This window comes from Cupressus sempervirens, chromosome 6 (genome assembly GCF_028749045.1).
Source record: "Cupressus sempervirens isolate cs-2001-9-10 chromosome 6, ASM2874904v1, whole genome shotgun sequence".
Lineage (NCBI taxonomy): Eukaryota > Viridiplantae > Streptophyta > Pinopsida > Cupressales > Cupressaceae > Cupressus > Cupressus sempervirens.
Window position 1 is genome coordinate 310,437,562 of NC_143123.1, and position 72,089 is coordinate 310,509,650.

Consider the following 72,089-nt stretch of genomic DNA (forward strand, 5'->3'; position numbering starts at 1 on the left):
CAATATCAATAGGTAGATTTTCATCACTTATATTGGAGGCATTTGATGATGTACCTTCATGTAATCTCTTCATACACTCCCTTGTTTGTGCCTTTATTGCCTCTCTCATTTTTAGTTCCTATCTTGTTCTTTCCCATGATTATAGATGAAAATTTCCCTACAAACAAAAACATGAACAAAATACACAATAAAATATAAAATTAAATAAATTTGCATCATTATTTTATTCTCAATCACAAGATACAAACATAAACTAACATGTGGACACAAGAAAATAGAATAAATTCATCATTTTCAAGAAAATTAGCCTATAAACAATAACATGAACAAAATACATGACAAAATACAAAATTAAACAAATTTGCACAATTATTTTATGCTCAATCACAAGATACTAACATAAAATAAGATGTTGGTACAAGAAAATAGATCAAATTTAGCATTCCCAAGAAGAAGAAAAACTAAATACTTGCATACCTTATACAAAAATAAATGTGAAACAATAGTAGAATCTCATGGACCACACTGAAATAACATAATAATTGTTGACATGTTATTTTATTTACTATTTTCAGTGGGTTATCAATAACCTGGTTGACTTATTGAGTCCTGACTAAATCATCCATATGGACTAATAAACCAATCAGGTTTTACAAAGCCCAATTGGGTTATGTATAAGTATTAAAAAAATGTAGACTAAGAGAGAGGGGGGATATGGGTTAGGGGATTATGAGAGGATGGAAATTAGGGGTTAGGGTTAGTGAGAGAGTGATAGGGGTTAGAGGTTTGAGAGCGAGAGAAGGGTTAGGAGTTAGGTTATGGGTTTGAGAGGAAGGGGGAAGGAGGGAGAGCGAATAGGGATCAATGGGAGAGACGAGGGTTTAGGTATTATTGAGAGGGGGGTTAGGACTTAGAGATAAAAATAGAGATTAGGGGATTGAGAGGGAGGGATGGAGAAAGAGGCAAGGAGAGAGAGAGAGAGAGAGAGAGAGAGAGAGAGAGAGAGAGAGAGAGAGAGATTTGGACACAGAGAGATAGTGAGAGAGAGAGGATCTAATTTCTAATGATCTTAGATAGGAACTACAATTAATTTCAACTTCCTTATTTGATTAATTTTGTATTTTAAATGTAGTAGACAGATAGAAAGAGGTTAGGGGTTTGAAAGAGAGAGAGAGAGAGAGAGAGAGAGAGAGAGAGAGAGAGAGAGAGAGAGAGAGAAGAGGTTAGGGGTTTGAGAGAGAGAGAGAGAGAGAGAGAGAGAGAGAGAGTAGATTAAGGGCTTGAAAGGGGGGGAGAAAGTGGTTAGGGGTCAAATAGAGAAGAAAGTTTAGGGTTAGAGATGTAGGGTTAGGAGTTAAATAGAAACAGATGTAGGTTAGGGGTTTGAGGAGAAAGAGTGAGGGAGAGGTTATGAATATATGTGATTGTATATATAATAATAGATTAGAAATATTTAATTATATATGAATTTAGTTATATACTTATAAATATATATACTCTTTAATTATATATTTATAAATATATAATTGTAAAGATAATTTATTTATATATAATAAATTATTATTTTTTGATCAGTAAATGGTCAAGGCCATGGTAATATATTATTAATGAAATAATTATAGTAGCGTTCCTCTGTTCAAATGGGCACTGGTAGGAAAGAACGGGGAAAGAAAACCTCCAGTCTAGCCCAAGACTATAGTCCTTTATTATTACAACTTAAAAGGGGCATACCCTAGTCCAAATATCCAAAAACAATATAGACCAAATCAATTAATGATAAACATTTTGAAAATTACAGTCCTTAAAATTCTCTTTCACCTCTTGATGAGGTATTAGAGTTTCTCTTCAATCCAAAATCTTGAACATAATGTCCCTATCTAATCACTCCATTGAACCGTTAGTGAACCAACAACATATTAAAAACATTTAAGAACTAATTAAGGAAGATAGAATCCTTTATGATATGTAAAGAAGAATCCAAAAAAAGAATCATCCTATCCTTTAAACATAAGAACAATCCTGACCATAGAAGAAAAATAAAATATTAACTAATAATTCTTTTATAAAATGAAAGCTATGACAAAAATTCGATAAAACACCTTCCTACTACATTAAGGAGCTCAAAACATGTTTTCAATAAAGGCCTGGTCTTATGAATTAAAATGATCCTCATCAATAACATATTAACTAATCAAAGTGACTATTACCTCTGATGCTAACCTTCGACTGAAAAATGATTTTGCACTATTATCCCAACTGACACTGATCAAATTGGTAATAAAAACTAAATGGGGTGGACCAATTACTGCAAACTGGCATCAATATACTATGGGAAGAGCCCAAAATACAGAGCCAATGCCATTATATACTTCTTAACTCCATACCATTAAAGAAAATCATATCCTGATAGAGAGAGGGATACCCCTTCTAATAATAAACTATCTACTCCTATCATCCAACTCTAAAATATGTAAAAAATTCCAAGGAGCCACAAAATACTCCAATCTAGTTCTACCTTCAGCTCAATTCAGACCAAAACAAAGCAAAGTTAAAAATATCTAATCTGTATTTGCATAATCCAAGTAGTATGAAGCTAGTCGAGTTCCACTGAACTAGTTTAACAATTTATCATTGAAACCATATACCATATCAAGGAAGTGATCCATAAGCCAAAATTTATGCAAATTCACTAACCTTAATGAAGCGAGATATAAAACCAGTAAACATAGGAACAAATTTACACCAACAAAATATCATTATATTATTAAAAAGTTTTCTGTAGGCTGATACAAAATGAAGGAGTTGTAAAATCTCCTTAAACAGCAGAGACATAAACATATACCAAAAATGATGTATAACTTTACATCACAAATTATACTACTCCCAGTCCCGAGTACACTAAATACATAGCTTTAATTTCTAACCATGGCCTATTACTATTGAAAACATCCTACCCTTTTCTATCCACAATATGTATAAACCAACATGATTCCACTTATCTTCGATACATCATAATGACTTTAGTGACTTCATTGGGGTTTTCTGCCTAAAAATTTGGGGGGAATTCAAAGTCAAACTTTGCCCTGCTTGACTTCTTCATATTAGGCGTAATGAAGTTGAGGGCATCCAAATCCTCGAAGGTAACCCCTAGTCAAATATAAGCATTATAGGCATTGAGATAGTTTGTGAGCCATAATTTATTCTCATCTACCACAATTCCCATCCATCCAAGTAGGAAGTGGATGTTGGCCTCCATCCTAAGCCATTCTTCATAAAAGGCATAATTTTCCCTAACAGCTAGCGAGGGGCGATGAAACACAACCTCTAGCTCTAGAGAGCCAGGGGGAAGTTCCATGTATCTTTCAGGCAGTGGAATTCGTAATTTTCCATCAATGCTTATGACGGCCTACTCAAGCCCCTTCCTCCATGTAGGATTGAAAATGCTACTACAAAGTTGGATAATAATTTTGGGTTCAATTCTTGCTCTAGCCATGCATCCTATAAAGGAGCTGATGATGTCACTATTTGTCCTTCACATGTACCTATAGTCAAAGACACCTTCCCTAATGACCCTGCTCACTACTATCCTAGCCATGTCATCCAACAGGTTCAAAATTATATTCCACCACTTTGGCTTGAAATTCCTACAAAAAGCCATGGTACAAAACTTTTACATACGGAAGACATAAATATTTGAATCCATTTCTACAGAGGTAGGGCTACCCTAGGGAATTGACAATGACAATATAAAAAGCCTAGATCACAAGATATAATGATCCACTGCCTAAATTTTTTCTTAGTAGATTCCCATCCATTTCAATGATTATCAAAGGTGTCAGACAAAAACTAAGGGTCATCTAGGATTACTAAAGACTAACTAAGGGCTACTTCCGAGTTAGGAGGATCTCCATATTATAAACTTAGGGAAATAAGTCTATAATATAAGAAGAACCCATAGGGATGGAAAACTAATCCAAAGTTTGAAGGAACTCTAAAGAAAATATTCTATGAACCTTTTATAATTTGAAGATTTATACCATCTGCTCCTTTATTTGCTAAATCGTCTACCTTCTTATTCCCTTCTCAAAATATATGACATATCTTAGAATTAGCTAACTGATCAATAAGTAAAAGGACATCACTAAGTCTAGAATATAAAACTCAATTCGATGTTGCCTATTTCCTTATTGCATTGAAGATAAATTGAGAATCTCCCTCAATAATGACTTTTGACAGACCTAATTCGAGACAAAGTAGGAGGCCTTTTTCCAAGGCTTCTAACTTTGCTAGGTTGTTGGTTGTAGGCCAAATCAATAATGTCCTTTTAGCAATCCAATTGCCTATGTCATCATTTATAATGCAACTAATACCTTCCCTTCTAGGATTTTCTTTTGCAGCTTTGTCGAAATTGAGTTTATGCTAGCCATGCAGAGGGGAGACCATTTACAATCCTCCCTAGCCTTCATACTACTCTTGGAATATACTAGAGGTGGATTGATCAACTTACTCCAGTTATTCTTCATGAGCCCATCCCACACAGAAAAGGAACCCTCCTCTTTCTGGACCTTCCTAAGGTAAGAGTTAGTGACTTCCACTATGCTAGATTCTATCTTAAGCAATAAACCTTTGAGCTCCATTTTTGTATCTCAAAATATACGTATGTTTCTCTCCTTCTAGATATCCCATGACATAATCACCGAAAAAATATTCCATAGTTTTCTATAGATCCCCTTAATCATGTTAATGGGCCATCCTTTCAGGATCTTGGAGAAGGTTCTTGGTAAGGGGGATGACCAACCCAATTTTAGCCTAAGCCATTCCCATCATGATTGAGAAAATGGGTAGCTATATAATAAATGGTCTGCATCCTCTGAATTATGTTTATAGAGCACACACTTGGATGGGCCTAGAAAGCCAAATTTATGCAACCTATCTTCTATGAGGATCCTATTTTGGGAGGCCAACCATAGAAAGAAACCAAACTTGGGCAAACACGCTACATCCCAACATAGATTGAATGGGATTTCTATTTGATCCCATCTTTGTGAGTGAATCAAGGAATTATATCCACTCCTAACACTATATTTACCATCCTTTGATGTTTCCCAAATGAGTTCATATTTCCTCTTAGACTAATTAACTCTTTTTTCACTAAGAATCTTTTCATAAGACTATCTTTCTTTCAGATCAAATCCTACACCATCCAGAGATTTCCACACCCATTTGATCGAACCTTCAGAAGAGATTTTTAACTTGTAATCTTTAACTTTAACACCCCAAGAAGATACTAGTTTCTCTTTGAGGGTCAAGGGGAAGGGATTGGATACAATCAAGGGGAAACCATCCCAAGAATCCTCCCAAAATAAGGCCTCATCACCCAATCCCACATCCCAAGAAAGAAAATTTCTAATAATGTGTCTGCACTTTTTCATAAAATTCCAACTTTTAGATCCTTTAGGTAGATTTCTCATTCTAAAAATTGATAGGGGATCATCCGCATTAAGATATTTATTATATAATATCTTGGCTCATTTTTAATTTCTTTCTTTATATAAATGCCAAATCAGTTTAGCACCTAAGGCTTCATTTTGCCATTGTAAATTCTTTATCCCAAGACCACCCATCTCCTTAGGTTTGAAATGTTTTCCCACTTAACAAGTGCTAGTCTCTTATCTTTTTTGCAATCCTTCCATAAGAAGTTTCTAAGCTTTGACTCCAATTTACCCAAGGAACTCTTAGAGAGGGGCAGAAATGAAAGAGGAAAAGTAGGAATGGTTGATAGAATCAATCTAATTTTAGTACTATTCTTGGTGTTAGAGAGCCATTTATTTTTGTAGCTTCCAATCTTGGCATCAACTTTTTTAATGGTATTTTGCCAAATCTTGCTAGATTTGGCTCCTTTTTCCAACATTATGCCCAAATATTTACAAGGAAACTATCCTTTTCTAAAACCCATCACTTTGCAAATCTAATCTTCAACTTCTTTATTAGTGTTTAAGAAAAATATCTCTAATTTTTCCTTATTAACTTTTTGTCTAGAAGCTGTCATGCATGAATTAATTATTGAATGTAAATTCAAGGCTTCTTTGACAGAACTTTTACTCAGCACAATAGTATCATCAACATATTGTTGATGTGTGATATTAGGCATATTACTTGCCACCATAATACCAAAGATTACCTGATTATTATACGCATTTGTTACCGCTCTTCCAAATGCTTTTTCCATAATAATAAAGAGGGAGGGGGATAGTAGATCACCTTATCTGATACCCCTATTTTGAAAAATCCTTTAGGCATTCCATTAATGAGGACAAAAATTTTGGGGGTGGAGATAAATTTAAAAATGATGTTGATCCATTGATGTGAGAAGCCAAACATTTCAAGCAACTTACACATAAATCTCCAATCTACCATGTCATAAGCCTTTTGAATATTGAGTTTCATGAACATACTTGGCTCTCTACTATTGGAAGCAGAATGAATGGTTTCTTGAATAGTGAGAATACCATCCAAAATAGACCTACCAGGAACAAAACTTGTTTTTTCTTCTAAGATAATTTTCGAAAGCAATACCTTAAGTCTATTAGCTAAAATTTTGGAGAATATCTTATAAACAGTATTGCAGAGAGCAATGGGCCTATAGTCCCCAACTAATTTAGGATCATATTTTTTGGGATCAAGGTTAGGAAGGAGTAATTAATTTCTGATAATAATTTTCCACCATTCCTTGAGGCTTCTATGGCTCTCCATAAGTGTTCTTTTGTAATGTCCCAACATTTTTGATAGAAAAAGGCCTGAAAACCTTCTGAAGCTGGGGATTTGTCAAGTTTCATTTTAAAAATCACCTCTCTAACTTCTTCCAAAGTAATTGGTTTGTTGAGGAGTTTGTTATCCTCTACAGTAATTACTTTTGGAATGAATTTGAGTAATTATGCTTGTGCTTCCCTGTTGGATCCTTCAAAGTTATTTAGTATCTCCTAAAAAATGGTCAAAAAAGGTGCTTGCTATTTCACCTAGATTTTCAATAATAGATCATATCTTATTTCTAATTCTCATTATTTTGTTATTTGATTTGTTATATAGGGTAGAATTGTGGAAAAAAAACATATTCTAATCCTCTTCATCTAGCTAATCATCCCTAGTTTAATGTCTCCAGAATATTTCTTCTTTGGTTAATATATCCTCCTGCTTGGCAAGTAATTCTTTTTCTTAACATATACCGTTCATTATTCATGCCTTCCTTAATTACTACCATTTTAAGATCTTTTAATTTTCCTTCTATATCTATTTTTCTTTGAAAATATTATTGAAATGTTCTTTATTCCATTTAAGGATTCTATTCTTTAACATCTTCATTTTTGAAACAAAAATAGACATCTTAGATCCTTAACAATTATCTTGGGCCCACCATTCTTTAATATTATTAATGAATTTTGGGTCTAGAAACCACATTTTTTCTCACTTAAATGGGTTCCTTAGTGGTTTTGACAATTTTGCAAATTCCAGTCTAACTGGGTAGTGGTTTGATCTAGCAATTGGCATAATGGTAGAAGAAATATCGAGATTATTTCCATCCAAATAACCTTTCAAGAAGAACCTATCTAGCTTTTCTACTATATATGTAAAATATTTTCTCCTATTGTTCCAAGTATATTTCCATTGTTGGTTGGGATTTCAATTAGATTGTGTCCATCACACCATTCTTTGAAGAATAGAGAGGATTGTGAAAGCTGACGGATGCCACCTTCTTTCTCGGATAAGTCTAGAAAAGTATTGAAGTTGCCACCATGATTATCTAAAACCATACTAATTTCATCCCAGACTCTTTTCTTTCCTAGCATACTTATAGGACCATCCACGTTAATTAGCATAAAATGAAGGTTAGATTTTAGGCTCTATACCTTTACACTCATCCAATTATTACTACAATTTAGGAGATCTATAGACACTTTTCTAGGGTTCCACAATTTTCCTTGACCCCCAGAGGCTCCTATTTATTTACAAAATAAACCAAGCTTCTTTTTAAAATTCAATCCCTCTACCTCACTCAATTTTGTTTCTTGTAATAAAATAATATCTGAATCAAATAATTTAAGGTTTTTCTTTGGCAACCTTTTCTTACTAGGGGCATTTAATCCCCTAGCATTCCATGTGGTGATCTTCATGGTTCTCTAGGAAGGATCTTCCCCTTCCCATTATTAATTAATTGATCTATCTTTTTTAGTTCCTTGCTAAGTCCTTCTACTTTCCCAAGTTCTTTCAAGGACTTTCTGCCTCTCTTTCCTTTCACTCTCCCATATTTTGGTGAACTAAGTCCTTCCTAATTCATCTGTATCCCTAGATGTTCCAAGTGCATCTACATGCTAGAATTTTCCTCACAGGCCTTTCTTTCTGATACCTCATCTTCCAGTTCTTTGATTATTTGGTTTATAATACTCATTTGATCTTCTTCTCATGAGAATAATTCTTTTTGTTTAATCTTAGGATTACTTTTGCCTTTATGTTCTACATCCCTTATATCTTCTTTTGACTGGATCATTTCTTGCTTGTAATCCTCATCCTTAATCTTTTTTAGATCCCACTTTAGATCTTCATAGGTATAGTTGTTGCCTCCAATTTTAAGAACTCTCTGTAACAATTCCTCCTTCTGAGCCTCTGTATTGTAGTTTGTATTCTCAAGGAAAAAGAGTTGAACTAGTTCCTCAGTTAGCTACTCAAGAAACTCATCGTCAGCTCTTTGAATTGCCAACTCTAGGTCCAAGGCACTATCCTTGTTTAGGAAGCTCTGGAGCTCATTTTCCAAGGATCTAACTTCTGTCTTAGAGTTGTAATCCTTCTCATTTTTTTAGACCACAAGGGTAAAAGGAGAACCTCCAACTTCTGTTGGGGTCTACCAAAACTTAGATCTTTTGCATATTTCTTTGACTGGGGTAATGTTTCTTTCTTTTAGATCCATATACTGATATTGCTCCCCTTTGAGATCTATCTCCAAATCTTTGATAATCTCTCCATTATTTGGGTTTAGTTAAAATAATAAAGAGTTCTCAACCTCTTCTATATTCTTTTTAACACTCATTTCTTCTACTATAATATGTTGACTTGATGTTTCCATAGATGTTGAGATTCCCTTGCATGTATCCTTAGGTACATTGTCCAACGTTGACAAACTTAGATCTCTTGCATATTTCTTTGACTAGGGTAATGTTTCTTTCTTTTAGATCCATATACTGATATTTCTCCCCTTTGAGATCTATCTCCAAATCCTTGATAATCTCTCCATTATTTGGGTTTAGTTCAAATAATAAAGAGTTCTCAACCTCTTCTATATTCTTTTTAACACTCATTTCTTCTACTATAATATGTTGACTTGATGTTTCCATAGATGTTGAGATTCCCTTGCATGTATCCTTAGGTACATTGTCCAACGTTCACATGTTACTAGGCCTTTCTGCATCTTGATGCTTCAGTTTAGCCACATTTTCTTCCCTCTCACCCACTTAAGATAAATTTGAAGTTTTTAGCATATCATATCCTCCTAAACACTTATTCTCTTTTGGAGAACTATTCTGCCCTATATTGTTCTTTTTGTCCTTTCTGCTACTTTTTGACCTATGTTTCATTTTTGACTTATGCTTTTGGTTTCTATCCAAATTCTTATCTGATTCTCCCACTATAATTTACTTGAGTCATGATTTAGCCTCTGGAATCATCTCACAATTTTCCATGTAATTCCTTTCATTCTGTAGATGCTTATTTAAATTTTCCTCTTCTTGAAGGTGTTGTAGTGAAGTCTCTTGATCTGCCAAACTTAACCTCAGTTTCTTTTTCTTAATTCTGATCCATGGGAATATGCTGAGGAAATATGATGTAAGTGGCATTTTTCTATATCTAATTTTCCTAATATCATCAAATCTAAAGATTTTTGATATTTCTCCTTCATAAATTTGTAGATCTATATCATAGGATGATTTGTTTGTTATGATCTTCTTATGGGATTGAACTGGTTGGTTAAGCTTGGTTCTGATGAGCATCCTCACATTGTTATAGTATTGATATGATGAATCAATGCCTATCAGATCTCCTATAGCAGACCCTATAGACCTAAGGACCTTAATTTGGACCAGCTCTAGTGGTAAGGATTGAAAACTATACCAGCTGGGAGTCACAATATCTAACCCTTCTAAACTAAAATTAGGACTCCATTTAACAAAACTGACCACAAACCCATTGAAAAAACATTCAGAAATAGATATGAATTCAACTCTAATGGATTCATCCAAGCATTTCAAGTACAAGATTCTTTCAGAAAAGCTAGAGATACTTACCTATTCTTCACAGTGGTCTTCCAACCAATAAGCAAGTAGGGAAATGTCTTCCTTCGGGCTATTCCAAATTGCAAAAATTCCCATTTTTTTACAGTCATCCCATAATTCTTCAATTTTCCTGTTGGAAATGTGGATGGAAGATTCAACAATTATAGGGGTCTCTTGTGGACCTAGAGCATCATAAGGTTTTAATTTGGTGATTTTGTCCACAAACTACTGGTGGCGAGGAACATAAGATTTCCTACTTGATTTCGCATGAGATTGAAATGATTTGTCCCTACTGGAATGTCAAGGCACAAGATTTTTTGCCAGTTCTGGACCTGTCATCGGAGGAGGCATAAGCCTTTTAGATGGTTGAGCATATTTTTTAAGATAGAAGACCTTAAATTGGTTGTCCAATTTTTCCACCATGAAAATATTTTGTGCTTGCACACTGCCTAGATTTCTGGGCTGTGAATTGGCTTGGTCAATGCCTAAAGATTTTTGCCGAAAGCATTCTTTGAGCTCCTCTAACTTTCCTAAAATTGCAAATCTATTCTTAGTTTGGATCTCGTAGTCGGGGTTCTTCCATTGTTTGCCCACGTACCTTGCTCTTCTATGATTATTTGTTTCTTCCAAGGATTTCATTCTGTACCCTGCCATGATCTAGAGTTATAATTTTGTTTCCCAACAACCTGCTCTACTTTTTTTGCTTGGATGATCTAATTTGCCATTTTTTTAGTCCTTGATTCTTATTTAGTTTTATATATTTATAAATATTGAATTATAAATATTTATTTTATTTATGATAGACATAATTTGATCAGGTTATTGCTATCACACTAACCTAGAAGGTTGGTGTGAATGGAATGTATTTTGCATTCACTCATTAACAACCCGATCAGGTATTGTATCATAAAAACTTGATTGGTTTATTTCTAAAAAAAATTTGACCAGGTTCCCAATTATTACAGTGCATTTTGGCTCTAATAACTCGATTAAATTATTTGAAAGCATAAAACTTGATCGGGTTATGGCTTGGAATTAGCCTTGGGAGTTGACCAAAGGCTAGGAGCTCATTCTCCCTCAACTTTTAGTCTTTTATATATTTTAATATCTTTTAAGATGAATTCTCATTTTTTCCTTCATCAAGTTTCCAAACGATAAACTAGGTATCTCTAAAATCACCATCATAATCTCACCTGTCTTCTCACCTTTCTAAATATGTAATTATTTTATTTTATTGACAACTTTAAGATTGTAAATGTTAACTAGTTTTACCACTATCTTCACAGTCCTCACAAACATATGACTATCTTTTTTTTAATAACTTTTAATATTCTTTAAAAAATGAAAAATAAATTACATATTATTGCTCTACACTCTAATTTATACACTTTAAAAAAAAACTCATTTTTAATTATTTTGATGTAGGTTATTCTTTGCACACAAACAAGTACTATAATTTCAATATGCAATTACTTTATTAATTCTTTAAAAAAAAATACTCATTAGGCAATTACACAAAAATACAAAACTTTGAGATATTACTCTTAACTATCATCTTACCAAAGGGATTTGCAAAATACTAAATCTAAATAGGTGTTTTGTATTGCAAATGAAAACAACTATGTTATGTTTTCTATATAAATTAGGGACTATTTTTCATGTGCATAGGGTTTGACCTACCTAATACTATCCATTTTGTACAAACTTTAGTAGTTTATAAAGTAGATTCAAAGTACTGTTATTTATACTTTTAACACATATTGTCATTTTGAGTGGATGACCCTCAAACATTTTGTTCAAGACTACATTTACTTGATTTTAGGAAAAAGGTGTCCACTTATACCCCTTTTTGTACACAATCTTGGTGCACTTACCCAAAGCACAGTTGTAGCTTCATTAGTAACTCAGTTATTTGGAACTAAGGACTCAACAACAATAAGTGTGTTTATCAACACAACATTATCCCCAAGAATAGAAACTTCAATACTATTGAAGGGAAACTTGATACATTGATGATAGGTAGATGGGACAACTTGTATGTAATGTATCTAAGGTCTTCCTAACAAGATGTTATATGCAAGTGGGATGTCAGGAACTTGGAAAACCACATCTTTCTCTATAGAACCCACTCGAATGGGTAGCACAATTAGACCTTTGGAAGAACTCTAAACTTCATCTTAAGCATTGATAGTGATCTTTCTTCTAGGCTAAATAGAAAACTCAGAGAGACCCAATTATCGTACAACATTGAAGGAAATGATATTTAACCCCACACCATTGTCTATCAACATAGGCTTGAATTGGGTACGATAGATTTGAACTATTGGCATTAAGTTAGTATTGCCATTAGTGACAACACTTATCCATATTAGTATAGCTACCAAGCTCAGCACTTAATTCTCTACTCTCACCGAGCATTCCAGTATTAACCAAGCTTTGAAGAGTTCATCAATTTACATCGAGCAGACAATGGCTACTTAATGAATATAGGAAATATGAAGATTAGCAATGTCCACCAAGCTTCACAATGTCTACCGAGTAGTAAGCTTGTGTCATGTAGATTCTGTGTAAACCGAGCATTAGGAGAATTAGTGTTTACCGAGTGAAGCAAGGTAAACTCAGTATCTGCCGAGTGACACTACATCTACCGAGTCACCAGTGGTCACTGAGTTTAGAACTACATCGAGTGATTAGTATGGACCGAGCCTTCACTTCTATTGAGTGCATGATGATGTTGAGTAATGCAATGAACATCGTGTATCAGAAGGTCACCGAGTCAGTTTAGTGAACCTGAGTTATTTACTATTGGGTGTATTGTAAGATATCATATGTATGAAGAGATAGCTAAGTAATGAGAAATATATGCAAAAGATTATCAGCAGTAGTTCAAGGAACATAACAAGGTCAATATAGAGGCAGAAAAGTTATATCTATCACATGAAGTGATTAGTGCAAAAAGGATCTTATCAACAATTAGTTGTAGGCAGATCCACTACTTCATCTTAATAGGTGAATTAGTTTTCTAAATCCTCTAACAAGGTAGACTTAACAGTCTTTGTACAAATATCAAGTGGTCAATGTAAGCCTTAACAAGCCAACTTATGCTATAGTATTGAAGTTTTGTGGGTATCATCCCCACCCCAGTTTTACTTTCTATTTGGAAGGTTTTTGGGTCACCAAAATATTGTGTTCTTTTCTGTGATGAATGTTTTAACTTTTAGTATTAATGCATACAGTAACATAGATTGGTTTGTGACTAATTCAAAAGAAGAATTGAAGGTTATTGATTCACCCCTCCCCTCTCAGTAACTTATCATATATTGAATATTTCCAACAATTGGTATCAGAGTTTTGTGGTTCTCAGGATAAAATCTTGACAACTTGAGCAAAGATCTAAGGACAAATGGAGATATTTAGACTTGATAAGGAAATTGAAAATAAAAAAACTAAATCTAGAGATGGCCATAGCTCAACTCAAAGAAGCAAAGGAGTACCTTTCCCAATCCTTGAAAAGAAGGAAGGAACTTGCAAGACAAATGGATGACCATCAGTATGTTGAAGAGAAGATTGAAGATGTGTTCCCATCAAGCAGCTCAAATGAAGATAATGAGGCAATCAAAGAACTCCTAGCAAAGAATGGCTCTCTACAAGAAGAAGTAAGAAAACTTAAAAGAGAACAAGAAATCCAATCAATCAGGCTATGTGATATTTTGGAACAAAGAGATAAGGCAAATGAAGACTTGGAGGCAAGAAAGAATGAAGAACAGAATCAATCCAATCAGCATGAAGACCTCATTGATCAAATCATTGGAGCAAATGAAGAAATCAGGATTCTCAAAACATAGAATGAAAGAATAAGAAGTGACCTAAATTATGAAAGGGAAATTAATAAAAGAATAATGAAAGAACTGAGATGTGAAAAGAAAATTATTGAAAAATTGAAGAATGAACTAAATACTAAAAAACAAATCAATGAGAGAATGTTGAAATCACAAGAAGACATGAATCAATTGAATCATCAAAGTGAGCAGAATTTTCATAGGCAAAAGGGTAAAGCATGACTAGGATATAATGAAGAACAAGGTGAATCTTCCAAGCAAGGTGTAAAAAGGAATCTGAAACCCTCATGCAATCATTTTGGGAAAATTGTTCATACATCAAACAAATATTGGAGCAATGGAAAAGGAAAATTTAATGGAAAGTGCTATAACTGCAATTAGCATGGTCACAAAGCCAATGAATGCGAGGAGAAACCAAAATTTGAAGATAAATGTCACAAATGCAAAAAGCATGGTCACAAGGCATCTCAATGCATATCCAAATCATTCAATCTAGCCGAAAAATTAGTAAAGGCAATATTTGGATGGGACTACAATACTTGGTGCAGATGTCATTATTGTGGAGAATATGGACACACTAGCATAAATTGTGCAAGGCACCACCTAAGAAAGAAAGATACTACTATAAGGTGTTACACATGCACTGAACTCGATCATATAGCTAAAAATTGCATGAATATAGGCAAATTTGAAGATGAAAAGAAAGCAAGGGTGGACAATATAAGGAAACAAATGAGGTAGCAATGGATTTCTAAATCTATTGAGGATACAAGCTTGAATCATGGTAGTGAAGTCACTCAAGAAGTGGGTGACCCCATCCCCTCAAACTAAATTCCTAAGAATGAGTTGGAGCTGTACTCAGCAAGAAAATCATAAGCAGTTCGAAAAAATATGAGGAATACAAATGATCTAGTCAGTATTCCAGATACACTAGGAATCATAGAAAGGTTATCCTTTATCGAGCTTCATCAGACTTCACCAAGGTAAGTTGGTTGTAGACCTTATCGAGTGAGTTTAGGAAGGAAGGAAATTTGGTTTGTTCACCAAGTTGATACTCTTGTGGATGACAGTCTGTCACGCACTATGTCATAATGGCACCGAGCATTTATGAAAATTTCTCAACAAAAGGGGCAATTTTGACTTAATTTTTCATCGCATCCACGACATTCGAAGAGCAGAGCAATTTGAAAGATCATTATAGTATTTTTGAGTTATTCAATAGCAAGATCTTCATGAATTTCATCATCTACCAAACAATGATGGTGTCTACCAGTGGAAGCAACACCAAACCAAAGAAGGGTTCTGAAATGTTGGTTAAAGGTGTCGAATGGAAAGCACCAAACTTCAAAATCATTTCAGTCGTTGCTGAGTCACTTGATCCATATGGAGCTCAGTCACAAATCCCTCCCAACGTACACCTAATTAATGACATGCAAACTCACTTTAAATGTTTTGTTCAAGAATTAGGGACACTAGAAATGGATACTGCCCTAGCTGAAATGTGTGTTGACAGAGTTTTGAAACGTGAGCATAAACATTTGGAAGTCAAAGGATTAACTCATATCCCTCACACGCCTCAAAATTTCCAAGTGAAGTGGATAAGATACATATTAAGTCGATTTCACAATGGTCAATTATGGTTGGAACAACCCATTCTGATTACAAAGAAGATTATACACAAGGTTATGGGTCTGCCAATACTAAGCAAGGCCAAATCAACCAAAACCCTAGGTCGAGAGGAACTGCAGAAGAAAAAACTAGCTGAATGGGATGGTTGAGGTTTGAAACTAAACAATGTCACTAACATAGAGCTTAGTTTGGCATCCATATCATTGCACATAAAATCTACAGCTCAAGTTAGTCAAACAATGTTCCTTGTGAGGCAGTTGACCTAGCATACAAGGTCATAAAGAAGAACCTTGAATTTGATTTGTCGGATGTACTTCTAAAGCAATTAACCAAAAACATTGTAAGTGTGAAGACTTCCAAGAACAATTCCTTCAAGTTCAATTCATTTCTTACCTATTTATTCTTTTATGTTCAAAAATTCTTTCCATCTAAGGGCACAGTTGTATGGAGAAAAGACACCCCTATTCTTTATCAGATAAATGAATTTATTGAAGAAATGGGTAAAAAATTTGAAAGGGTGTTGGATAATTACTTTGAGACATTCAAAGAGAAAATGAATAACAAATTCCAAATCCCACCCAAGCTTGTGGAAGACTACAATGATGACACATGCTTCATGGTGGACTATGATAGAGTGTACATTCAAGTAGTCATACCAAGAGTGGCATGGGTAAAACCATTGCCTTATGAAATTAACATTGATGAAGCTAGAGACATCATTGAGGCTTTAATAAATGAGCTAGCCAATCCAAATCTTCCCGCATTTGACACTTATGAGGAAGCCAAGAAGAGGATAGAACTCAGTATCAAGATTCCTCAAGCTATCAATAGAGGCAAGAAAAGGGTTGCAAAATTGAAGAAAGTTGAAGGTCCTCTAATGCTTACCAAGGGCAAGGGTGAGGATGAAGAAGAGGAATATGGTGAAGGTGAAGAAGGAGAATTAGAGAAAGAAGAACCAGCAAGGAAGAAAGATAGAGTGATTATCACTAAACCTCAAAAGAAACCTACTGCAATATTCTCTAGGAGAGGTAGGAAAGGTAAAAGTGAACTAGTATTCATTTTCTCTCCACCTACATTTGAGGAAAGGATGAAACAGCTAAGAGTTGGAGCAGGAATATGTAACTTCAAAGTTCTCAAGTATGAGACTTGGTCTCCTGCTGAGCAAAAAGAGATTGAGGACTTAGTCATGGAGAAGATGGGTATTTGGAAATACTCCCCTGCTCAGATGCAACCTCAAATCCATGCAGATCTTTTTGCCAAAATTCAAGTCAGATGGGAGAACACAGTGCAAACTATTAAAGACATCTTTGAACAATAGCTGAAATAGTTAGTACCTGATCTGACTAATGCTGAAGTAAAGAAGGCAATAAAACAACATGAAGACAGAGTGATTCTAAAGCTTAACTCATGCTTTATATTAATGAATAACATAGAATCAGTAGTTAAGCATGCCTCAAATGTCTGGAGAGATGTATATCATCTCAACAAGCCATCAGAAGAAACTATTATAATTAGAGATGATGATAGTAATGATGATGATAATGATGATGATGACAACACTCCTTCCATCATAGTTATTGAAGGTGAATTGCATGCTCTAATGGAGGAAAAGGAAGAAGAAAAGGAAGAGGAGGAGGAGGAAATAGAAGAAATGGATGAAGACAAGGAGGAAAAGGATGAAGATGATCTAGTCAAAATTGTAGCAGAAGCTATTGCATCTCTTCCTCACACTCCACCACACACTGTCACATCTATGGAGATGGCTTCTACTAGTGAAATTGTGAGCACAATAGCAACATCAATTGCTCAATCTTCACCAGTCACCTCCCAGCTCCAAGTGTTTGTAATAGAAGTATCAAGCACTTCATCTACATAGCCAACTGATTACCTCTTCAGCTACCGAGTTAGCTCCCTCTATATCTCCATCTTCAATTTGTGCATCAATAAGTTCTATAATTTTGTCTTCATCAATTCCAGTAAGCTCTACAGTTTTTTTTTCATCTACATTGTCCACATCTACTTTGATTCCAATTAGTTTAGACACTTATATGAGTATTCTACTGAGTGTGGCACCATTTTTGGGAAGTGTTTTAGTTTTTGGTCCAATTAGTACTTCTATTGGCATTCAATCCTTAAGCCCTATTCCATTTTTCACTGCTAGCCCTTCTATCTCTACTATTGTGTCTATTCCAAAGGTTAAACTAGTCATCACTAAAGTAAAACCAAGGCAACCATTGAAACTTTTGATCATTGGAAAGGAAATTAAAGAAGACATTGACTTAGACATAGAGATAATAATACCTAAGATTGACTATGAGACTACTACTATTGAAAAAATGAGATTAGCCAGTCAACTCATAGATAAGAAAGCTATGCAGAAGCAGTTAAGGTTTGAAAGGGATAAGGAGTACAAAATAATTGAAAATGCCAAGAATATAATTACAAATGCTTAGGTATTGAAGTGGATTCCACTCAACACATTTTGATTTAGTTAGAAGAGGCTGTATAGAAATATAATACTCCTCTGGAAAAGAGAAGCTAATTGAAAAGGCTAAAAGGAAGTTTGATACCAAAGTGCTAGAGCATATTGCTCAGCAGATTGCAATCAAACAAGTGGAGTTGTCCACATTTTTGGGAAATTTTGAAAATTCCTTTAATAATGCTACATCACTTTTTGCAAAACTTTGTGATATGTCCTATTTTACCAATAAAATAAAGGAGAAGCTAAATAAGATTGATGCTAACATGAAATCTAGTGTATCAAAGTTGCAAGCTGACCCCTTTTCCAGCTCCTCTCATTACACTAAGGTGAAATATTTAGCAGAAGTGCAAGCAAAACTTCTAAGAGAAGAAGCAAGAATAAGAGAAACCTTGATTGATATTCAAAACATGATCTTGCTAATAATGGATACAATGTAGAAACATATTGCTCATTGCAAGACATTGGTTTAGGATCAGAACTTCTCAGTGGTTGATCACATGATCAAATTATCAGCAGAAGTGCAGATTGCTCTCTCTACCTACAAAATTTTGAAAAAGAATTGGGATACTTCATTCACCCTCATTCTTAAGGTACATCAAAAATTTCTCTCTCATTTTGGTTTAACTATATAGATAGTACATGTAGCCCTTTGGCATTACTGTAAAAAAGGGGGAGAGATTATCAACTTTAGCAAAAAGGGAAATTCTGTATATAAGGAGAGATATCAGTATAAGTGAAAGGGGGAGACAACACTCAATAGATTCGGCATGTATATGTGTATAGCTATGTACATAAGTATCTTTGTATATACATTATATGTCATCAAGAAGATATATGTAGAAATGTATATGTAGCAGCTTTACAAAGATCAATTTTGAAAAACCAAAACTTAGTGAGTCAGTTTATGTACATATGTTTTGGCTTATAAGCGTTTTGTCACTAATGCCAAAGGGGGAGATTGTTGGCATTAAGTTGGTATTGCCATTAGATCCATATCAGTATAGCTACCGAGCTTAGCACTTAATTCTCTACTCTCACTGAGCATTCCAGTATTAACCAAGCTTTGAAGAGTTCAACAATTTACACTGAGCATATAGTGGCTACCGAGTGAATACAGGAAATATGAAGATCAGCAGTGTCTACCAAGCTTCACAATGTCTACCAAGTAGTAAGCTTGTGTCATGCAGATTCTACGTAAATCGAGCATTGGGAGAATTAGTGTTTACTGAGTGAAGCAAGGTAAACTCAATATCTACCGAGTGACACTACATCTACTGAGTCACCAGTGGTCACCGAGTTCAAAACTACATCGAGTAATTAGTATGGATTGAGCCTTCACTTCTACCAAGTGCATGATGATGCCGAGTAATGCAGTGAACATTGTGTATCAGAAGGTCACTGAGTTAGTTCAGTGAACCCGAGTTATTTACTATTGGGCTGACTTTGTAATGTATTTGTTCACTTATGTTTTGGCCAACCTTGCAGATTTTTAAATTTGAAAGGTATATATGTAAGGTGTATTGTAAGATATCATATGTATGAAGAGATAGCGAAGTAATGAGAAGTATATGTGAAAGATTATCAGCAGCAGTTCAAGGAACACAACAAGGTCAATACAAAGGTAGAAAAATTATATCTATCACATGAGGTGATCAATGCAAAAAGGATCTTATCAAAAATTAGTTGTAAGTAGATACATTGCTTCATCTTAATAGGTGAATTAGTTTTTTAAATCCTCTAACAAAGTAGACTTAACAATCTTTGTACAAATCTCTTAACTGAGTGCATACTTCATTGTATGTTTGCAAATCCTCTAACAAGGTGGACCTAGCAGTCCTTTGTGCTCCTAACAGGGCATATCACCAGAAGTGGTCAATGTAAGCCTTAATAGGCCAACTTTATGCTGCAGTATTGAATTTTTGTGGGTATCATCCCCACCCTGGTTTTACTTTCTGTTTGGAAGGTTTCTGGGTCACCAAAATATTGTGTTCTTTTCTATGATGAATGTTTTAACTTTCAGTATTAATGCATACAGTAGCATAGATTGGTTTGTGACTAATTCAAGAGATGAATTTAAGGTTACTGATTCACCCCTCCCCTCTCGGTAACCTATCATATATTGAATATTTCCAACATGAACTTCAATATGAACTGCAAGGTTGTATAGATGACTAAGTGCTTTGTCATCTTCTTCAAAAAATGTTAGATAACGCAGAGTGGATATGTGATTGACCATAGATTGGAACCTATTTGTATCAATTTCAATAGGGACACTAGTTGTTTTTGACATTTTTTCTGATATCTCCTTGTGCAAATGGGATAACTCTAGTAGTTCAAAGATATAAATCTATATGGGGGTGCATTGCAATCGGTTCACAAACTCATCAGTTGACTTAGCAATGGTAGCCATTTTCTTAGAGGAGGAAGAACCCACTTGTTTAGCATGAGTTTGTTTGGAAGTGTCTGCAACTTTAAGGACAACCTTTGGCTAGCTCCTAGTAACCATATTTAGTCTTTCACTACAAGAAGAAGAGGTCAGACCAAGGGCTCCTAAGATAACCCTAGTCTTTTATCATTTGTGTCATAATTAGGCTCCTTATCATACTTGGGGTCCATCATGTAAATGTTATCATCAGTTGGTTCAAGCATGCGTATAACATTTCCAGCATTGGTTTATGTATAATTGATCTTAGTGTCATGATTTTTCTTGTCTGTATTTGATGTCTCCCCTTGATCATACTTAGGGAGAGATTCCCTAAAATCCTTATCATCAAAGTTATTAATTAGCCGATCAATACCAACCTTTCCCTCAATAATAAGATATTGTATAACATCCTTAAGCTCAAAACAATGATCAGTGTTGTGACCTTGGTATAGATACTCAAAAATGGTCCGTGTCTGCAGTTTCATCACTTTTTTCACACTAACTCGTCTCAATTTTTTGTATAGAAAATTCTAATTTTTTGGCCAACTTGATTATCATTCAAACATATTTCAACAATATTCTTTATCATTTATATCCCCTTTCAAATCAATTGCAGATCACTTCGAAACCAATTTCCATTTCATCCAAGCTTTCTGGAATCAACTCAGAATCATCCAAATCAACCCAGAATCACCCCAAATCAACTCAAAATCATCCTTAATCAACCCAAAATCATTCCAGATCAACCATAATCGATCTAAATAATGTCAAATATCCCAAATCAATCATCATTTGTCCAACCCTAGGCATTGTTGTGTCTCTCAATGCCTTGGAAACCTATCTAATCTTATCAAAACCCATCAAATCTAACCTTAGTATTGGCATGGCTATTAGTCCTAGGTCAAATTGTCATTATTATCATCCAATCATCAAAATTTTTGAGTCCCTTAGTGTTAGATCATGGCATTATCAAACCATTTTTAAAACATTGACAACATCTGTCGATGTTATTATCATCAATCTTATCAATCAATTTCCATCCTGTAGCATTTACAATGTTTGTTAAATATTACATATTCTTAATCCATGTGATGTTTCCTTGGCATGTTATCAATCTAAATTAGTCATTTAATATCACAATGGCTTTGGTCTACCAGTCATCATCCTAGTTCATCTGCATAATCGTCACATTTCATCAAAGGATATTGTCACACTTATCTAATCAATTTGGCCAATCATTTACTAATTTATCCTATAGGGTTAGAAAACCCATAATCTAATCCTATGTCATTTCAATAATTTTTTATCTCACATGACTAATCATTCTTCCTAATTAACAATCTCAATTAATTGATATTCATTAACTAATTGATTTGTCTTCACAAACTATGGGAATTCACAATTTCCTAAGTTCTATTTTCTACCCCTAATTTCCATTTTACTAATTTCCATTTGTATGGATATATGAATTTTTAATTCAAATATTCCACATAATCATGACACATGGACATCTTACTATGATCACCCAAAATGGTCATCTAGACTATCAGCCCCTTTCTAGCATTTTTGCATAATCTATCTAATGATTATTTTTTATCAAATCTCCAAAATCTATTTATTTGATTATAACCTATGGTGTGACCATTTTATCTAAAGTCTCTTATTTAATTAAAAGAACATGCTCCATTTTAATTAAATAAAAATCCCCACTTCCCACTTATCCTAAGTGTGCACACATAAAGCATCATTCCTATTTTAGAAATAAAAGAAAAAGCATTTGTGTCTACACATGAGTGCACAATTTTCTATGTGAGATGAATCTTCTATTTTTTAAATAAATTTAATTCTCCTCCTCACATTTCAAACTCTCTCAAAAGTCAACCATTAATTGTGATTGGTTGAGATGCTTGTGCACATCAATCACTCAAGATGCATTCTCTTCCCTTGATTATGTCTCTTTTGCCTCTTAATCTCCATTGTCTATTTTTCTTTAAAAGGGAGGGCTTCCTCCTGATTGAAAAATCTTAGTCTCTCATGCTATTGTTATGCTATAGGTTTTCTTGGTTATTTTAGAGACTTGGAGCATTGTTACATTTTTGTATTTTAGCTTAGCTCTCATTCTATTTATATTATAGCATATATTTTAGCTTAGTTTCCTTTATACTTTAGCTTAGTTCTCTTTGTTAGCTAGTATTTCATTTAGAATAGCTTGCGTTTGCATTGCGTTTAATTCTAGATTCTTGGATGCTAGCTGTGATCTTTGAATCTCTCATTATATGGTGCACCTTACAAGGGTTGCATAACTTGGTTCATTTGAAAGCCACCATACTATTATGTTGCACCTTTGTATGTCATAGATAAAGAGCTATAAGCTACCTCTTGAGATTGCCTCTTTCATGGGTATTCTCAAGAATAATGATTTATAGAAGTGTGACACCTTTTGAGTGTACATTTTTTGTGCCCACCGTGAGGCAACAACCAAGTTTCTAGCTCCATTTTCTTGCTTTAATTTTGGTTACATTATCATTTTTTATTTTTTACACCAACTTCTTGGATCTAATCAAGTGGTTTTGTAGGTTTCTCACTTTGGTTTAAGGCCAAAACCATAGTTTTTGAATAATTTGAGAATATCTTCCAAACCCCTTTGAGTTCAGATTTGAAATTGTTTTTGCAAGTTTTGGATGCATCTGAAATGTCTCGGCCCAATTTGCATATTGTTTTGAGTTGATTTGCATCTATTATGAATTTTTCTTTGTTTTTCATAAAAAATCATTTATGGTTGCAAATCAGATTTTTTTTTAGAAAACTCTACATTTTTAGAAAGGTATTTAAATTCTATAGTGGGTTATTATTTATATTTTGAATTTAGAGGTCATATTAGGGCTCAAAAACTTGATTTGATAAATTTGGTCAATTTTGACAAAATGGGTCGCTAGGGCACAAATGAAGAGATATTCCTTTATTTGTTGCATTTTTGGAAATCTCTCGGATTTTTAGTAGGGGTCTCTTCTTTTCATTTCTATTTTTGGATCCAAAATAATAGCAAATAAGTCAAATCTTATTGACTAGCTCAAAAGCAAAGAGTAAAAATTAGAGCATTTGTGATTAGCTTGCACTTTCTTTGCATACACTTGGTTGGAAGATAAATTGGATTTTTGAGGAAAATAATCACTTTGTGTTGCAGGTATTACTTGATTATTATGCCCTAATCTTGGTTTTCTTGTAGGAAGTTTCTCATTTCATTGCTAAAAAGAATGCATGTCAAAGCTTCAAATGCACAAAGGCTACTAACACTTGTTCATTGGGCTGCCTAAAGCATAAAAACCAAATATTTTCTTGTATTTCGTTCATTTTAATGGAATATTACTATTTATTTCCATTTTCTAGGTGCATAAAACTTGTAATTGGGATCCCTTCGTGATAGGAAAGTATGCTCTTCACCCTTGTGGTGAATCAAAAGTCTTGACTCACCTTTAGATTTTGAGAACAAGAGGATTAATTGAGACTTCTTGGCATGTTTGGAGGAAACAATTAAGATAGGAGAGTATGTTCTTCACCCATATGGTGAATCATAAATCTTAACAATTGAAAGTGGATCCAATCTGTTTAGTTAGCATCCTTTAGAGGGCCTGCTCTTGGGCAACCAAAGGGAATGACCCAAGTGGGGACAAGCAAACCTGGTTATTCCAACCCACTATAATCTCAAGGCTATCAAGGACACAAAACCTTAGTAGATGTATTATTTATCTTTTCTTAGTGTGAGTACTTGTGGGATTGGGACCATGAGGAAAATGCTAAGCAAGAATGCTTAAGGTGCTCTTGTGGCCACAAGGTCTATTATCCACTACAAGGTGCGATGTCCTATAATTGGGTGCAAGAGTAACATTATGAACATAATCCCTTTCTAAACACTCTAAGTTAGTAGCTTCCCTTTTTTCTACTGAGCTTCTTGGTGCAAGGATTGATCCTAGTGGACTACCCGAATCACCCCAAGATTTTACACTCACCATCTGTGTTCCCTTAGTTGTGCTTATGGCACTTCCATGAAAAAGTTAATATCTCTTGTGAGAAATCACTTGGTGTGAGGCGAAGGAGCACTTAGTGTGGGCCAAGTTGTTGAGTAATAAACCATATCCTTTAGGTAGATATTGCTTGATTTTGTTGGAATGTTCAAATGGGAAGAGTACTTCTGGGCGCAGGGGGGTGAATCAAAAGTATCCAATTTTTATCCTTTCAAACCCTTATTAACACATATCTAAAAAATAATTTGTATGCATCTAAACATATAAACAAACATGAAATGAAAGCATGCATCAACACATAACACAAATATTTGGTAACCCAAAAACCCTCCAGGAATAAGAAGGTAAAACTAGGGTGGGGATAACACCCACAAAAATCACTGCAGTAATCAATGTTCAACCACTTTTGATGGTCTACCATGTGAAAGGCATGCCCTATTAAAAGCTTTACACTGTGTCAATAGTGACATGGTTAGAGGATTTACAAACACTTACATGAAGTGTCACCCTGTTAAAGGATTTATAATAGGTTGTTAAACCCACCTAATACATAGGATTTTCAATCACCTTCTCCAAAGGTTCTCCTACCTAGCTATTGAGTTGACCTATCAACATAGGATTTCAACCTCTAATACAATTGTGAGAGAGTATTAGAACATTTGACCTGATTGAATGCAATCTCAAATTGTTGGATTCAAGTACTAGATCTACTCTTCTCATTCTAATCCTTGCTTGATTTGATCTCTGTATGTGCTCCTTGTCCCTTGTGCTATTCTGATCAACTTGATATGAAAATACTACTCTGTTCCTCTAAGTCTTTTCTCTTCACATTGAATTTTTTCTATAATCTCCCCTTATTCTATTTTCTTCCCCACATGTAACAGTGCATTTGTTCTCCTTATAAAGAATGTGAAGAGTTAGGGTTAGGTATGGATCTACGATCCATATTGAATCTCAAATTCCCACACATACTTTGCATTTTTCTTATTGGTTGCATGCCTTCACCATTTTTATGATTGGTTATAGGGAATGTAAATGATTTGTCCTTATCCTTTTTCTCCTTCAAAATTTCTCTAAGTCAGCTCCAAAAATGGTTCACATCTTAGTTTGTGCAAATACAAACTCTTATGTTGATCCTAAGTTACTCGACACTCATTAGATTACTGATGCTCAAAATGAACTGATTCCTGGATTACTCTACATCTATTACTTTCCCAGTTTTCTCGGCACCTATTAAACACTGTATTGCTCGGCACCTGTATATTTTGTATTTCTTAGCATCTAAACATTTCTAGATTACTCGGCACACGAACATTTCCTGGATCACTCGACACATACTACATTCTGACTTGCTCAGCACCAACTGTGACTCGACACCTATTGGAATTCTGGCTCGACATCTATTGTGTACTCAGCATGTATGATGGAAATGGTTAAGTGTGTTGACACTCAATTGTCAAGACTATTCTTTTTACCAACAATCTCCCCCTTTGACATGAGTGTCAAAAAAACTTAACTAAGCATTTATGAACTTAACCTTATTGAGTGCATCCTTTATTCACTTGATATTCATGCAAAATTCCAAAAATATTATAAGTAACAATATACCTTATGACTCCCTCTGGGTTAATTATGCCTTGAGACTAAAATTCTGTGCTAATGTGCCTGATCCTCTCTTGTCCTTTGCCCTGTTTCAGCATTCTGAGCTTGTGTGCTATATCTGATTTGTATGAAGTTCAAAAATTTTGCATCTCCCCCTTTCTTCTTTATTACATAACTTCCCCTATTTTCCCATCTGCAAACTTTCCACTATTATTCTAAAAAATGAATGAAAGAATGTAAATAAAAAATGGCTCAAAATTTGGTATCTCCCATAGTATCTGCATATATCTCCCCCTTAATTTATTATCTCCCCCTTTTTGACACTGATGTCAAAGGGTTCCATGGAGTAATACCATGCTTAGCCAAAAAAGTGTTGTTTACCTCCAAAAGTATCTTCAGAGCTCCATCCCAATTTGCTAGTGCAATGTCCAATGACTTATGATGGATGAAAACTTCTACTACTATATTTACAAGTCCATCAGAGGTAGAAAGAGTTGAATCTTTCTTGAGGACTATCTCTGCATACATCTACTCCTTATGGAGTACCTCTAGGTGAGGGGTTATAGAGGACTGGATTTGCATCAACTTTGCTTTTGTATTTGCCTCCTCTGCTATTAATATAGCTAATTCTCTTTGTATGTGAAGTGTTTGAGTAAAATGCTTCTCACTCTAAGCTGGATTGGTTGGGAGTTGCATACTAGAAATCTTTAGATTTCTCTCCAAGTTCATTATTCTCTAACTAGTCTCTTGTGTGAAGTTGGAAAAATCACACAACTTGTTGTACAGGGAGAATATATTTCCAAGTATAATTTTGACTTTATCTATTTTCTTAGCCAGTTCAACTTATGATAGTGCTATGTCACCAGATATTTTCTCATTTACCTTTCCTTGGAATTTCCTTTCTAACCACTCCATTAATTTTGCATTTGCATCATGGTCCTCATTTGTCACCTGATCAGCTATGTCAGATAGTTGTTCTACTATTGGCCTTGACTCATCAGGTGTTTGCAAGCTGAAGGAATCCATAAAGATGTCCTTGATCTCATTCAATGCTTGCCTATATTTGTGTTCTTTTCTCAATACCTCTTGTCTTCTTCTTCTATCTAGTGCATTCTAAATTTCACTCATCTTCTCCTCAGTAAGAGTGTTGGATTCATAGTAAGGTATTGTGATCTCCTCATCAAGGTCAGGAATTCCATAATGAAGTTTCCTAGGTACTTTTGTTGAGCTCGAGTCTGGTGTCCTAATTTGTAATGCTAACATTTCAATGCTCAGCTTCTGAAGAGTTTGAGTGGGAGTACCTATTTTGGGTAGTTAAACCAATGTTTGTATTGTAGATTGCTTCTCGTCTCTTTTCTCTTCCTTTTCTTTAGCTTGTTTCTCCTTTTCATTATCATTGGTTGGGGGTGCACTTGCTAGCTATTTAGTTCTCTCTTTGTCTTCCCTTGTTGTTGCACTTAGCACTTGAAGTGCATATGCAACTTCTTTTGGTGGAGATGGTGGAGGAAGGAATAGGATTCCATTAGTTTGTATGATCGAAGGTGGTTCTTGTGATTGCACCTTGACTTCCTTTGATTTCACTACTACCTTTTGCAACTCATCAACACTGACTAGTATTGGACTTAAACATAGTCTAGCTGCTTGTGTTGATTGGTCAAGGATCTTTGCTAGATCCTCTGCACTTAATGGATTAATGTTTTGACTAGAAGTGTCAATAACATATTTGATCTTGATAAGCTCTGTAGGTGTGATTGTGGCATGAGGAGGGCTAGGAGGTGATAGTTGTGTGTCTTGCACACTTTGTTCTTGCTGCTCTTCTGCACCCTTTTCTTCCTCTGTCTCCTCTTTATTCTCCTCTTCATCTTTCTTCTCTTCCTCATTCTTCTTCTCTTCTACCTTCTTTTCCTCCTCCTTCTTCCTTGTTTCTTTCATTTCCTTTTTCTTGGAACTTGCTTTTACCTTATATTCTTCATCAAACACATGATCAATTTTCTTGTATATTATTTTCCACAATCTTGTAAATTTGCTGGCTACATTTTCAATTTTATTTTGCAAAATACTGAATGCCCTATATTTTGGAGTAAATCTATTACTGTGCCTCTTTACTGCATTAGTTATTTGACCCTTAGTCAAATCAAGCAACAATCTTGCTAAAGTAGATTCTCTTATTTCCTTCTCTATTTATAGGCAAAAATACCATTTGTCTTCTACTATTTTGTACAATTCCTTGGGCATTAAGCCATCTAGCTCTAGAGGTGTGTGCTTGTATTCAACCATCATAGCATACACAAATTCCTCTAATTTATTTTTCTCTTCTGTTATGAGCTTATTAAAATCTAAATTCTTTAAATCTTTCAAGTCATCATTTCTAATCTTTGTACATAATTTATCAATTGAAGACTTTGGTGGATGACTTACCAATTTAAATTGACTGTTATCATCTATTTCAGTCTTTTCTTCATTAGATTCAGGTTGAGCCACATATTTTCTTCTCTTTCTTGACTCTTGATCAGTCTTCTTGGTGGCTTTCTTCTTCTTATTTGTCTCTTCTCTTGCCTTTTGTGTTGTGGCCCAGGTGGTAGCTCTGGTAGTGGGCTTCATTGGTGTAGGTTTTGCCACTTTCTTAGCTTTGGGTTGAGGAGAAGGTGGAGCTTTTGCCTTCCTCTTGGTGATTTTAGTTTTGATAGGTGCTTCCTTGGCTTCTTCTTCCTCGGCACCTTCCTCTTTATCCTCACCTAAGCCTTGTGTCAATTGTAGAGGCTCTTGTTCAGGCTCATCTCCTTCATTTTCATTGTCTTCCTCTTCTTCATCTACTTCCTCTTCCTCTGTTGTGCCTGCTTCTTCAACACCAAATTTATTTTTGATCTTCTTGACCAATTTATCCTTCTTCTTCACTATTGTGGCTATTTTGAGATCTGTTACCACCCTTGATTTAACAATGTCATAGGTTCCAAAATGTTTTGCAATTTTATCAATTTCCTTTGCAAGTAGAGTTATTATTGCAACTAAGGCTTGATCAATATCAAGTTCATAACCTAGTGGCATAAGCCATCTTACTCTAGGTAAAACTGCCTGTATGTAAGTGTAATCAATGTCCACAAGAAAAAAAAATGTCCTTTTCATGCTTCTCAACTAGTAAGACTGGTATCCTCATTCTTTTTTTGATGGACTTGTTGAAGTCCTCAAAATAGCTAGTCATTGGAGCATCAAAATTCTCACCCATTTGATCAATGAATCCATTTATTTGGTCAACAACGGTCTTATTTGGATCCCATCTCACCTTGCCTACTAAAGGGAATTCTTTCATAATGTAGAAAAATATGCAAACCAAAACTGAGCCAAATTTGTATTGAGCTCCCTTAAACTTCCTTATAGCTCCCAAATTTCCATTGATCTACTGTAACATGAGCTCTACAAGATCATATGTATGATCTTTCTTCACCAATTTATAAGCAACATCCACTGCTATGCATGGTACATTGTTTAGTCTGCTTGACAGGTAGAATTTGTGTGATATGACTCTCATAGCAAAATCTAGTAGGGTTTTTGTGATGGTGTCTATTGTCATTCCCTTGTATTCTTCTCTATGGCTTCCTTTTTGTCACTTCTTAGGGTCTTTGGCTGATCTAGGTTTGGAATACCAGTAATCCTATGTATAGTTTTCTTTGTAAACTTTACTGGGCCTATTTCTAACCAAAAAGCTCCATCATGGATTCTACTCAACACAATGTGTATCCATTCTATTTTGAACATAATAGGGAAAACTAGGGCTTTGGTCAAACCCTTCTTCTCAACTATGGAGAATTCATCTTTAAGTTTCCCATTTTCGCAGAGTTTATCAAATGCATTAAAAATATCCTATGGCTCCAACTTTACAATTATAACATTTTCGAACATCTTAGATCATAACAACTTTATCAGGAATTAAGGATAGGGCACCAACGGGATCATTTTTATAAGCAACTTCGGGGATGGGTCTAAACTCTCGTTGTCTGACTTCATTACTGACTAGTTGTATTTCATGAATTTCCTCCCCTTTGGTAGGTTTTGACACAGGTGCCATCTTTTCCAAACTAGGGTTTAAAATTAAATAGACTTTTAAATTCTACATAGCTCGGCACTTGGATGAAATACTTGGGAATCAATGGACTGGAGTTGAATCATGGTTGGAATCACTGCAAATCATTGTTTGATCACTGTAGAATCACCTCTTCATTCTACTTGACTTCACTTCGTGTTCGAATGATTCAAAAATGAACAATTTTTACCTTTATTAGGCTCAAAAACCTAGCATTTATTACACTTGTGATTATAGTTGTACACTCAACTTCCAAAGATTTTATCAACTCAGCTTCCACTAAAGTTCATTTACTTGGCATCTACTATCTTGTTTCACTAGTCATCAACTGAACCCTTTTTTAATCACTCGATAGCCACTAACATCTCTTTACTTGGCATCCACTACGCTGTCCAACTCATTATATACTAGACTTTTACTCGGTAACCAAAGGTAGCTCGACATCATCTTCTAACTTTTAACTAGGCATCCTTTCTCATGCATATTTCTTCTTTTTAGTACTTCTATGTTTTCTTGGGCTGATGTATGATACATCTCTGTATGTATTAGCCCCATGTATCTATCTTGTGCTTAATTAGATGAGGCATGATCACTTGAGCTTTTGGGTGAAGTGATCTCTCCATTTGATGTGTTGCATTCACCTTTCTTCTTCCAAGTCTTGTTCATTTCTCCTCTTATTTGTTCAACATCAATCTTCTCTTTTCCTTTGTTGACTTCATTCTTTGATACTTTTGACTTTGTAGGACAGTTTCTGCTGATATGGCCAGTCTTCAAACAACTAAAACATGTAGTTTGGCTTAGCCATCTGCTATAACTTCCCTCAAAATGTGTCCTTATGCAATTTTTAGGAATGTAACCATACTCTTGACAATAGTGACAGCTATACCTGGTATTGTAGTGATGTGCATGATTGATTCCTCTTGCAGGATGATTAGGTGTTCACATAGGCTTTGATTTGCATTCAAATGCTTTATGTCCATATTTTTTATAGTTGTAGCAATGACCCTCAAATCTTGGTGTCCTCATGGTCTTAGTTCTGTAGTCCTGTGTTAAATGTCCTTGCTTTTTGCACTTGTGATAGAAATTTGCATTTGTAGGCTTATCATGCTGATGACTGTTCTTGCTTCTGCACACATTAAAGGTATGTCCCTTTTTACCATATAAATGACAAGTAGGTTTAGTGTTCTTACCTTTTTTGCTTCTTTCTTCTGCAGCCTTGAATGATTCTCCTTGTTTAGTGCTGATGTAGCCAAGTCCTGTAGTGTAATTACTAGCCCTTAGTGATTTCAACAATTGCTCAAAGTACTTGATGGCCTCATTAGGTTTGTTGTAACTTTCTGCTATTTCCTTTTCTCTCTTTAATTCATTCTACAATTGTTCATTATGTATCTTCAAAGTTGAGATCTCAATATCCTTCATGTTTAGCTCATGATGAGCATTCATCATTTGGCTTAAGGTGTCTAACTGCATGTTTGAAATCTTTTCAAATTCAATTGTCTTTTGTTCTAGCCTATTGATGAGATTTCTCTTGTCATCTTCTACCATGGCCTTGTCTTCAATATCTCTTTTCTTTTGTTCAGTCACTTCACAAAGCATTATGGCTTGTGATTCTTGTTTAGGCTTGAGTAATCTAATTTCTTCAGCTTGTGCTCTATTTTTCTCCATTAATTATTCTATTGCTGCATCAAATTCCTTGGAATCTCCATTAGAAAAAATTTGTGAGGTGTCAATCTCCATGTATTGTATGTCATTCTTAGCTATGGCTATCTCCTTTCTTCTTTTCAAAGATTTTCTCAGTTCCTCCCTGGCTTCCTCTACTTTGTATAGAGCTAGTTGCACATCAATCACCTGATTGTCAATGATCTTCCCAAGTTTGAAGACTTCCATCTTCTGACCTTTTTCTCCAAGCTGCTAGGCTTCCCCTTGTGAGAACTAGGCTCTGATACCAATTGTTGGAATGTTCAAATGGGAAGAGTACTTTTGAGAGGGGGGGTGAATCAAAAGTAACCAATTTTTATCCTTTCAAAACCTTATTAACACATATCTGAAAAATAATTTGTATGCATGTAAACATATAAAAAAACATGACACAAAGATTTGGTAACCCAAAAACCCTCCAGGAATAAGAAGGTAAAACTAGGGTGGGGATGACACCCACTAAAATCACTGCAGCAATCAATGTTCAACCACTTCTGATGGTCTGCCCTGTGAAAGGCCTACCATGTTAAAGGCTTTACACTGTGTCAATAGAGACCTGGTTAGAGGATTTAAAAACACTTACATGAAGTGCCACCTTGTTAAAGGATTTACAATAGGTTGTCAAGCCCACCTAATACATAGGATTTTCAATCACCTTCTCAAAAGGTTCTCCTACCTAGTTGTTAAGCTAACCTATCAACATAGGATTTCAACCTTTAATACAATTGTGAGAGAGTATTAGAACATTTGACCTAATTGAATGCAATCTCAAATTGTTAGATTTGGGTACTAGATCTACTCTTCTCATTCTGATCCTTGCTTGATCTAATCTCTGTATGTGCTCCTTGTCCTTTGTGTTGTTCTGATCAACTTGATATGAAATTGTTGCTCTGTTCCTCTAAGTCTTTTCTCTTCACACTAAAATTTCTCTATAATCTCCCCTTATTTTGTTTTCTTCCCCACATGAAATGGTGCATTCATTCTCCTTATAAAGAATGTGAATACTTAGGGTTAGGTATGGATCTACGATTCATATTAAATCTCAAATTCTCGCTCATTCTTTGCATTTTTCTTATTGGTTGCATACATTCACCATTTTTCTAATTGGTTGCATGAAGATTACATAGGGAATGTAAATGATTCGTCGTTATCCTTTTTCTCCTTCAAAATTTCTCTAAGTCAGCTCCAAAAATGGTTCACATCTTAGTTTGTGCAAATACAAACTCTTATGTTGATCCTGAATTACTCGACACTCATTACATTACTGATGCTCGGCATGAACTAATTCTTGGATTTCTTGGCATCTATTACTTTCCTGGTTTGCTCGGCACTTGTTAAGCATTGTATTGCTCGACACCTATATATTTTGTATTGCTTGGCATCTAAACATTTTTGAATTATTCGACACATGAACATTTCCTAGATCACTTGACACATACTACATTTTGACTTGATCGACACCAATTGTGACTCGACACCTATTGGAATTCTGGCTCAACATCTATTGTGTACTCAACATGTATGATGAAAATGGTTAAGTGTGTTGACACTCAATTGTCAAGACTTTTTTTTCGACCAACAAATATGTCTTTGAATGTGTTGGACTTGTGAAAATCTTTTGAACATATACATGACAATAGTTCAAGGGATTTCTTTTGAGACCTTACATATACTTGTATCATGCAAGGTTGCTTTGTCCCTTGCTTGATTTTTTGAAGTCTACTCCATGTGTCACTATCTTTCTTGGAAAAAAGTTGTTTTTGAACATGAACTTTCTATGCTATCAACTATTGTCAAAATTTGTCAACCAAGTCAAAACATCAAGTGCAAACATTTTCTTTTGTTTCTTGCTAAGGGGAGTCTCATCATTTGACTTTTCTTTTCTATGTCTCTAGTGCTTGAACATTCTTAAAGTGACTCTTTGTTCTTAGTGCCTTGGTCTTTCTATCTTCATGGTCTATGTCTACTTGCTAGTTATCTTTTTTCTAAAATGGTTGCCTTTATTTCTTTACTACACTCTTGGGTTGGGAAATTTGTTCACTTGTTACCTCACTTTCTCTATCTACTTGGCTATTTGGCTTCTTGTCTAGCTTTTGAATTGAATCACTAGTGTGTTAATTTTCTTGGACACTTTCTTGACAAGTCACTTTACTCTATCTTTACTATTTTGGCAAGTGAACACTCTACCTCTCTAGCTTGGACATCAAGTTATCTTGTGTCACCTTCCTAGCTTCTTCTAGTCTCCTTCATGCTTGATTATCTATCTAACACTATGGCATTCAAACCTTGTGCTACCAAAACTCAACCAAGTCTAGATGATCATGATATCCTCCATGTCACTAAAGAATTTCAAGATCTTTACACTCAATATACAAAAATAGAAGAGACAAATGATCTTTCTTACCTTCATCTCTCTAAGCACATGATAGAAATGAAGTCTAAACTTGAGAAAAGGTTAGAGGAGAAGATTGAATTCTTAAATAAATCTCCCTTAAGACATTTACATACACATGGATCATTTTTCAAGGTCTACATATTCTACTCCAAGACATAAAATGCCTTCATCTTCTAGATCTAATGACCTTTGAGAACAATCAAGTGATACCTCCTTTGAGTCTATGCAAAAATTTCATGATAAACCTATCTTTGATCAAGGTAATGATGAACATATGGATGCATGCTATGCACTTGAGAAACAACTAAAAGATCCTAAGTATAATTTTGAGAGGAATTGTACTCCCTTGGAATATTCTTATGATGACATTTTGCAAACACTTCTTAGCACTAAGCTTATCACATTGCCTAAGTCTAGCTCATATGGAAACCCATTCTCGGATATCTATTATTTTTATCATTGACATGATGAGCATAGTACTTCAGATTGAATTGATCTAAAACATAAAATCCAAGATCTTATTGATGATGGAATTTTTGATACCTCTAATGATTCATGTGATGAGGATACTTCTCTTGGGCAAGATCATGTTTATAAATATATGTCTAGTAGTGGTCTCCTTGACACCTACACTTCTTCTAACAATCATGCATCTCATAACACTTCAAAGATTTCCAACATCACTCCATAAAAAAAGCAACCTAGTGGTTTCTATATGGACTATGTGTACCCTTAAGGGCTACCTCTAAAAGATACTTAATCTAACCTTCACTTGGTTGTAAAACTCTCCTTTGAGTCTATGCAAAAATTTCATGATAAACCTATCTTTGATCAAGGCAATGATGAACACATGGATACATGCTATGCACTTGAGAAACAACTAAAAGATCCTAGGTATACTTTTGAGAGGAATTTTACTCCCTTGGAATATTCTTATGATGACATTTTGCAAACACTTCTTAGCACTAAGATTATCACATTGCCTAAGTCTAGCTCATATAGAAACCCATTCTTGGATATCTATTGTTCTTATCATTGACATGATGAGCATAGTACTTCAAATTGAATTGATCTAAAACATAAAATCCAAGATCTTATTAATGATGGGATTTTCGATACCTCTAATGACTCATGTGATGAGGATACTTCTCTTGAGCAAGATCATGTTTATAAATATATGTCTAGTAGTGGTCTCCTTGACACCTACACTTCTTCTAACAATCATGCATCTCATAACACTTCAAAGATTTCCAACATCACTCCATAAAAAAAGGAACCTAGTGGTTTCTATATGGACTATGTGTACCCTCAAGGGCTACCTCTAAAAGAAACTTAATCTAACCTTCACTTGGTTGTAAAACTTTTCAATGCTACTAATCCTAAAGATCCTCAACTTTCATGCGATGGTATACTTACTATGACCACTTTAGCTAATCCCACATTACGTCTTCAAGAGCCTATCATACAAACCTCATATTTTCCCATGTCCTTAGAAGTGACTCCATGTCAAGAGAGGACTCTCAAAAAGATAACACTATAAATGTCAAAAAAAGATCAAGATCAAGAACCATTTCATCTCCTTAAAGAGGCCATTTTTCCATATCCTATGTCTTATCCACCTCCTAAGTATGATAAAGACATCACTTCCATTATTTCCATTGAGCTTACTAAAATTTATGAGAAAATTTCTCTTCCTATGCTATCCAAATCTACTTTTCAAGATCAATGCATCCTCAAAACTATCAAAACTATGCTCAAGGTTCAAATGCTCCTATCAAAGGTGTTTCTCCTATCAAAGCTACTCATGAGTCTATTGATGCCCATGGTCATATTGCTCACTCTAAAGATGTTGATAGCCCTACTCACTATCCATTTACATCTCCAAAATCTATCCTTGGTCCTTATCCATCAAAGCTAGAACCTTCAAACCTTACTTCCATATTGGGACCTTATGTTCCTTCATCTCCTACACTTTCCAATTCTAGATATTCTATTGTACCTCAAGATCAATAAAGACATTCATCCTCAAAAAATATCCATCCAGTCAACCACCTAAACCATTCATATCAGCCTTATTCATCCACAAATCCTAAGTCTTTTGGAAGCTAGAATAAATAAAAGAATCCATTGAAAAATGAAGATCACTATGTCAAATCTAATTGACATGTGAATGCTAATAAAGATAAAACATTCAAGAGGCCACAAAGATCTACTACCCAAAGAGATAACTCAAAGAAAATATGGGTTCCTAAACCCATAGTTGAAGAAATGCGCTCTCAAGCATCCAAAGAAAAAGAAAAATCTAAAGCTATATGGATTCCCAAGTCTCTCTTGAATGACTTAAATATTGAAAATAAATCAAATTTTACATTCATCCTTCCAATGTCTTCCACTCCATCTTCTTCTAAACATATTCCTCAAAAGCTTTCGAAGGCTTCCACTCCATCTTCTAAAATTACTCTACCACTTCATACATCTAAACCTCAAGATATTTCCTCTATGATTCCTCCATCGTTCCAACACCCTTCAATGTGTGTGTCAATGTTGATTGTGCCCAATATTTCAGCTACCTTCATGAAATCCTCTAAATATTACACTTACTTGCTATACATGAACTCTTATCCTCCATATACTCTTCCTACTATTATCTCCCTTTCATCATCCTATCAACATCTTTGAGCATACTTTTCTATGGTCTTGGTTTATCATGATGTATCTTTCCTATAGGAGCACTATCCAAATTTAAAAAGCTTTAACTCTTTCTAAATTCAAAAATTCAAAAATTAAAGAAAAATTAGAAAAATAGAAAAAAAGGAAAAACAAAGTGCCTTGGTGAAAACCACTTCTTGTGGCACCCTGGTAGTGAAAGTAAAGAGAAATAAATTTGTCCTATGGTGAAAACCATTTCTTGTGGCACCTTGGATAAGTACCATGATGAAAGCCTAGCAAGCATGCATTACGCATAATTCTTCCATAATCCATCCATCTATCATCTTTTCTCCCTCTTTGATCTTCATAAAGTTGAGCTATCCTTGCATATTGACTATCTTGTTCATTAGCTTCCCTGTTGTGCTTTATCATTCATTCATAGCCTTCATATCCACCTCACTCTTATTGCTCTATCCCATTGCTATCCTATCTAGTTGACCCCTTGGTCTTGGTCACTACACTCTCTTGGCATGTTCATTCTTTGGATTGCTTGCTTTCATGACATCTTGTCATTATGCTCTTGCTATTGGCTTCTATGCCTCTACATTATCTCACTTATCAGCTTATTCTTCCACTATTGCTCACTCCTTGCTTTAAATACTTATCTAAATTTTTATTCATATGGCTATCTTTCTCTTACTTGGGTACTCTTAAGGAGTTTTTCCTTGAGGATTGCTTTCACTTGCTTCATATTCCTCACCTATCCATCTTTTCTCATCCACCAACTTTTTGCTCCATCATATCCTACACCTCACTAGACACTGGGATGAATTTATGTAATCTTGCTTGAGAACTAGTAATCTCTAAATCATTCTAGCAAATCCTAAAAAAATCATTTATGATGCTAAAAAAAATCCTAAAAATTAGAAAACATCCTAAAAAAATGATCATCTCAATGAAAACCTAGCAAAAGGTGCTTTGATGTATCACCAAAAAAATAGAAAATGCAAAAAAAAAGAAAAAAGTCCTAAAAAAATTGCCAAGTTGTGAAAACCTAGAAACAGGTGCTACTTGAGACCCTTGCACCTATGTCTATCAATCTCAATCAACCGCTCTGCAACTCATTTCCTAGTTTGGAATTGTTACTTGTCCTCATCTCGGGGGAACAACTACTTAGCCTTTCAGGGTCTCCTTATGCATTAGGGTTTCTTTGGTAAATCACAAAGTAGTGTTTCTCAACACTCCCTCCCTTGACATCAAGTGTTTCTCAACACTTTTTGAATAGTCTACCTTCAGTCTTGGATATCACGATATTTGTAGTGCCCACCCATAGTTTAATTTTCCATTATTTTTACCAAATTATGTTTATGCCTATTTCATGCATGTGTTAGTTTCAAGGGTATTGAATTTTTAATTATGAAAATATTTCATGACTTGGATTACATGTCTATCAGTAAATAATTACTTGGTTGATTATATTTTACATGTTGATTGGTGATTATGATTACCGGTGCATTAATGATGCTTTAATGTGTTGTAGTTAATAAATGTGATTTCTTTCATAGTAATGTCAGATGATGCTTTAATGATGATTACTTCATATTTGTAGCAATGCATTATTTTATCAAAGCATTTGATGTTAGACTTATAATTATTATGGTATATACCCCATACTTGCATGTGTATGGTGTGTGTGTGTGTGTGTGTGTGTGTGTGTGTGTGTGTGTGTGTGTGTGTGTGTGTGTTTTATTTTTTTGTTTGTCATGTTTGATGTCGTTAAGGGAGGGAGTTGTAGTCACCTACTAGTCGAGATCTACACAATGTACCACTCCCTGCCATTGCTTATTTAGTTTAGATATATTTATATACATGTACATGCTTATCTTTTATGTAAAATGTAGTTACGGAGCATCGACTTTCCTAAATTTCTAGGATGAGCATGCCCTATCACAATAACTCAATGGTAAGAATGGGAAGAATGGGAAGATAATGTTCAGGTCCAATCCCAGCCATAGCCTAGATACTTGTCTTGCAAGGAGGACTCATAGCTGACTTTCCACCCTTTTTAAAACTCATGAGTTTATCTTTGTCTATCTTATTTGATTTTGAGTTTCAATCTATTTTAGTAATGTTGCTTTTATGTGGATTTCGCTATGTGATTTATTTGGTAAACGATTTAATTATAATATTTGGGTTAATCATATAATTAAATATTATTTGATTAAAAAGAAAATATTAAAGCATGAGAATATTTAATTAATTAAAAAACTAATTAAATATGTGCTTTAATTTAAAAGTCTAAATTTAGAAAATTGGTTGAATAGAAATTAGAATATGATGATATTTAATTAATTATAAATTAATTAAATATGTACTTTAGTTTAAAAGATTTATTTTAAAAGTTTAATTTAATAAGTTGGACAAAAAGAGAATTAAAATATAAAAATATTAAAGATTTTTTTTTTATTGATAAACGGCTGAAGCCTTGTACTATATTAATGGAACGACAAAATTTTACAAGATTCTTCGTTCTGACGGGCACTAGTAGGAAAGAACAGAGAAGAAAACCTCTAGTCTAGCCTGGGACTAAAGTCCTTTATTATACAAAAATAAAAGGGGCATACCCTAGTAATAAACTAATCAAAATATTTAGACGTTCTGCATACATTATTACTTTGGTTATGAGGGGATGGAAAACCCACAGAGCGTTGAGTAATGCAACCTTGGTTTTAGAATAAGAGCCCTGAAAACAAAAAAAGCACCACAAACTAACCACAGAACCTTGTTAAATGTTAGTCCATGATGAGAGATAAACATAGACCATACTAGTATAATCCAAGGAGGAAAAGCAACTTTAGAGCCAGTCAGAAAATCCGATAAAAAAGAGTGATTGGTGCAAAATTATAATGCCAAGAATTAGTCTCAAAAGTATATCATATTAGGCTAAATACTAGAATATATCTATGTTGATTGATATGTTGAACTATACTGATATAAGGGTGAAATTTTATTTTACTTTTTTAAAAAGATTAAATGAGTACTCTTGCTAGTAATATTCATGTCAATTGATGCTTTCATTAAAGTGTTATCTGTATTACATTATAATACTATGACCTCTAAAAATGATTAACAGATCTAGTCTATTCATGCCAATTTTTAATCTAGTAAATGTTTTAGAGAATGCGTGTTAAGTAAATCCAGACATGAAAAAACATGAAAAAAATCATACTAACATAGGGCCACCAGCCGAGAGCCCAAACCACCTTGATACAGAGCTAAGATAAAACTAAATAAGGATTTTATATTAATATCATCAAATTTTTACAAACCAACCTGACCAATCCTATAAGCTCAAAAACTACTATCCTGGTTGTCTTTTGGGAAGAACATCGATACAAAATCTATACATTTTAAGCATGGAATATGCTGCCAAGGAAAATGTAGCCAAGAGTAATCTAGGACTATATACATGTAAAATGCTATCAAATGAAAAGTAGACCCCCAAGAATAAACCAGAAAACTATAGTGACTGCTTAGGAGGATATAGCCATACATCATTCATATATAAGTCATACACAGCTTAAGGAAAATGCAACCTAGATAAAATTTAAACAAACTTAACCTAATTATGGGGGAGCTATACAAAGGACCAAAAGATTGTTCCCATTTCCAGGCATTGTTCCTTAGTACTGCTTTTTGTAAACCATTATAATTTCTTAGGCTTCATGGAGGTTTTTGGCTTTTGAACCCAGCAAAAATTCATAAACGAACCTTCCTCTACTAGATTTCTCATAATTAGGAAGGCAAAACTCCACATCTTCCAGGTTCATAAGATCTACCTCTGGATTGATGTATGCATCAAAGGCTCAAAGATAATTCAATAGTCATTCTCTGCTAGGGTCTTCTATGATTCCTCTCCATCTCAGCATGAATTGAATACTTGCTTCCATCCTCAGCCATTCTCTATAAAAGAGAATATTATCTCTGATAACTAGACACAGGTGCCTAGGGCATCTCTCAAGTTCAGGGCTGCCAATTTCATGTTCCATATAGGCTTCCAGTAGAGGAATTTTGAGCTTGGCATCTATGTTGGCCACTACAATCTCTAGACCTAGCAACCAACTTGAATCAAGCAAATCATGGCTCAATCTAATAATATCCTCCTTCTCTACACCTGCCTTGGAAAGACATCCTACCCAAAGACCCAAGATGTCATTGTTTGTGCACCATGAATATTCATAATTAAAAACCCCTTCCCCTAGTGCCCTACTAATTGCAACACAACTTATGTCATCTATCTACCTTCAAATCCTATTCCATCTCTCTAGTTTGACAGGGCTACAAAATACCATAGTATGGTTTTCATGGGTGTGATACAAACATATATTAGTGTCCATGGAGAGAAGTTTTACCAAAGACAAAGCGGAAGGAAGGGTAGGAAATTTGAGAGCTAGACCCACATTTTTATATATTTTGGGAGGAAGAATCTAGAACCACATATGATGATGCCATCTCCCTCAATTCCCAAGATTACCTTACTCGCTTTCATGATTAATGGGATACTTGGAACTGGGGAAGGATTGACAACATGCTCTGATGAGAGAGCCTAAATATATAGTTGATATGAAAATCATGACTCCATAAGGAAAAATTAATGGGAAACATTTAAAGAGATCTAAGAATGATTTCTTGATCTTGGCTATGATTAAAATAAAATTCCCTCCAACTGTAGCTTAGGTTGCTAGGCTATATATTGTCGAAAGTCCTACATTAAAAATATTTAATATTTAACTAATTTAAATAGTACTAAATTATTTAAATATTACCTTAATTAATGATAAATAAGAATCATGGTCAAGAATAAAGTGAGTGCCTAAAAGCTAAATCTACTAACCCCCAAAAAATTAGTTTATACGCCTAATTGAAATAAATAAGATACCAATGATTCCCAGTGCTAGGATATGAAATAAGAAAAAAGAAAAAAGAGAGTAAAATGAAATCTTGGGAAAATAAAAAATATTATTATTAAGGGTGGTAATATTATACTAATTAGAAATATAGATTTGGGAGAGAGTAAAGGACTTACAATCCAAAGCACCTTTGAGAATGACCTTTGTTAGGCATAAATCTAGACAACTAATCAAAACCATAGATAAGACCAAAACCTTAGAACCCTCAACCCCCAAAAATTATACTATCATGGGTTAACATGGGGAGAACAAAGGGGGAGGGGGGTAACAGTATAAGAAAAGGAAGGAAGAAAAAGAAAATAATTGGAACCCTTGTAGGAAAGTTTAGATATTATTACCTATCTCTAATTTCCAAGAAAGTTTTACCATCAGCCCCCACGTTTGCCAATGGATCAGCCTTCTTGTTTCCTTCTCAAAAGATATGATAAATTTTAGTATCTTCAAACTTGTCTAGAATATTAAGAACCTCTTCTAATTTTGACCTCAAAACCCAATTGGGTGTTGCTCACCTTCTTATAGCATTTAAAACTATTTGGGAATCTCCTTCAATGATGATTTTGGATAGGTTTAGATCTCGACAAAATTTGAGCCCTTCTTGAAGAGCTTCTAGCTCTAATAAATTATTGGTAGTGGGATTAATAGATTTGGCCCTTTTAGCTATCCAATTACATGAATCATTAGTGATAATGCAGTTGATGCCTGTTGGGCCAAGTTTGTCTCTTGAGGCACCATCAAAATTTAACTTGGACCATCTGTTAAGAGGGGGAGACCATCTATAGTTTTCCCTAGCCTATGTATTCTTCTTTTTGTAACTAACCCATGGATTGATGAGATTAGACCAATTTTTCTTAATGAAATCATCCCAGGTAGAGAAAGATCCTTCTTCTTTCTGGGATTTTCTGAGGTGGGAGTTTAGTGTCTTGACTATGCTTACTTCTATCTTTTTAACTATATCTTCTGGTTGCATTGCCTGGTCCCTAAACAATCTTTTATTTCTTTCTTTGCATACCTCCAATATGAGGATAGATGGGAAAATATTCTAGATCTTATTATAAACACCTTTGTAGATATAAGTAGGCCAACCTTTAAGAAGGTCCACTAGAGAGTTTTGGAAAAGGGCATGCCAGCCCATCTTGAATCTGAGCCACTCCCAACAATGTTGGGTGTAAGGGAAACTAAGTGATATGTGGTTTATATCTCCACTGTTTAGTATACATAGCACACACCTAGAGGGACCTTCATACCCAAGTTTGTGGAATCTATCAGCCCTGAGGATCTTGTTTTGGTAAGCCAACCATAAAAAGAACCAAGCCTTTGGTAGACATGATGAGTCCCAACACAGATTGAGTGGGAGGTCCACTTCATCCTAGTTTTGGGAGATAATAATTGATTTGTATCCACTTTTCACACTATACTTTCCATCTTTAGAAGTTGCCCAAACTAGTTTGCCATTCCTCTCTACTTCTTTGATTTTCCAACTTTTGATGATCTTACCATATATCTCTTTTGCCGAAGGTTCCAAATCTAAATTATCCATAAATTTCCACACCCAATTGTTAGTTCCAAGATATTAAAGATTTAATATTGCTTTATTATAACTATTCAATAATAATTAAATTAGAGTTGCATTTAAACAATGAGCTTTGATAGCAATGGCAAGTGGGAGCAAATAGGGAAGAGGATGAGGAAGTGTGCCTTTTCAAAATTTGAAACTTGTCCTGGGCAAGATTCTTTAGGGAGGAGGGAATCGAAAGCTTGGAATGTAGGAGGGGTTTGTGGAGTGTCAGGGGACAATAGAAATTATAGATGTGACAAAGAATGAAGATGGGGACCCACATGACAAGTGCAGAGGTTTAGACAAACCTTTTCTACCACCCAAGGTGGATTAGTCTGGGGTACTCTCAACAAAATGGTCTTCTCTTTTTGAGTTAAACCTACTAGTAAGTCTTCCTTTCCTCTGGTTAAAATACTATCTAGCTTGGAAAAGGGTTCTTGTGCGATTGTTATTCTAAATGAGTTAATAGATCATAACATTGCTTCAATGGCTTCAACCCTAGTGGGAAAGTTTATTGGGCCAAGGCCAAACATAGATATTGTAAGATCTTTCACTCAGAAGAAATGAAACCTTAAAGGATAGGTCAATGTAACAGTGATGGCAAAAGGCTTGTTGTCTTTTGATTTCTCTTGCATTGAGGACTTGTCAAACATCTTGTGTGAAGGGCCTTGGAGCATAAACCACTCAACCCTAGTGCACCAGAAGTGGTCTTCAAAGCTGGATTTGAATTACTCATTTTTTGTGCAAGCATCTATTTGGGTAAGACTTCCAGAGTTGCCTCTAGAGTTGTGGAATGAGGATGTCTTCATGGGGGTGGCAAATCCCTTTGGTGAGCTTTTGTCTATAGACCTGATAATAGCTTCCAAAAGGAGACTAACATATGCTAGGGTATTTATTAGAGTGAGGGAAGGGGTTAATATGCTAGAAGTTGTGTGCTTTCACTCAAAACTTGGTGCACATATTCAAAAATTAGATTATGAAAGTGTTCCTTTTACTTGTTTTCACTGCCTGAAATCGAGGCATAAGGAAAACCAATGTCTTAAGGCTAAAGTTGAAAAGAAAAGGATTCCAATTTCCTCTAAACCTGGAAAGGAGAAAAAGATATGGAAAAGAAAGGGAAAAAAGGAAGACTAGAAGATCTAGGAGATTTCAGAGGAGGTCCTAGTGGCTCCTATCATAGGAGAGAACAAATCAGTCCAAAATGAACCAAAGGTAGATAAGATAATGGAAAAGGTCTTGTCTGGACCAAAGATTATTGAGGTTGAAGATCCAGTCAAAATTGTGGAAGACCCTATCATAGGAGTAAACAAGATAGAGGATATGGTTTTCTCTAGATCTAAGTTAAGTGAGGTGGAAGATCTAGTCAAGAACCTTGGTTTCCCAAAAGTCAAGGAGTCCCCAGCTAATGTGGCTATTTTGGCTTCATCTCAAGTGGAGATGAAGGAGAATATGACAAAGAATGACAGTCTATCAAAGAGAAAGGGGTAGCAAGTGTTGAGTAATGAAGGAGAATTAGAAAGAGATAATCGAGAGGAAGTATTGGAAGTTCCTTCTACTTCTAGGAAGGACCATTTTGTTTCTTGTAATCTGGAGGAGAGATTTGAGATGGACAATTCCTTATCTCCAGTTAAGATGGGAAGGGTTGATGATTGTTTTAAGGAAAATAAAGGAAGGCCAAAAAATAAAAACAATTGGGAGCCCTCCTTGGGTTCTCCAGAATAGACTTGAAGTCATAGAAGACTGGATGTGGGAGGGAGTTCAAGGTCAAAAGGAAGGAGGCCTGTTAGTCAAGTCATTCAAGATGAGGCCAGAAGGAGTTTGGCAAATGGGAGCCAAAGAACTATTTTGGAATGTACTTCTAATTTGAAATGAAGATAATTTCTTGGAATATAAGAGGCCTTAATGGGGTCCATAAGTAGGAAATTCTTAGGAATATGATTAGAGAGTAGAGACCTAATATTTTGATGATTTAAGAGACAAAAATGAAGAAATATATTTTGGGTAAGATGTACTTTAGCAATAATATGGTTGGTTAGGTAGTGGACTCTAAAGGTGTATCAAGAGGTTTGCTTACTCTCTTTAATAATAAATAATTTAGATTTACTTCATTGTATAATGATGGTAATATTCTCGTTTGTAAAGAGTTTTATTTGCATTCTAATGAAAAATGGTTCCTTTTGAATGTCTATGCCCCTAATTCCAAAAGGGAAAGGAAGAATTATTGGACTAAGATTTGTGACATGGTTTAGACCAGTAATTTGAATAAAGGTATTAGTATGGGGGACTTCAATACTACTCTAACGAATGAGGAGAAATTGGGAGGTTTGGCCCTGGATTGGGGAAGCAAGATGGATCCCTCCAATTTTATTAATAGTTTGGCTTTGTTGGATGTGGATCTTTTGGGTGGAACTTATACTTGGTCCAAGAAAAGAATTGGAAGTTATTGTATTCAGGTACGGTTGGATAGAGCTCTTATTTCTCTGGACTGGCTGAATTCTTTCTCTTGTAAGTTGTCTCTGATCCCAAGAGTTGGTTCAGATCACTCCCCTATATCCCTCTTGGTTGTTTCTCTTGAACCTAGGAGGAACTTCCCTTTTCGGTTTGAAAAGATGTGGACTTCCCATCCTAATTTATTGAATAGGATATGCTATTGGTGGGGTATGGAAGTGGAAGGGACAACTATGTTTAGAGTTGTTAAGAAGTTGAGTAATGTGAAAAGGATGATTAAAGTCTAGAATAAGACTAATTTTGGCCATATCTTTCAGAACAAAGAGGAGTTATCTGTCACTTCTATTCAGGACACTATTCAACAGGATGGGTATAATGATTTGAATAGGAATGTGGAGATGTCTATTTTGACTGACTTGCACAATATTATAAGCAAAGAAGATAAGTTTTGGAAGCAAAGATCAAGAATCAATTGGCTTAAAGAGGGAGATCATAACACCAAGTTTTTTCATTTAACTACTCTTAAGCACAAAGAAAATAATAGAATATTAGGTTTAAAAAAAGGGCTAGATCTTTTGACAAGAGAGAATGATATTTCTACTGAGGTTGTTTCTTACTTCTTTTCTCTTCTATCTCTTGTTATTGAAGCTAGACCAGAATGAAATTGTTTCTTGTTTTCCACAAATTATTCAACCCCATCATAACAAAATGTTGAGGGCAATCCCAAAAGCATAGGAAGTTAAAGAAGCTTTGTTTTCTTTGACTATTGACAAATCCCCTAGACTCGATGGTTTTCCAACTTTCTTTTTCCAAACTTATTGGGAGGTGGTTATGGAAGATGTGGTGAAGGTTGTTCAGGAATTTTTTGGAGCAAGAAATATTCTAAAGGAGATCAATTCTACTTTCTTTGTACTCATCCCTAAAGTCCCTAGGGCTGATTCTTTGGATAAATTTAGAGCTATTATTCTTTGTAACTCTTTCTACAAGATTATCTCAAAGGTGTTAAACTTCTAGAATTCTTAAAATTCTCCTTTTAATTATATCACAACAACAATTGGGTTTTGTCGTTGTAAGATAGATATTGGATTCTATCATGATGGTTCATCAAGTGATTCATTCCATGGAAGTAGGCAAAAAGAGAAGGTATGCTTCTTAAGCTTGATCTTTCTAAAGCTTATGATAGGGTGGACTGGACTTTGCTTGGTTTGGTGCTTCAGGTTTTTGGCTTTGATCAGAAAGTTTGCAAGCTTATATCTCAGCTTATTTCTACTTCTTCTCTTGCAATCTTGGTAAATGGGGCTCCCTCAAATTTTTTCAAACCTTTGAGAGGGTTAAGACAAGGGGATCCTGTCTCTCCTATTTTGTTCATTATCATTGATAAATGTATTGGAAGGTTGATTGAGAGTAAAAAACAAGAAGGGAGACTTAAAGGGATCAAACCATCTTTGAGGAGTGCTTCTTTTTCTCATCAATAATTTTTGGATGATACTATTATGGGAGGGGAGGCTTCAGTTTAGGAGGCAAAAGTGGTGAAGGATATTCTGGATATGTATATCACAGCATTAGGATAGCTTATTAATTGGGAGAAAAGTTCTACTTTCTTCATTAATACCCCAGAGGATAGACAAAGGAAAATAGCGAGGATTCTTGGGTGTGGAGTGGGAAAGCTCCATTCTACTTATCTTAGTCTTCCTGTGGGTACTAAGCCTCTTGATTCTTTATAGAATGAGATTCTTGACAAGTTTAGCAAGAATCTGGTGGGGTGGAAAGGGGCTTCTCTAAGACAAGCAGGAAATGTCTTTTGGTTAAATCTACTCTTCAGAATCTCCCGATGTATGCCCTGAGTCTATTTGGGATACCAGTTAAGTTTGCTGATAAAATGGAAAAGATTCAGAGAGAGATTTTCTTTGGTCTAGCCTTGAGGGTTGAGAGAGATACCCCCTTGTGGCTTGGGATAATTGTAAGGAAACTTGGCAACAAAGAATATAACCGTTTCCACATAACCCATAATACATAAATCTGAAATAAACACAGAATTAAAATCCACATGCAAGAGAATAGACAACATACCCACAAAATTGTGACGCAAGATATACCCTGGGAAACCCTCATTGAGGGAAAAAACCCAGCCTCCAAAAGCATCCATCACCATGTATTATTCAGCAAAAATACCATTGCCATACAACCATGGAAGCCTTCATGGCCATAGCCACAACCGAGAAAACTATGTGAACAAGCATGAATCCACACATCCCATGCCATGTTTTCAACCTTCACAAATGCTCCCTTGGCTAACCTGTCAAGCCTTGTCCCGCTCGACTCTTGCCTTTTGTCTTCTCCTTGTCTCTCTTTCTATCTCTCTCTCTCTACAACAACTACCCTTGTGGCTGCTTATATAGTAGCAAGTCCCACAAAACCACTAAGTGGTATTACATAAACCATGTGCTAAAACCATGTGCTACCTAACCCACTGACCCCACATTTAATATTGGGCATTTAATTCTTTTCCCCCAATATTAAATAATTACATAAAATATTATCACAATGTTACAATACAACTTATCAAGAATATTCCATGGGAATCTTTACATGTTGCACGTCCATCTAGGCACAACATTACATAATAAAATAAAATAATAAAATAACAATATTATGCAATGTGTGCAACACCCATTATCTCAACAATCTCCCACTTGTTGTATACATTGCATAGGGTCAATCTGTAGCCACATAAATGAACAAGGGAACAATCCCTCCTAGCACATCCACCATCATGGATCAAAATACACCAAGTGCTCCATCCTGGTACCCGCAACAAAATCAAAGTATCCAGCATCTCAAACATGAATGATCTCGCCTCCTATTATGCCACTCCCACTGGACATACATAGAATCCATCCAAAGAGAAAGCCACCCAACCTGTCACATTAGAAGATCATAAAATCCTGTACCAACTAAAATTCCAAGCACAAATAACCTGATCCAATGGTAATCACATGTATCCGTAGTTGTAAAAATATCCATAGCTGAAATAACACCCACAACAAAGTGCCAAATCCATCCAACTATCCATACCTCAAAGGTATAACAAGTGAATCTCATATCGCTGACATATCCAATCTATAACCTGCAATCACAAGCCTCAAGAGCAATACCTGCCACATATATACCAAGAAGCTCCCACTGCAAAAGATAATGTCAAATCTATAACCAATCCACTCAACACATCTCAAAGAAGTGAATCCATGTAGTATCAAGGACATCCACAATACATAAACTGATATCTTGCAAGTAAAACTCTCATAACAAGTCTCCAATGCTCTCCCAAGTTCACCACAACCAACAAAGGAAAGAGAAAAAAGAAATAACCATGTCATCTCTCACATGACAAACATGTTCACAAACCAGTGATCACAATCTCCAACCAATCTCAAATCCAATGTAGGCGAAATTGAACATCCAGGAAGATAACCAAGACCATCATAACCTGTATCATGTCCTTCTACACACACCTCTAGATGTAAACTGTGCAAGTATGATCTCCTCCATAAAACCCCAACAAGAAGCCTCAACAACACCCAAACCATACCATATAACTAATCATGGATGTAAGCCTCTCACAAGAAGATCAAACTCAATAAAACCATTCCTAAACCAAGAAATAACCATTCCTAATCCAAGGAATATGCCCAATAAAACCATCTCCCAAACTCAACCAGTATAACAACATATGCAAATGGAGATAACCAATGCTAAACCATCTCTCAAATGAACCCTCCAGAACTAACTCATGTACCATAGCTCAAGATCCATATCCATGAAAGATAAGCATAAATATAATGCAACTGAGAGAAACAATGGGCTATACCTCTCAAGTAGCAAATCGTCGAGTAGACCAAGAGTGGGGAATGAGAATGCTCATCAAGATACCCAAGTCTCCAACCAAGACTCATCTAAGAACAATCTCCTCTCAAGTCCATATCAGGTGACTGCCCCTCAGACTTCCTGATGAAACTATCAACCGTCCCAACAAATACTTCTCTAATCCAAGAGAAATCAGCATCACCACCATCTCTAAGTATCCATGAGCACCTGTAACCAATCAATCCATGCCAACTCCAAATGCAACATAGCAATATCATGAAGTATCCAGCTTATGATCAGTGTACTCAATACCAAGAAACTAAACCAAGATCAATGTCAAAGTTCCAACCATGGCCTCAGGAACATAAACATGACAACATGATCTAACCATCTCAACCAAAGAGATAACATGCTCCATATGAACACACCATAACATGTCACAACTCTAAATGTGTATCAAGAGTATACCATGACATAATAATGAAACCATCCTCACACCAAGGATAACATGCCAAATAAAAGCATAAACCACACCTTTGCCAAGAACCCCATAAGTCCTCAAGATGCAACCATCTCCACACACCATGAAGAAAACCATCTCCACATACCAGGAAGAACCATCTCATCATGAGACCAATCTAAAATATGAACTGAGTATACAATGACATCAAATCTTAAATTTCCAATGCCATAAACTCACAATGTTACCATAGTCAAAATATACCTATAAACTATTTAGATCAATATATCACCAAATAAATCATGCCAAACATGCACCAAATCTGAACCAATGTGTAGAGCTCTCCAAGAGCTTTCCGTTGACTACTTGAAGTCCAAAATCCGACTCCGTATGCCCAAGTTATGCCCCAATTCATGCTCAAAATAAATAACATCTGACTTTAGGGCTCTTAAAACTTAACAAAATCTCAAAATCATAGAACCAAACTTACACCATCTTGTAGTGCTCTGAATCAGCTTTCCAACACCTATAAGAACTCTGAAATCTGATATTCTGAGAGAAAGTTATGGCCATTTTACTAAGACAGTCTTTTTACCATTTTCAGTACGATTTTTCATTTTTTATTTTTTCAGTGACGAAAATTCCGACGGGATTAAATTTGATAGCCATCATGGGCTGAAACCAAAAAACTCTTTCATTTCCTCTGAACATGGCCAAACTAGGGCATATTATATATCAAAATTTATGAAAATGTCGACCTGGATCCAATGGTGAGGTCTTTTTTTACCTAGGAGGTCATTTCTGCATGCTACCCCCTAAAAACCCTCATTTAAATAAAACATCCGAAAAACTCTTTTTTTTTTGTCCAACAATTTCACATGCCCAAATTTTTTTTAACATCCCATCATAACAGCAAACCCAAAAGCCTCAGATCTGCAATAAATCATTCATCTATCTTGCCCCTTTCTTTTATCCTCTCATGCATTCCCATGGATTCAATCTAGGGTTACAATAATAAAACCATAGCTCTGATACCAATTGTGGGGCCCATTTACCGTTGCACCAAAAGCCATGACTGTTAGTGAACATGGAACACCACATAATTAACCACCTATAGGCAGGGGAGCGCGTCACATCACCCAACAATAATGATTATCTTCCAAAACACTATGGGGGCCTGGGAATTAGGAAATTAAAGCTTCTTAATAAGGTTATTCTAGCTAAACAAATTTGGCGCATCTTTAATAGTACAGGGGAATGGAGAGCCATTTTTGTTAATAAGTATGTTAGAAGACCTACTATTTAGTTCTTGCTCAATAATAAAGACATCCCGAATGGGTCTGTCTTTTGGAATGGAATCCTTAAAGCAAGGGACTTGGCCAAAGCTAATGTTAAGTGGAAAGTGGATAATGGTGAGGATATTCTATTCTAGCATGATAATTGGTTGATTCAAGGCCCCCTTATAAATAATCCTATCTTTGAAACCTAGTCAAATATTTGTATTAGGCAATTTGGTTTGAAAGTTAGTGATTATAGAACTAACCAGGGTTAGAGAGACCTGTCTCTCGTTTTAGATGACCTCAAGCTAGTTATGATAATGCTGAAATCTATGATTAATAATAACAAGAGGGATGATTTAATATGGGGAGACAACCCAAATTATTGTTACTCGATGGCATCAGGATATAACTCTCTTCGGAGCTTGAATGAGAAACCCCCTTGGGCTAAAGCTTGGGTACCTAGTCTAACCCCAAAGATTAATATTTTTTTTGGCTAGCTTTACAAGACAAAATTCTTACGCAGGATAATTTAATCAAAAGAGAACATTATATGCCTAATAGATGCACTCTATGTAAAAATCAAATGGAAAGGGCTAATCATATTTTTATTTATTGTCTTTACTCAAGGGAGGTTTGGGATAGCTTAACTAAGAATCTTGGGGTAAGTTGGTGCAAATCAGGTAATGTACTAGATTTCTTTTATCAATGGAATAGCATGTTTAAAGGTACAAATTTTTAGGATTTAAGTACCTAGTATTTGCCTCATTTCTATTGGGGAGTCTGGAAGGAAAGAAATAATAGAATCTTCAGAGATAGAGAGGAACTTGCTTTTGTTATGGCAGAAAAGATTTATAGAAGCATGAAGGAAATTTACCAAGTTAGAAAGGGGGGAGATATTGAAAATGGTGGCAATAAGAAGCAAAAAGATAAGGATAGGAGGACTAAAAGATAGGAGGTGAAATAGTTGTTCCCTCCTAAGGGATGGCATAAAGCAAATTTTGATGGTGCGATGAAAGGAAACCCTAGACCTTTGGGTTGTGGAGGTATCATTAGAAATAGCTATGGTCGAGGGGTGGTGGCTTTTTTTGATCCTTCGGGTTATCAAACAATCCATTATGTTGAAGCTAGTGTTGCATGGCACATGGTGAAATTATCTTTGGATATGGGAGTTAAAAAATTATGGCTAGAGGGGGGTTCAAATAACATTATTAGGTGTATTAAAGGGGTCACCCAACCATCATGGTCCATAGCTAATATTATTGAAGAGACCCACTTCTTTCTTGGTAAATTTAAAAGTGTCCACATCACCCATGAATTCAGGGAGGAAAATTCTGTGGCAGTCTGGTTTGCCAACGAAGTAGTTAGGCAAGATAGGGAGATGATTTGGAATTCTGGCAAAAACATCCTAGAAGAAGCGATAAGTCTTATTGAGCTAGACAAAATCTAGGGAGGTACAGTGGATATCTAATTGTTATAATGGTATTTAATGAGAGTTGGGGTTCAAGTAATAATAATTATGGCATTTACAAAAAATACAGTCAAATAAGGTTATCAGTGTCAAATTGACACGTTTCTTGGGTCGATTGTTTTCTCTTTCTTTACCATTTTTGGAGAAAGGAAAGTCATTTTGGAAATTATCAGAGAGGCGGCCATTAGGGTTTTTAGAGGTTGGAGAAGGGATATCAGAGGTCAGAGTTTATGAGAATAATTACCATGGAAGATTTAGAAATGGTGGAGGAAAGAAATAGAAAGTAACCTGTTGGTGAAGCAAAAAAATGGAAGCAAAGGACTAAAGTCTGGGATAAGCTAGAGAAGTGTGGTGTAGCCAACTATATAACTAAACTTCATGGCTTTGACTCTATGATCACTAATAGTATGGTTGATTCATGGAAGGATGGGAGGGTAAAAGTAGATGGGGTTTCGTTTCAGGTCACTAGGGAAGTCATTGCTCTTGTAACTAAAATTTTGGCAAAGGGGTTGAAATTTTACAGAGATAAGAAGGTGTTAGCTAATGCTGTGAAGGAATTTGCAAAGAATACAGAGGAGAGAAATGAGCTAGTAAAGTGCAAAACTTACTACGAGATGAATTCTATCAAGAAGTTATGGAGGTATGTTTTACAAGCCATTATAGAGTATATTTCCTTGGACACTAGATTTGATAGAGTAAGAACACACCATTTTTTTTAACTCAATCACTTTCGCTATGGTGTCAAGATTTCATTCCCTTTTTATTTATATACTTCTATGTGTAAGAGTATTCTAGGCATAAGAAGAAACCCTCTGCAAATCTGGCCCTACATGAGGGATTATTGCTTCTAATTTATGAGCATTTCAAGGCTCAAACCATAAGCAAAACCCCCTAGTAGGGCGAAGTTGCTTCTGTGGACATGGGAAGCTCTAGCTTCTCATCTGATTCAAAGGATGTCCAAAGTATTAGTTCAGAAGGTGAAGAAAATATTACACCTGGAAAGAAGGCCAAGCAGTTAGAAAAGAAATTGCCCTTGTCAATTAGAACCCTAAGCAGGAAGAGCCCTAGAGGATACGGGTCTAAATCTTCTAGCCAGGGAGATGAAGAGTATAATGAGGAAGGGGAAGATATGAAAACTAATGAAGAGGTTGAAGAGGAGGTAGAAACTAAGACAAAAGTGCTGGTGGCTAAAAGATAGAGGAGGTCTAAAGAGAAGGAAGCAGAGGGGACTCTAGATTTTGGGTTGGAGCTCTCTACCATTCCTCTTTCCCTTATTCATCCTCAGGAATAGGACAACGAGAAGAAAGATAGTGAAGCAAAAGAAGTGGTAATAAAGGATAGGTGCATGGCCTAAAGAAACTTTAATGTTAGAACTTCCAAAATGGGTATAGTAAGAGAGGCTATGAACCCTCAAATTTTAGAAGAAAAATAGGGTTAGCTCTAGTTGGAGGATCTCATTGATCCAACAATGGTGGCCATAACAAATAATGCAAGGGAGACTGGTATGAATTTGCTTAATAATTCTAGAAATAGCATGATTAATAATTATAGGTCAATCAAATGGCTTTACCATGAGTTGGAGGAGTTCAGAGAAACAATAGGTCAGTTGGAAAACAAAAGGAAGATGTCAAATTGTGGTAATTTGAATGAATAGGGGGATTGGCTTAGTTTGGCTAAGAAGAGAATCTAGAATTTGGAGAACTACAATCATAATCTAGTTAACCAGATGATACCCATTCTTACTTCTATCAATGATAATATCTCATCCCTTACTGGTATGTTGAAAGCCAGAGGTCTTATGGATGAGAACGAGGAAAAGGATAGAGAAAGAGCCAAAATGCAAGAGGATGTGATGATAGACATTACCTTCAATGGCATGGAGCGGGATGGTTAGAAGAAGTAGGAACAGATGGCTAAGGAGATTAGAAAAGCCTATGAAGCAGTTGAAATGATGTAGGAGCTTGAGAGAAAGATAGAGGAATAACTTTGGTTTTTCTTTTCCTATCTTTGGACTGATAGTTTGCTCTAGTTTTTTGGCTTGTTGGTTTGTCAGTCTATTGTATTGGCCTTCATTTTCTAGCTAGGCTTAACTGCTTATTATTAGCCTTTGGTTTTTTGTCTATCTTTTGAACTGGCCCTTCAATTGGCCTTCTTTTTCTAGTTGGGCTTGAAATGCTTATTATCAACCTTATTATATGTTTTAACTCTTGGGTTTCAGGATCCCTATAAAACTTGTTTTTCTTATCAAAAATAATGAGCTTTGATTATTATTATTAATTTAAATAATAAACTATGCTTTAATTAGTGCTTACACTAATTAATAAACTGGAGGAAAATAAAATATAGAAGAATGAAATTTAAAGATAAAGTTATAGTTCTAATTGTGGCATAGTTGTATTTATTTAATTTAATGATAATTATTTAAGAGTTTTATTTTAATAATAAACTCAAAATAATATTATTAATTAAATTAATAAATATATTATTAAAAATGCTTCGAAAATAAATTAAATAGAGAAAGCTAATTATTTAAATTAATATATTTTGTAATTAAATATCTAAAAGAGTTGTGCATGAAAAGGTAAAAGGTAATAAAGTAATAAATAGTAATTGATCAGTGAGTTCCCTTTCGTGATTACACAATCAAAGCCTCAATTTAGGGAGAACTCTTTATTGGAGATCTAGAGTTCATTTTGTAATTACACTGGTTTTGGGAGCGAAAATTCAGAATTAGATCAAAAGAATTGTTGAAAGTTTCACAGGGTTTGGATTTGCATGCATTCATAGATTGTCTTAGATTTTAGCTGTGGTTTTGAGGTAGGGTTCAAAAACCCATTGTAAAATTTTATTGAAAAATTTGTCTACTTTGTGTCTTCTTGGGTGTTTGCATATTGATTATTAATTTAATGTTTTGATTGTTGAATAAAGAATTATGTTGTAGATTTTGAAAAAGGAAAACTTATTAATTAAGAAAAGTTGACTGAGGAAAATTATAGAAAAACTGTAGAAAATTAGTGTGACTGTATTCTTATAAACCCCTTTCTAATATAATGAAAATTTGATTATTGAAAATTGGAAGAAAACAATAAATTGAACAATTAGGGTTTCACCTTCTAAAGAATCCACTTTTTGGCTTTGTAACCTTCCCTTTCCGATAACATCTCTCAGCTCTAATAACTAATTCTTGGCAACTAAAAATCTACATTTATCCTCTATCCTTTAGGTATCTTCACACCATTATTCTTACTATTTTGGAAGAACTTTTTATGGGGAAGGATAATGAATTTTTTAAGTATAGATGAATATTCTTCTTACATCTAAAATAATTCAATTGCAATATTTATTTAGAAAGCAAAAGATTAATTGAGAGGAAAGTACGTTGTAACTAAAAATATACATGCATGTGAAAACAAATATGCTTAAAATAGAAAATTAAGTATAGTGTGGTTACATGCATATGAAAATAAATAAGCTAAAAATATAAAACTAAGTATAGTATGGTTACATGCATGTGAAAACAAATATGCTAAAAATAAAAAGCTTAGTATGGTTACATGGATGTGAAAAAAGATATGCTAAAAATAGAAAACTGAGTATAGTATGCTTGCATGATTTGAGAAATCAAAGACATGCAAAAATACTAATTGCATGTTTATTTTTATTTTATAAAAAATATAATTTAATTTTTAGATCCATTTATTTAAAAATAATAATAATAATTTATTAATTTCTAAAATTAAATAAATATTATCTATTTAGTTATAAAGTGAATGTTAGTATTAGTGATTATTTAAGTTTAATTAAACTCTTAGTTGCATATAAATGATTTTATAATTATTAATGCAAGAGGGAAGTTAATAAATAAATATTTAGAATTTTATTATATTTTAAGAGAAGTTGTGGTAGAGTTCACTTTATAATCATTTAGTTAATAACTATTTGACTTTATGAGAGAAATTTTAAATAATTAAATTATAATTATAATTATATTTCTAGTTACATTATGAATTAAAGGAAAAGTAAATATTAGTATTACACTTAAATAGAAGTCATATTAATATTTTAGAAATTGAAATTGATATCAATATTTAAATCTAATAATATACATTTATGTTATTAATTAAACCATTTATGATTTAAGATTATTTAAATCAATAACATGATAATATTGCATGATATTTTATATGAACAAAAAGATTGGATATTTAAATACTTATTGTTTTAAATAAGTATATTAGCATAAAAAATTATATTAACATGTATATTCTTACTTTATTTCTAAACACATCCTTATGACCCAAACTAAACAAGAGAAATTGATGAAATTAAATCACGTAGCTAAAAACTATATATTTTCTAATATTCTATTTATAGTCTTGTGATGTTTATTTTCATGATAGTTTTTCTTTGTGGGTTGTTTAGTTGGCCAAGTTAGGATGTGTACTAGAGGCATTTTTTAGATTTCTTTTATGGTTATTTGACTATATGTCATGATGAACTTTATGATTTGAATTGATATTTATGTTTTATGAGCTTTATACTATTAAGCATTTATGAAAACTTGGGCTTCGAGAACCAATGCTATCTTTTGGGTTGCCTGTTAAGGAACCAAATTTGATCAATATTATTCTTGTGGTATGGTACACTATTGTGGTTTGTGATTTTTGGGAAGATAGTCTAGGTGCATGTCTATGGGAGTGGCTTGCAATGGAGGGTGGGGCCCAAAGTGGCTGCTAGAGTAACTCATTGTAAGTTGTGTAACAAGTGATAACATAATAATTAAAATATCTTGCCTAGCCCTTTTCTTTGAGATACATTACAAAGATAAGTAAGAAATTTTTCCTCATCCATACCTTGGGTGCTTGTATAGACTAAAGATGAGATGGAGATGATACTTTGAGAGGTATCACTAGTTTCCTTTTCTTCACAAGAGGGTATTCTAGTTCCGCATAGAGTCACTAGGGGGCTGAGGTCTTGAGAGACTACCAGGGTAACCTTAGAGTTGGCTCATGTGATGACACTCCATAGTATGTAGCCTGGGTATCCTTTATGAATTTTTTTTATATTTGTCTCTAGTGTTGTACTTGTTAGATATTACTTTTGATGGTGTATTTATTGTGAGTTGTTACTTATTAATTCAATGTCATTTATTGTTGATGATTGACTTTTATTAATGAATGATCAATTATTCATTAGTAGTTTTTTAATTGTTGGAGTTAGTGATTGATAGTTTACTTTTATTAATGATAGTTGTTATTTTTTGGCTATTGTGCTTGTGGCACTTGACATTGATTTTGAGGTGGTTGTATATTTTTGGTCTTGGTATTTGTATGTTGACTTGGTATGAGATTTCAGTATTGGAATGAGTGTCCTTTCATTTTATCTTTTCTTCTTTAGTAATTTGTGTACCCTTGAGGTAGATTTGGGTATCAGGGTTCCTTGCCTAGGATGTTTTATTATTTGATTATTTGTGTGTGGATCATACAGTATCTCTCCTACATGGTGGGATTGAGAACCTAATTAGGTGACCATGTGTTTGGGAGGTACTGTATTCTTACCATTTGGGTCCCCCTCAGATTGACAGATGTTGGATGCTCCTTGATATAGTAGTACCATTATCATTCTTCCTCTTATCTTGAAGACTTCTATTCATTTGATGTATCTATGTATCATGTGTTTTGAGATCCTACAGGATATTGTATTGTATATTGATTACTTATATCTATTTTCACATACCCTGTGACATGTGTAGTGGATGTTATTCATTAAATGTGCTTTCATATTATTAGTCGTACTTATGCATTTTCTTATATGATTATGCATGTATTTATTCATTTTATAATTATGGACATTGGAATTTAGATTTAAACTTATTAATAGAACTTTCTTAAATGTGACTCAACGTGAAGGAATCCTTGAGGAATTGAAATTGTATTTGTAATTGATTACGTGTTCTTGATGTGTATGTATATATTATTTTTGCATTATTATTACTTTGATGTTGTTTAAATTTTTTTTTTTTAAATAGTTTAGTAAACTTTGTAACATGTTAGGCATTTTTCTTTTGGGTTCCCAAGTGGGGCGTTACAATAATTCTCACTATCAAAATCAAGTCTTGAAGAAATGGCCAAGTGACTTACACACACGAACTTAAACTATTGAGCTATGTTGAATTTTACCTTTGTGTGTTGTTTATGACAATTTTTTTGCTAAGTGTTCCCTCCCTAATAGTCTTTCAAGGATGTTACAGACTAGAAGACTGGGGGCATGGGGCATGTTTTACTTGCATTTTGGCTTGTGGGTATACTTTGTTATTCTAAGGTGTTTAGAGCATTCATGCTTGTCCTACTTGACACTTTAGGCCTACAACGTATCATCCTTGTATATTTTCACAAGACCACACTTGGGGGTTATCTTGGAACTTATGCCTTGATACAGGTGTAATCTTGCTATACTAAACTTATGGAATCTAACTACATAGTCATCTTGACCTATATGCCTTTGATGCTTAGGTTGGATTCCCACATTTCTATCTGCATAGATCATATTCATATTCTCATGTTGTACTAGTGATGATTGTATGATATTCAGATGTCCCTAATAAGGCTTAATGATAAAAATTAGCACCTACTTATGTAACCCTTGTTATTGCACCTTTCAGACTAGCTTTCATTATAGGGTTCATTCTAGCTTAGCTTTTCATTTTGCATGTTGAGAGAGATCTCTTCTTTATCTTTCATGGACTTCTTAGCTAATTGTGTTCATCATTCTCTTGAATCTTCTTGATCTTATCTTATCTCTTATTGTTCATCTATATCTTCTTGAGTTTTGATATCATCTATATCCTAGTGTTTAGTACTATCATTATTAGACTATACATTCAAAACTTGTTATCTCTTTTTGCATTTCATTCTTCAGAATCATATCTCTCTACCTATCATTGCCTACTTGGATTATGTATTCTTTGAGATCACGTGTTCCCATCTTGATCACACATTAGTCAAAGAGGGGGAAATGTAATCACCCAAAAATGGTCATCTAGACTATGAGCCCCTTTCTAGCACTTTTGCATAATTTATCTAATGTTTATCCTTGATCAAATCTCCAAAAAATCTATTTATTCTATCCAAAGTCTCTTATTTAATTAAAAGAACATGCTCCATTTTAATTAAATAAAAATCCCCCTTCCCACTTATCCTAAGTGTGCACACATAAAGCATTATTCCTATTTTAGAAATAAAATAAAAGACATTTTTGTCTACGCATGAATGCACAATTTGTTATGTGAGAGTAATCTTCTATTTTTTAAATAACTTTAATTTTCCTCCACACATTTCAAACTATCTCAAAAGTCAACCATTAATTGCAATTGGTTGAGATGCTTGTGCACATGGATCACACAAGATGTGTTCTCCTCCCTTATTATGTCTCTTTTGCCTCTTAATCTCCATTGTCCATTTTTCTTTAAAAGGAAGGGCTCTTTCCTCATTCAAAAATCGTAGTCACTCATGCTATTATTATGTTGTAGGTTTTCTTGGTGATTTTAGAGACTTGGATAATTCTTGCATTTTTACATTTTAGCTTAACTCTCATTCTACTTACATTATAGCATATTTTTTAGCTTAATTTTTTGTATGCTTTAGCTTACTTATCTTTGTTAGCTGGCATTTATTTAGAATAGCTTGCATTTGCAATGTATTTGATTCTAGATTCTTGGATGCTAGAAATCTTGCTCCCATCTTTGAATCTCTCATTTTATGGTGCACCTTTTAAGGGTTGCATAACTTGGTTCATTTGTGAGCCACCATACTATTATTTCTCACCTTTTTACATCATAGATAGAGAGCTATAAGTTGCCTCATGAGATGTCCTCTTTCATGGGTATTCTCAAGAATAATGGGATATATAAGTGTGACATCTTTTGAGAGTACACTTACATCATAGATTTTATCCTTACACTTGGCTAAGACTTGTCATAATCCATATATTATTATTCCTTATGCATATCTAAATTTAGCCTTCATTGTCATATATTATTGGCTATAAGTGGCTTTGAGGTGTCACATGACACATCATAGAGTCTCCTCCATTTATAGACATGTTGACTTTTGGGTGTCATAGAATCTTACATTTGGCATCTTGTATCATATGCATCATGGATATCCTAACGAATATAGTGCCAAGTTGTGCATTTCCATTGACAAGTGTCCATCCTCTCATTCAATCCTCTCCTCTTGCACATTGGCTATAAATTGAGCCTTCTTGCTCCCATTTCTAAACCTTTGCCCTCAATCCCTTGGTTTTTAATCCAAACTCCTTGGTTCTTGGTCTTTAATCTCTTAGCATTCCATAGGCTTCAAATCACTCTTCTAGTATTCTTGTAGCATTATCATATCATAGGCTTTTCCGTTTTAATTGTGTGCATTATAGGCAATTGGAGCTACATCATATGGAGAAGAAAGAAGGACATGGGAACTATAACTAAAGAGGGAGTTTTACTTTGTGTTTCTTGCTTTTTTTTAATTGGCTTTCATGGTAGACTAGATGGTGTTTAGTGTATATTTATTGAGTTTGGTGATTGCTCATAGTATGCTAGATGTTTAACCCATTTTCTAGTCCTACACTTTGTTCCTATGATAATTGCAAAATTATTGAATGTTTTATTCCAAGTGCTTTGTATTATTGTTTTGTTTTAATCCAAGTGCTTAGTATTTTATTCCAAATGCCTAGTTTTAATCAACATGTAATAGATAGTTTTTACCTTAGTAAGATAATACAAAGCACTTGGAATAAAACATAGAAAATCAAGATGTTCACTTGTCAAAAGAGCTAGCAATGAGAATGACTTGTCAAAAGTGTCCAAGCAGCTTTACAACACTAGTGACTCGAGTGAGGAGGTAGGTAAGAAGCCAAATATAAAAGTAGGTAAAATGAGTAAAAATGACAAGTGAACAATCCTCCAAGTCAAGTATGTAGTTGGTCAACTTAATACCTTAGTAACAAAGGATTGGACATCCTTTCAAACTAATTCTATGGTTAGACAACATCATGTGTTTTACCTAAAATAGTATACTGGCTTCATTTAATTTTCCAACCTAGGAGCGTAAACTTGAGAGAATTTCTACAAACTATATGCTCTAATTCTTCTTTACATCATTGAAAATAAAGAAAAGGAAATATTGAGGGAAACATATGCTAGAAATTGAAACATCAACTTAACTCAAAGCTTAAAGTAATGATGCAAATAGTAAACCTATCTATGCACCTATGCTATAGGAACAGTTCACTCACCAAGTGGCCCCCCTTGGATGAGTGAACATAAAAGACACTCAAGATAAAAGATATAAACTTGAAGTATGCATTATATTCTTTCATGGTGAAAGATTACACTTGATTAAAAATAGCAACACGCTCTGCTGCTATGAAAATCAACTTATTCTATTCTTCTTCCAAAATTGAGCTCAAAGCTACAACAACTGTTATTTAAAGGAAGCAACAACCACTTCCTAACTCTATGATCACTTCATTAATGAGGATCAATTATAGGCTTATTAAGTTTGAAATGGAAAAAACATTAATCACAAATAAATCTTCCAAGAATATAGCAAGTTGTGGAAGCTACATTTATGCACTGCAACAACAGAAAGCATATAATGACTTGCGACAGTTTAGCAATCTAGTTGGCTTTGACTTTAGTGCTAAGGTGTTGATCTTTGAATATCAACAACAAGTACCTATAACACATTCAATGTGCATGCAACTTTCGCATATGTATATTTATTTCATCATCAATATTAGAGAAAAGGTGTAAAGTTCAAATTACCACTCTTGCAAATCCTATGGCTACAGGAGGAAAACTACCCAAGACATAGCATAGATGGGAAAACATTTATCATCATGTAACATTACTTCATTATACCATTTATGTCCATAGATTCAAGAAAATGTGGCATATTTGAACTACCCATACTTCTACTTCATGTCTTAACATATATATAACATATACATAAAAACATAAGTTCATCTGCTTAAAACCATAAAGTCATGACTATTTTTGCAAGATAACTACTTGAAAACAAGATAGAAAGATCCTAAAACAATGGCCTTTTGGAGGCCCATCATTCCCCCCAACTGAGCTATTGCTAGTCCCTAGTAACCATGAAGTTTTTGATTTTGGCCCAAAATAGAAAGATCTTATAACAATGGCCTTTTGGAGGCCCATCATTCCCCCCAACTGAGCTATTGCTAGTCCCCAGTAACCATGAAGTTTTTGATTTTGGCTTGAAATCTCCAATCACCCATTGTCCTCTCCCCTAGCTCATTCTTAACATATTCAAATTATCCATAATTTACCTTGAGCCTTCTCCATCACTGAACTTATGTTTTCATATCACGATCTTTTGTGTTATCATTCACTACTAGTGGTGGCTGCAAGAGAATGGGAGGTTGAAACCTTAATGGGAACCAATATTTACACTCACTCCTTCCCAAATCAATATACCATGGAATTATGATAGTAGCAAGAGTTAAATTTTGAGGAGAGTGCGGTTCTGTTATCTTCAAGTCATTTGGCATTCGTGTCCACCTTTGTCTTGAAGCAAAAAAATTTGTCTCAACATCTCGAGATGAGTGTTGTTCCCAATCTACAAAAGCTTATTCTCTGACTGAGCATGTTTTACTAGCTCTAGCAAGGTTTCCTAGGATAGAAATCCAATCCATAAATTTCCATCTAGTGTTTTGAACTTATGGTCTCATGAGCAAAGGAATTATCATTTCATTGTCCCTATAAGGCCCAACTCGATGTTCCCTACTTATCTCATTCTACATCCAAGACATCACTACTCTCAACTACACATCACCTACATAAAGGAGTGAGAACCACTCTGTGTCATTAGGCACTGCCAAATTATGAAGATATAATTCACAGAGTAAATTCTTCAAAGGCATTGGGATAGATTAGAATGTGTCATCAAACTCATGCAAATTTGAAATGGAGGAATTGAACTCTTCCACAATTCTAGTCAATTTGAAATTTACAAGTTGTTCTTTGAGAAATAATGCATACACCAGTGATGGTGATCTACATTCCATCAATTTAGGAATAAACCCTATAATTTGTTCAGTCCTCATCTTTAAAATTTCATTTTGGTTTGAACTTTGCTTCAACTAATATCTTTGTTCATTAATGATTTTTTTGATTTTCCCTTTTCTAGCTTCCATTGAGCTCTTTCCCATAACAATTGTTGGAACAAATTAATCCCTACAAATAAGGGTGTAGATAGATTGGGTGGTAGTGGATCTTGGTTTAAAATGTCTACCCAATCAGATGATGGATGAGGAATCTTGTTGGCACTTTGTGGTGTGCAGTATTATCCTTTCCTTATAACAAGCATTGTCACCACATTCTCTTCCTTACTGGATTCAGTTGTTGTTGTAGCTAGCATATCCAGTCCATCCTAATTGAGCTTTTCCATTACTTCCTTAACAATTTCTTGCCTGAATTCGGGATAGTCCTCAAAAGGAAGGTCTTCTGAATTCTCACCAGTATCCTACATAACAGGACTCTCTTCAAACTATTCAAATGCTTCAAGCTTGTCAGACTCCTTATCACTATCAAAAAGTACATAGTTAACACTAAGGTCAACTTCAGGTTGTAGACTCTAGTTATTGCACTCATCATCATTGGCTATGTTTTGTTACAATTTCCCCCCAAAAAGGGATCCTTCACGAACTCAACAAACTCTAGGTTGACCATTGGAATAGGGGTTTTAGTAACCTTATTTCCTTCAGAAAGCCTCATACTTTGCCTCGTAGGTGGTGTAGATAGGCATAGAGGATTCTTTTGTTTCCTCTTGTTTGCAAACATTTCTACCATAGGTGCTTCAAGAGGTTTTTCTGAAGCTTCCTCCTCTTGTGAGTGCAAGGTTTCATTAATATTATTTTCATCATCAGGTTGTTATTCTACTTTTCCTCTTTTGGTTCCACAATTGTACTAGGTTTTTGTTCTACTTTTCCTCTTTTAGTTCCACAACTGTACCTTTTCATTCCCAAATAGTAGACCTAATCTTAATAGACGATGGGGTCTTAGAGGCACTAGTAACTTCTCTATTTTTGCTTTTATTTTTGCTAGAAATTGAGGCATCAGCTTTATAAATCCTCTTCTTAGTTGGTCTAGAACTAGATGGAGAGGCTTCAGGAACATTTTAAGTCCTAGGAATAACCTTACAAAAAATAGCGGATGTCATTTCCCTTTGTCCAACACCCTGGCCCCTAGCACTGACCAATCTAGTCTCTACCTCATTTAAATGCAAAAAATCTTCCCATGTCCCAATTGAATGTTTGTCTAATTCCCTTTCCACTACTAATTTTATCAAACAATGATGGGAGATAGACTGATCTTTTCCTAATTTTACTAAAGAATCTTTCTTCTTAACAATGTTAAACAAGAAATTGGAAGATTTACCTATTTATAATCATGTTGCAGATGAGCTAGAATCTTGAAATGTAGGTCATGTAGGTATTTGTAACAACCTTCACAAGTGAAGCATTAAATGATAAATGTTGTTGGCTAGATAAATTCCAAGGGCAAAGATAATATGGAGGTGCCCTACTTCTTGTCAATATCTAGCAGAGGGTCAAGATGCACACTACACTGTGCCCTAGTCATACGTAGGTTAAAATGCTTTAACCATTTTTCTCCTTCTTGGGTGACCCAGTGACTTTAACCACCACATCTTTTGTAAATTCAATTCTTAGGCCCTTAACCATTGCAAAGCCATCCTTCAAGGTGCTCAAAAATTGAAGAGAAAACTCTTCATCAAATCCCTTAAGATTGAGGCAATAATCTATCCATCCTCTTCTCCTAAACATCTCACAACTAGTTATATCACCCAACAAAATCCTATGATCAACTAGCTGGTATCTCTGAAGACCTCCACCCATTGTTATGCTCAGTAGAATTTTGGAAAAATCATGGTGTTCTTAGAGCTTAGCAATGTCAAAGATAAAATTTGTAGTGTTTCGGCACAAATTATTACAAACAAAGAAAATGATTTAACATTACTATGTGCTTATTAAAGATTTTAGATGCATGAAATCTCATGATATCCTTCCTTACATCAAGTCACATAATTTTTTTCTTGTTTACAGGTCTGCCATCCTGAACATGTTGTTGATTATCATTGAAAGTTAAGCTCGACTTATAATGTCCTTAATTTCCTTAATGATGCAATCATAGAAGGACAAGTCATCAACATGTGACGATAATCATCTCATAAGACAATAACTTTTAAAGTTTACATGTGATATTTGAAAGTTTCAAAAAATGAATATTTCCACTCCCCCCTCGACTAAGTAAAGGCATGGGTCCCACCAGACCAAGATATGCAAGAGTAATAAATTCAAACAACATGAATTTCTAACAAAGAATGAATAAAATAAAATATATGCAAGGTTATGTAGCACATACTTAGAAAGTGTTGCAGGAAAAATGTTCTAGAAAAGATCATCTGAAATGATGGGGAAGAGAGAGGGTGAGGTGAAGTGTATGGAAAAAGTGTTTATTATGAAAATCTTGAATGGAATCAAGATCTAGTAGAAGTTAGGGTAGAGGACCTAGATTGCTTGGCTACAGAAATGAGTATGTCTTCGTTGTGTTGAAATTGCTGCAAGAACTCTTCATGACTAATTGGTTTGTTGTAGAGCTTAAGGCAATGCCCATTGACAAGTAACTTGAATCAAACAGGATCAATAGTAGACAATTGAACCAGTCCATTTGGAAATATAACAACAATTTCATACAAGCCTAACCAATGAACTTGAAATTTTCCTAGATTGTGTTGATATTTGGAATCATACATAAGTGTCCAATCTCTCACAAAAAACATTTTATCTTTGGTAAACTTATCATGCCACTATTTCTATTGATGTTGGATGAGTTATGTGTTATTCAATGGAGATTTGGGCCATTCATCAAGACCATTTAAACTTAGAATTTGGTCTTGTTTTATAATAATAAGTTCCATACCAAGCTCCAAAGAAGTCCTCAATGTTTTATAGTCAAACTCCATAGGTATTACAACTAACCTACCATAGACAAAACTCAAAAGGAGTGAAACCTATTGTAGATTTTTAGGTGGTTCTATAAGCCCAAAGAGCTTGAGGAAGGCATGTGGACCAATTCTTCCTTTGAAGTGCTACTATTTTGGTAAGAATGGCTTCCAGCTCCTTGTTGGTAACTTTTACTTGGTCATTATCATGCAAATGATAAGGTGATGATTTACCATGTTGAATAGTATATTCCTCCATGAGAACAACTATCAGATTCAATGTAAACTGATCTTGTTGATCAGATGTCAACTCCCTAAGGACTCAAAACCATGTAAAGATGGATTCATACAAGAACTTTGCAATGTTGTTATCCCTTGGGTGTTTCATGGGTTTGGCTTCTACCCACTTAGTTACATAATCAGTGCAAACTAGAATATAGGATTTACCTTATGAAGAGGGTTCAATAGGACCTACAAATTCAATCCCCCATTTATCAAAGGGTGCAGTAACTACTTGAGGTTGCAAGGGCATTTCATTTGATTTAGTGGGTCTTGCCATACAATGACACTTATCACATTTCTTTGTGTATCGAGCTACATCCTTGTGTAACCTTGGCCAATAGTACCCAGTTATCAATATTTTAAAGGTTGTCTATTTGGCTACAAAATGACCTCCATGGGACTCATCATGGCATGCCCTTAAGATATCATGTGTTTCATCTTCCCTCATGCACCAATGCATTACTTGATTAGGTCTGATATAAAACATAAATCCAACAATCTAAGAATAGTTAAAGATCTTTTTAGCTATTAACTTTCTTTCTTTAGCAGAGAATTGAACTAGCATCTTTCCTCTAGTTAGGTAATATGCAATATCTGCATACCATGGATTTTGTGCTGACAAAAAAAAAAATGTTCATCTAGAAAACTATCATCTATGGCTATAGGATCATCAGGGACATGCAATTGAGGGAGAACATTAGCTAGCATATTGGCCTTGTTAGGTTTATCTATTATGGTGATATCAAATTCTTGCATAAGTAACAACTAGCGAGTCAATATTCCTGATATTGCATGCTTATACATCAGATACCTTATAGCAGAGTGATCAGTATGAACAAATATTTCATATCCAATAATATAGTGCCTGAGTTTATTCAGTGCATAAATAACTGCAAGTAGCTCTTTTTTAGTGACTGTGTAATTAAACCATGTATCTTTCAATTTTTTTACTAATGAAATAAATAGCATGTTCAACTGAGTCTACCTTTTGGCCTAACACGACACCTATAACATAGTCTGAGGCATCTATATGAATGTGGAAAGGCAATCCTCAATTGGGTCCTCTCAGAATGGGTGCTATGGCAAGAACTTCTTTAAGCTACGGAAAGATGTAGCACACTTAGAGTTCCAAGAAAATTCATAATCCTTTTTTAAAAATTTATAAAAGGGTGTTGTAAGTTGACAAAAATTCTTGATGAATCTTCTATAATATCCAACATGTCCTAGGAACTTCGTACATCCTTCTGATTCTCTGGTGTAGGCAAGGTGCTAATGACTTCAATCTTTGTTGGATCTACTTGGATGCCTTTTGATGAAATGAAATGACCTAGTACTACTCCTTCTTCCATCATCATAAAACATTTTTCACTATTTAAGGAAAGGTTATAGTCTTGGCATCTCTTGAGTACCGTCTCTAATTCTAATTTTGCCTCCTCAAAAGTAGTCCCATAAATAGTAAAATCATACATGTAGATCTCCATATAGTTAGCAGATATATTCAAAAAGATACTTATGACAGCTCATTGGAATGTGGTTGGGGCATTACACAAGCCAAAAGGTAAAACTGAGTAGGCAAACATTCCCCATGGGCATGTGAAAGTTTTTTTTTTTTTTGTTGTCCTCTGGAGCTATTTGTATCTTATTATAACCACTAAAACCATCTAGAAAAGAAAAATATTTCTTGCCAGCTAGGTTGTCAAGAACTTGATCTATAAATGGTAAGGGAAAGTGGTCTTTCTTAGTGGTTGAATTGAGTTCCCTATAATCTACACAAACTCTCCATTTTCCTTCCTTCTTTAGTATTATAACTAGGGGTAAGAGCCATTGGCTATCATAGATGGGGTAGATAAAACCAACACTTAATAGTTTCTGGAGCTCATTCTTAACTATATCCCTCAAAATAGAGTTGACTCTCCTCTAAGGCTATCGAACAGGTTTGAAATTAGGACTTATGTAGATCTTGTGAGTGAAAACCATAGGATCTAATCCTTTCATGTCCATGTAGTCCCAAGCAAATGCTTTTTAATTTTCCTACAGTAACTGTAATATAATTTTCTTATGGGAAGGTGATAAGGCATTGTTTACATTCAAGTCTCTTTTTGGACCAACTTCCATCTTAATAACCTTATCTGTCATGAATAATTGAGCAACTGGAGAATAATCCATCTCATGAGGTAATAAGAAGTGAAGGAATTGGGAAGGTTCCGAATGTTGGGGTGTGTTCAAAGGTGGTAAGATGGTTTTTAAGATGCAGTCATCTTGAGGACACACTTGAGAATCTACTCCATATTAATTCATGATAATGGATGAAATTATCTCATCTTCTTCCTAAGAGGCCACAAATGACTCTCGAACTATCATCATTATCTAATGGATGGAATTGACCTTTGGATCATCATCACCCAAGTTGGGCCAAATTACTTGGTCATCTAGCAATAGTGGCTAAGCAGGGGAGTATAAAGTCAGATTCTCAATATGGGTACCATTGGATATTGTCATCTTCCCAGACTGGCAAGCTATATAAGCATCTGTAATGGCTAAGTATGGTCACCCTAAAATTAAAGAATATCCACCCATGTTATCCTTTGGAGAGAGGATGATAAAATCTATTGGATACTCCTAAGAGTTTAAGGTAACTATGACATCTTCTATCATCCCATCTGGCTTGATAGTAGAACTATTAGCAAGCTGAAGTATGGTTGGTGTTTCTCTAAGACTAATGATATGCAATTGAGATAATACCTCCTTTTTCATGACATTTATGGATTCTCCTAAGTCAACTAAACCATTTTGAACTTGCATCCCATGAATGGTGACAGTAACCATAGGACTCCCAAGGTTAGAATATTTGGGTAAAATTAATTTCTCCAACATTAAATCAGACAATTGTCCTAAGATATGAATAGTTTTTGGATCCTTCTTCTTTCTTCCTAGTTATTCTATACATGCTTCCTTGATAGCTTTACTATAGGTAGGGACTTCCTTGATAGCATCAAGTAATGGTATTTTTACTATCATTTTCTTTAGTTGATTAAGAAAATCAATTATTGTGTGGTTTTCTATAGGTTGGCCCTATTCCATCAACCTATGAGGGAACAGAGGTTCTTTGGCTATAGGAGAGGTTTGTTGATTTGACACATTTGTTGGTTCAGTTGGAGAATCCTCAACTTTAGTTATGATAGATTTTTGGGGTGAAGGAAGAATAGTGCCAGACCCTAAGTGGATATCATTCAAGGAGATAACATAGCTTTGTTGTTGTGTTGGTTGTTTGGTACTATTAAGATTAGGATAAGGTTGAAATGGTAGTTGAGTCTATTTGGGAGGAGCATTAGTGGCTATAGAGAAGGCATTAGAGCATTTTTTTAAGGTGGTGGCATTAAGACTTGCTAACTAGGTTGGGTATTCCAATTTTGGTTGTGCTACCAACCCTGTTGAGGTTGCTACCAATTATTATTTCTACTAAAACCAATATTTTGAGAATTTTTCCATTGATTTTTACTATTATAACTTTGAAGAGGATCTTGTGGCATACCTTGTCTTTGAGTCCATGGCCTTCATTGAGTAATGTAGAGCACCTCTCCATTTTCATAAATGACTTTAAACTCAGTATTCATTGATTGTGCCTCCAAGCTTGCAATAGACTTACATCTATAGTGTCTTTTTTTTCCTCTACAATGTGGACAATATTCAACTAACATGGCATTAGCTTCATCCTTGTTTCTTCTTGCCTGCATGGTATCTAACTAAGTGGCTACATCATTAATGATGTCTTTTTTGAAATGTAACAACAAATTAGATAGTTCCATCTTTGATACTCATAAACTGCCATTAGACTTATGTGGTAGATCTCTAAGTTCCCTACCTTTCTTCATAGTGGCCCTAGAATAATTTAGACATATACTTTGTATATCAATCCAATTTTTCTAAGTGATATCTCCTCCCACCATAAGATCTAGAACCTTAATACTTCTGCCGTTTACACCTCTTAGAAAAAGATGTTTCTTTGATTCCCCATTTAGTTGATGTTGTGTGTTATGCTATAGGTTGAACATGAATCGTGAAACATAGTCTTCTAAGGTTTCATCATCCTTTTGGGACATTTTGAAAATGCCATCCCATTTTAAATCTTGATCCATGCAGTATCCCTTATATTTTGTAAGAAACAAGTTGCTCATTGTAGACCAATCTGGTACAACATTGACATCCAACCCCATAAACCATCTTAGAGAAGTTTCCTTTAGGGTAGATGGAAATAGCTTCAGCTTGTGAGCATTGTTTTTATAGTCATAACTTCTACAAAGGATATCAAACTCAAAGAGGAAGGTTTCAGGGTCTTCAGTAATTAAGCCATAGAACTTGGGAAGTGCAGTAGAAGGTATGTTCTTCAAGTTTTGATTACCTTGCCAAGGAGGGATAGGAAAAGCAAATGTGGATTGTGGTTGAGCCATTCCTAGAGGAGAACCTGGCAGTGGTAGTTGATAGATAATAAGGGTAAGTGGATTATCTTGGTATTCAGGTTCAACAAAATGATCATTCAAATGCAAGGATTCTTCAGAGGATGAGGGTATTCATTCTTGAG